Source organism: Monodon monoceros, unplaced genomic scaffold, assembly GCF_005190385.1.
Source record: "Monodon monoceros isolate NGI ecotype Baffin Bay Population unplaced genomic scaffold, NGI_Narwhal_1 Super_Scaffold_14, whole genome shotgun sequence".
NCBI lineage: Eukaryota > Metazoa > Chordata > Mammalia > Artiodactyla > Monodontidae > Monodon > Monodon monoceros.
This window is the reverse complement of record NW_021703770.1, coordinates 3445585-3517673: the sequence shown is the minus strand read 5'-3', so window position 1 is coordinate 3517673 and position 72089 is coordinate 3445585.

Here is a 72089-nt window from a genome sequence, read left to right as displayed (position 1 = left end):
CTGGGGTTGAGAGGATGGGATACAGATGAAAGAGCAGGATTTCAGAGAGAGAAGAGAAAGGATTCCTTTGCCAAAGGAACAGCATGGAGCAAATGGGAATATGGGATTTTCAGGAATTGGTAAGAAAATCACGTGGCAGAAGAATACAGTGCTGGCAAGTGGGAAATCATGCAGGAATTTGTTGGGAAAAGGCTGAGGACATTTCATAAACATTGCACTTTGCTTGAGTATCAGGAGCTAAGTTAGGTGCTAGAGATGTAACAGCGACAAGATAAATATGATCCCTGACCTCATGAAGCCTGTGGTCTAGGGGAAGATAGGAAGCAAAATGACCAATGACAAAGAGTTAAACAAACAAACCAAGAAAAACAAACTATAATTGGAAAGTATAACATTTCTATGAATGAAACAACTAGAACTAAGGTAAAGTTCAATGGGATGGTTTGGAGACATGTCTGAGGAAGGAGATACTTGCCCCATGATCTCTAAGAAGAAAGCATCATCCATGAAAATACCTGGGAGAGGATGCTTTCAGACAGAAGGGATGGGATTCTCTTTGCTTTCTCGCCAGCTCATAGCACAGTCTGACACACAGCAAGAGCCCAGCAAATACCTGCAAAATCTGGATTATTAGGTGACTATAACCTCTCTGGTACTCGGATTCAAACTTAGTATCAAATAAGGGTGCTGGTTCCTAGTAAATAGGAATGCTCCTTCCTATGCCTATTTGATATATTCATAATTTTATGAAACTGTACAGCCTCCAAAAACGTCTATTGAATTCAATCGAATGTCCAAGGTTACCCATCTGTATTAGTTTCCTAGGGCTGCCATGATGAAGCACCACACACCGGGTGGCTTAAACACCAGAATTTATTCTCTCACAATTCTGGAAGCCAGAAGTCTGAAATCAGGGAGTCAGCCAGGTTGGTTTCTACTGGAGGCTCTGAGGGAGAACTTGGTCCATGCTTCTCTTCTAGCTTCTGGTGGGTGCTGGCACTCTTTGTCATTCCTTGGTTTGTAGGTCCATCAGTCCAGTCTGTGCCTCCATCTTCACATGGATTCTCCCTGGTGTTTCCTCTATGTCCAAATTTCCCTCTTATAACGACAGCAGTCATTATATTAGCCCCACCCTAATGTAGTATGACCTTTCTTAACTTGATTACATCAGCAAGGGCCTTATTTCCAAGTAAGGTCACATTAACAAGTACCAGGGGTTAGGAATTCAACATATCTTTTTCTGGGGGGCACACAATTTAACCCATAACATCATCCTTTCAAATGGCTCCAGAGTGGCATGGGTGAAAACTTTGGTAATGAAAGACTACTTTTAGAAGATGTATCTTTTTTTCCTCCTTTTTTTTTTTTTTTTTAATCCTCTTGAATGAAGACCATATCTCAGTCCCCTGGCCCCATGCTAACATTTTGCACAGCTGGTCTTCATTAAAAATTCATCCCCTAAAAATAGCTCAAGAGTTTTATTTGTGGAAAGAGCCTGTTCTGGTACCATAGTTAGAAATGCCAGTCTCTGTTCCCTGCCGGGAAGAACTGAATGGCCTCCCATAAGGAGGGCTCCTTAGGACATCAGGGTGCCCTGAGCCGATGGAGGGAAGTCCAGCGTCAGGCTGGAGGCAGCTGTCAAAAGGATCCCATGTGGCATTTAATCCCATTTCTCTCCTTCGTTATCATTAGACCCCAATCTGGTTAATGGGGGAGTCTCCTGTCTGCATTCTTTAGCAGATGCATTTTTTTTTTTTTTAATCTCACTCCAACATAGCGCTTTATTATGCACATGAGCATTGCGGACTTTTGTTTGTTAGTTTCTGTTTCAGCTAAATTAAAGACTAATTTGGCAGGAGCTTCTTTCTTCCAGCAGGTCGTATGCCGCTGATCAATCACACATAATGGACAGGCAGCACATGGGGTAAAGCAATTTCATACTAACCATGGCCCATTATTTAAGATCATTTTGACACATTGCCTCATTTTGTTATGATGTCCTTGGGGGTGGGAGGGGAGGAGAGAGACATGGAGAAAGAGAGAGGGAAGTGAAAGGAAGGGGTATAGAGGAGGAAGAGAGGAAGGGACAGCAGGGAGGGAGACAGAAAAATAATGCCAAGTTAAAGGAATGAGAAGAAATGGGGAGGATGTCATATGCATTTGGAGGAATAGGGTAAAGATGATTCCTTCATGCGATCATTCAACAAGTAGCACCACCCTGTGGAGTCCAGGTCTGTAAAGCCTGAGGCAAATGCGTAGATGTGATAGTGGAGACAAATGAAGACAATGCATGAGGACCACTAATGTGATCCTTGGGAGCAGAGAAGGAGACTCCTTGCCTGAGGAGGCAGAGCTCAGGGGAAGCTTCCTGGCACAGGAGATGTTTGAAATACATTTCTGCGGGACAAGAAAGAAGCCACCTCTTTGCTGGCTAAGAAGAGCTCCCATGCATCCACGTTTACTGCCTTGGGCACTGAGCCCAGGGCATCTCTACGTTGTCCAGTTTTCACAAACAACCATTTGAGGTTGGCAGTATCCCCAGATGAGACACAGAGAGTTTAAGTAACTCATCCAAAGTCACACAGCTTATATGTCACAGTGCAACACAGGAGCAGTCCAGGTCTGGATGATTTCCAAAACTGGCTTCTTCATCAATGTTCTTTGTAGGGCCTTCTGTAGTTTACAGTTAACTAAACGTTTTTGTGAAAAAGTCAGGTCAGCGGGCTGACACTTGTTTTGGATTCAAACCACAGGCGCTGGGAGAGCAGGGCCCTCATGGGGTAAATGCACATGGAATCAGCAATGACGGTGTGATGTCTGAAGCCCAGGACCTGCCCTTCCACAGCCTAACCCCAGTATTGACACTAGTGCCAGTTACCGCCCCAAGAAACTAGTTCAAATATTGTTCATCACCATCCCCAAAACATCAAGTGCCTTGGAATTGGTGGGGTGGAGCTGGAGGAAAGGAATTTCCCAGTGTGACAGAGTATGACAGCAGAGGCCCTTGTAATCCAGCTTTCACTAATGGGTCTCCTTCATTTCATCCTGTCACTCTAATCCCTCTTCACTCCAGTCACTTTGAAAGTGCTCTGAGATTTCCCATCCCTGAGCTCACCTTTCCTCTCTCAGAATTATTTTTTCTGCCACTTTCTCCTACTAATGATCCTTGCCTTCTCTTTCAGCCTCATATCACATGTCTCTTCCTTTTGGAGGCCTTTAATCTCTTGGGTGTTAGGATGGTGTCCAGTGGCCAGAGCAGAAGTGAAAGAGGAGGAAGAGGAGGTGGGGGAGGGGAGAAGCATCAGTAAAAGACTTGGATGGGGCTTCCCTGGTGGCGCAGTGGTTGAGAGTCTGCCTGCCGATTCAGGGGACACAGGTTCGTGCCCCGGTCCGGGAAGATCCCACATGCCGCGGAGCGGCTGGGCCCGTGAGCCATGGCCGCTGAGCCTGCGCGTCCGGAGCCTGTGCTCCGCAACGGGAGAGGCCACAACAGTGAGAGGCCCGCGTACCGCAAAAAAAAAAAAAAAAAAAAGACTTGGATGAAAAGACAATGGCTTCATTAGTTAGTATTTTGAATGTTTTATTTTGCTTTATATTTTTCTTCTCATAGCACATGGAATTCTGAGCTAGAGAGTCCAGGCTTGGTGATGGACCACCAGTCCGTCCCGGACTCTGAATTTTCTTAGGTTGTGTACTCACTATGCTCAACATGCAGCTTTGGCTGCATAGGAATCCTCTGAAATATACATAGACCAATTCTCTGCTGGAAACCCTCCAAGGAAGCCCCACTGGCATCTATTCTCTGGAGGCCATGTGGTCTGCATCTCCTGTCCCCACCCCCCAGCTCCTTGCTGCTGCCCCCCACCTCCAGCTTCCCTGGCTGCTCCAGTCCAGAAGCACCTGCCTCTCACAGGACGACAGCCCTACTCTCGAATCTTCTATGGTCCAGCTTAATTCCTCTACTCTCACTCATTTCTCATCTAAGTTCAGAAGTTAAATCTAATTTCTGTAATAACATTTAGTTGCCATCCTCACTGCTTGACTGCTTGTCTAGAAAAACAAAAACAAAAACTAAGATATCCTTCATCCAAAATATTTGAAGAGATACACAAAATGTCATATCTAATCGTTTAACTGTTCCAAAGGTTATTATCACTATTGGCACAGTTGGGGCCATGCTTTCTAATAAAAAACTTAAACCATGTAATGGTGCAAGGCCCATACAATGCTTTGTAATACTGGCCGTAATTCTGAATTGTGCACCTTTCCTTACCAACCGTGCTTGAACTGAAAATTATTTACTTTTAAAATTTTTTGTTTGTTTGTTTTTTGCGGTACATGGGCCTCTCACTGTTGTGGCCTCTCCCGTTGTGGGGCACAGGCTCCGGAAGCGCAGGCTCAGCGGCCATGGCTCACGGGCCCAGCCGCTCCGTGGCATGTGGGATCTTCCCGGACCGGGGCACGAACCCGCGTCCCCTGCATTGGCAGGCAAACTCTCAACCACTGCGCCACCAGGGAAGCCCTACTTTTAAAATTTTATATGTGAGTTCTTGTCTTACATTAATGCCCACTAAATTATTATTATTATTATTATTTTTTTTTTTTCGGTACGCGGCCTCTCACTGTTGTGGCCTCTCCTGTTGCGGAGCACAGGCTCCGGATGCACAGGCTCAGCGGCCATGGCCCACGGGCCCAGCCGCTCCGCGGCATTTGGGATCCTCCCAGACCGGGTCACGAACCCCACTAAATTATTAATATGATTTTGAATGTTCCATTTTAGAAAGGGATCATTATTTCTTTCTTCCTTTTCTTTCCTCTCTTTTTTTTTTTTCTCTCTCTCTCTCCCCTTCCTTCCTTCCTTCCTTCCTTTCTTCTTCCTCTTCCTGGCCTACATTTTATAGGTTTGGCCATCCTGACATTAGATTTCAAAATCAATTCTACTAAACCTAGAAACTGTACATGGTTTTGTATAAATATTTGGCTGTCAGAGCCAGGCAAAGCCTCATTACACTTTGCTAAGGACTATCATTCTTCGAATTATTCACCTTTCTGCATCAGTGTTTACTTGTCTTGGTTGAATAATACTGTTGTTGGCTATTTATTTGTCTTTTGTTTTGCTATTCTAGCAATTGAATGGGTGTTTTATTTCACACAAATATCTAAGGTCACAAAATCTGCATTCATGAAAGTCAGTCTTGAAGATTTATTGTGAAACACATAGGAGTAATAAAAATATGTTATCTTTAAACTTAGTCTGTAAAAAGCCAATTACTTTCTACATTTGAAAAAACACCTTTCTTTTATAAAATCAAATACTAGACTTTTTGGCATGGTTGACAAATGGAAATTTTCTATCACTAATTTAAACCAGAATTACATTGTATTTTTTTAGAAACTCTCTCACACCGTTAGAAAGATGTGACAGCCATTTTCCAGGACCATGATCCATTAAAATCACAAAGTTCATGTTGTTTAATTTTTGTTGTCCGATCTGAGTATAAATTTCTTCATTTTGTAGTGAGAAAGCCAGACTCATGATAAGAATTATTCTCTTTTACAGTCTCCTGGTTTTAATCAGTAATTAAATCTTCATTAAGAATCTGTAATATCCTGTACATGGATTTTATATGGTTCATACTTCGCAGAAGTCTGCTCACTTTCATTGTTCTGAATTTCTTAAAAATTTAATGAGAATTCTGTGAGGATTTTTTTTTTCTTTTAAGCATTAATTTTCCTTTTCTCAAAAGACTTTGGTATTTCTATTTTTATCAGGATCCAAATTTGTCCTCATTATTAACTATTTGTGAGTCAAAAAATAAAGTGTGGTTACGTTAAAAGAATAGAGATTTAAATATATTTTCTTTTATTTATTTATTTATTTTTGGCTGCGTTGGGTCTTCGCTGCTGCGCGTGGGCTTCCTCTAATTGCGGTGAGCGGGGGCTGCTCTTTGTTGTGGTGCGTGAGCTTCTCATTGCGGTGGCTTCCCTTGCTGCAGAACACGGGCTCTAGGCATGCGGGCTTCAGTAGTTGTGGCACACAGGCTCAGTAGTTGTGGCTCACGGACTCTAGAGCACAGGATCAGTAATTGCGGTGCACGAGCTTAGCTGCTCCACGGCATGTGGGATCTTCCTGGACCAGGGATCGAACCTGTGTCCCCTGCATTGGCAGGCGGATTCTTAACTACTGCGCCACCAGGGAAGTCCCAAGGTTTGAATATATTTTCATTTAAAATTAAATCAAATAGAATAATGTAAAATGTAAATTTTAAATATATATTTTCAAAATGTACTTTTAAAATATTCAAGACTGTCTACTAATATCACAATGCAAAATACAAATTATGCCAAATTAAAATAAAATTTTACACTTTCAATGTATTTTTAAGTTTTGAAGCAATCTCAAACTTACATAGGAGTTGCAAGTGCATGCGAATAATATTCTTTTTCTTAAACCTGATGCTTCATGATTCCAAATTCTTTAGCGTGTATTTTCTACAAACAAGGACATTCTCCTACAAACACACAACACAACAATCAAAATCAGGAAAGTAGCACTCACCATTATACATCTAATTGACAAATTTAATCTTTAGACCCCATTAAATTTTTGCCAATCCTCCCAATGATGTTCTTTAAAGTAAAAGTTTCTAGTTCAGAAACACACTGTTAACCTAAAACAATAAACAGACAAAGGAAAGTTTTCTTCCTCCTGCAAAGGGTAGTAAAGTAGTGTCATGTCCTGCCAGAGCTGCAAAGTAGGTCTCCTATTGAAACCGGTATAGACATGGGGTGGTACCTGCGTGAGAGCTCCCCCTTGTGGCCTCCTGACTCCATTTTAGTGAGGTTCCTCTGTATTAATTTTCACAGCACAGAGCATTGCGTTGTCAGGTCATGTTTTAGCTTCCTTCAGTCTGGAAGAGTTTCTAATCTTTCTTTGACTTTAATGACTTTGACATTTCTGAAAATCGTAGGTCAGTTTTTTTGGGAGAGCGCTCCTCTACTTGTGTTTGGGATTTTCTCATGTGTAGATTCAGTTTGTGCATTTTTGCACAGGAATATCACCGAAGTGAAGCTGAGTCCTACTCCGTGCATCCTATCACATGGCATGTGATTTCGAGCTGTCCGGTGGCAGAAGAGTTTCACACTGATCGCTTGATTTATCATTGCATGATTACATGTTTCCCCTGTTTAGTTAATAAGTATTTTGTGGGGAGGTACATTAATACTCTGTTCAAACCTCTTTCTTCTTCAAACTTGTGATTTTATTCATTCACTTACCGGCATCAGTATGGACCCATGGCTTCCTATTTTATTCAGTGGGTTATCATCTATTATTGTCATTACTTTGATGGCTAAGTTGACCCAATTTGACCAGGAGACACCCTTTCTCACCCTGCTCTGTTGAGGGTCCCCTTTTCGGGCTACAGCATCCTCAGATAGAAGCCCTCCTCACCCCACTTGAGCTCTGACATCTTGCACTGGGACTTCCCATGTGACAAAGTACGGCTCACACTGGACTTTAACACCCCGTAGTGGGCCACCCCTTCCTGGGGAGGTTCCCTCACCCTTTTCTTTCTACAACACTCTGTGCCAGGCCTGTGCCCCACTGGGTTCCAGCACCCCATGTTAAACAGCTCTGCTATGCAGATGCACCTTTACCTCGCTCAGGCTCCAGCACCGCATGCTTGGAAACCCTTGTTAGGGGGCGCCCTGCTCATCCCACTCAGACTTGGGCATTCAGCCCCAAGATGCCCCACGTGTGATGCCTTCTTCACCCTGCCCCCAGCCCAACGCTTCGTGTTCTGCCACTGTCCGCCCTCCCCAGTAAAGGTGCCTACTGTGCATAGCCCCATCTAATGGCTTTAGGATGATGGAAGGGAAGGGAAATAAGAGGAAGAACATATATAATATTTTAAATAAAAATTATTAAATCTGACTTTTTAAAAAATGTACTTACACATCAGTTAATATTTTTGTTTAAAATCCATGAATAATGTTCAACCTCCAGCAATAAAAAGAATCAATGCCACAATTTATGGCTGTTATATCTATATAAGTCAGCTATGGCTAATTCTGTGACATTGAATCAATGCATAGTACTCGCTGCACACATTGTTCTTGAGTCTCTGCTGTCAGTTGTAGGTGATGAGTCTTCTAGAACCACACATAAGAACACAAACAGAAGAAGAAAATGGATGCATGTGTGGCACTTCCGGAAAGTTTCACATATAAGGAGCTGTTGCATTTGATACTGAAGCTATTGGATATTTTTCCTATTTTGACACAAGTGTTCCTGCTGTTTCACCCTCTCTGATATCCAAAGCAGATCCATGTTCATTTGGGGCACCAACCACAGACATCATGACATTTGAATGCAGACTTTCAAGGCAACGTATTGAAGCCATGTCTCCTTGGGTCCTGAATGACGTCAGTTACAAGAGCAGATTCTTAGGGTCATGGGTTACACAGCGGGTGTCAGTGATGAGCACCAGTTCCTCAGTGATAAAAGTGGCCCATGTGTTCTTGTAATATAGTTTTTAACTCTTGGAGATGTTCACGTGTCGGGGCCTCTAAAGCACGGGCCCAGAGCGGAGACCCCCTCTTGCTCAGGGCTAAGGCCAACACTGTTGCTATGGAAACTTGAGCAACCAGAAATACAAACAGTTTCCATTATTGAACACTAACCGTGCGCCAGGTCCTACGCTGAGTGCTTTTGTGAATTACTGCGTGTAATTTCTCCAGTTAGCCTGTGAGGTTGCTATTTTATATTAGAACCCCATTTTATATTAGAGGATACTGACGCTCAGATGAGAGAGGTTCCAGAGCTGGTAAACGAGCAACTGTAATTGGAACCCAGGTCTTCTGACCTGGTAGTGCCTGAGCTTGAACACTATTGACTGCCCTCTGCAACAACCGTCCTCAGAGTGCCTTTGGGAGGGATACATGAGATTATACATACAAAATACTGGGCACAAAAATTAATGATAGATTGGCAAAGTAGACTACTGACCAATTTGTGTAACCTCACCTTTGATCAACCAGACCAATCATGTCACCCCCCACCCCCGCTTTCTACCATCAGTAGCCAAGATCCCTTCCAATAGTCATTTCTTTGAATAAAGCTTTGAAGACCAATTTTATTAATAAATGCAAAGCTATTATTAGGGAGCCACCTGATGGCCATTCCTATATGTCAATGTGGATGCAAAGCAGGATGCAAAGGCAGAGGCCAAGGGTGGCGAAATTTTAAAGTGGAAGAAAGCTCTGGCACATTTCTGCCCCAAAATACAGGACCCAGGAGGTTAGGAGACTATAGATCAGACTTCAGTGGATGCATTTAGTCTGTCCCTGGGGAAAGAGTCGGGTATTTGCTATAGTTAGCCAAGGCAGTTATGGACTGAACACTGATATTCACAACATCATGTGTGTTTCCTTCTTTCAGCATGATAATGTCTTCCCCTACAGACTGATTTATACGTGAAGATAGATTAAGTTGAGAACCCTGACCTCATTATTCCAGCTCAAGTCCTTTGATCCTTCTCTTTTTCTCACGCTCCTCCTCCCAAACTACTCCTTATAAGTCAGAATGCTTTCCTTCCATTTATGGGGATTCTGAATCACAAAATATAGAAAATATAGTAATAGTTCTTTTCTAATATGATACTCCTGGAAAAACCATTCTATATGTCTAGAGAGATCCATTGCTGTCACCACTGATTCTCCTCACTAAACTAACACTGATGAAATACTCTCTAGCAATCCCATTCCTGTCCCCTCTTATGAGCACCAAGGCACCTGCAGTATGTGGTCCAGTGACCGGTACTTGAAAATATTTATTGAATTGATAATCCAGTGAGTTTATACCTCACCAACCTTCACAACTATTCTTTGAGCCAACAATTATTCTCATCTTTTTATAGACCTGGAAACAGAAACTGAAAGAGGTCAAGTCATGAATACACCATATTGGAAATCATACCTTATGATTCCATGTCCAAGACTCTCTTCATTACCCTGTGGTTTCCTTCCTGTTTTATTAATATGAAAGACAATGTTTTTAGCTTACTTAAAGAAAACAAAACAAAAACTCTACTTCTGAACTTCTCTTCAAAACTGGGGCACTTCAAGTTGACCACATAATGATTCACAAGCTCCCTCCCTCCCAGGGAAGGATCTATAATTTCTCATCAAGAGCTGCAGAGACAGACACTCCAAAAATGCATGGGGTGATGGGCAGAATAGATTACCTTGTAGCTTCTATGAATGTGAGACTGCAATGTTTGACCTATTAGATTTTCTTCACCCGGATGAAATTTTGGATGGCAGCCTCACTTAGAAACTAAATTAACCAAAAACCTCCATCCTGTTCAGGAATAATTTAGATTCTGGGTGGATTATTTACTTTTCTGCTTAGTTGGGCCTTTGGCATCAAAAAATGAATGGGGAAGGATCTGCTGCCTCATCGTTTTTAGAGTCCACCTCAAAGTCTTATTTCACTCCCATGGTGAGAAAAATTCATTCATTCAGGCATTCGTTGTTTACTTTATTCACTAATTCATTTATTGAATCTCTGAATAAATTATTAGTGTGATAGAATGCAAAGTTTAAAAATACAGGGAATTATTGTTTCCATACTCTACACGAACTTTTTGAGAAAAGGGAAAGAATGGGACCTGTGGTTTCTAGATGTTCATTTTTTAAAGCAATCCCCACTTCCAGTCCTCTTTGAAGCAGAAAATGTCCGGGTCATATTCACAGCAATGAACCCTACCCCAACCTTCCGTGATAGGAATGCATATGCATCAAGAACAAAGTGGAGGAATCTCAAGAAGTTCTTGCTCCATAGGTTTTCCAGGATCTGGGAAGACAACTCTGGTGACAAATGTGATTGGGTAATACAGGTACATCAGGCACTTCTTTCTTCTACTAGTGCCCCATTGGGCAAGCTTAGGGGCTGACTGTGTCTTTTGCCTGGGAGGTTACCCAATACTTAAAAGACAAAGAGGAAACACTGTGGGGTTCGGAAGAAAGGAAAATTATTGGGTTGATTTGGGATGAAATTTATCTGGATTTATTGGTTTAACATTTAATTTTATTGATTGTCAAACTGTCACATGCAATAATAAACATGTAATTTTTTTATGCTAAAGGCTTGTAACACAACAGATTCAAAAAATAGTGCAGTTTTTTTTCCATTCTCATATTCCTATCTTTCTCCCAGAAGCAAACTCCTCCCTTACTTTTAGTTTCATTTTGCTTATACTGGCTTTTTTTTTTTTCCATCAGTTTATTTATCACTTTAGAATCTTAGCTCATTTATACTGCTCTTTCACACCCCCAATACTCCCATATATATTTCTACAGCCTTAAATACGTGCTTGCTGATTTCAGTATTCTGACTATGAACATATTTTCTGCTGAGTCAAGTAGTATACCATCATTAAGTTTCTCTTCTTGTACAACTATTGCATTATCTCTGAAGACAATAATCACTTTACTGTTTTGATCTTAGATTTATTTGCCAGCTAAGCCTTTCGACATACTCCAGAAACTTATAAAACATCTCTTCAATCCATTTCCCCTCCAGTCTAAACTGTCAGATATTTTAATGTTCCATTTTCCCCCCTAAATAAATAATTTCCAGAACCTTCCAACTTGTTAGACTGGGTGGTCTTGAGATCTGCTTTGCAGTTATAATTAAGACAATTTTTAAAAATATCATCCTGGGAATTAATTTGTTTTACTTCTATACTGTGTTGACTTTCATTGTCTTGAATTCTGTATCCCCACCTCCACCCTTTTGTTTGTTTGTTTATAACATATTTTAAAAACCTCATAAGTGACAATATGAGTTGGTTTAAAATTCCAAATTGAAAAATATGTTTAGAGCTTGGACCAAGGAAGAGAATTAACTAATGTCACTGAGAATAAATTACCAGAGAGGCAGGAGAAAATACTGAGAGCATCCCAGACCAATGAAGACAGTGTCTCAACCAAAAAAAAAAAAAATTGTGATTATTTGTGTAGAATGCTTTCTAGAATTCAAATAAAAATTCACAAGCCCACACACAGCTCTCTAGATCCATGCTTCTATAGATGAATGAGTCTTTTCTACATCCCCCTAATTAGTAATGACTAATCTCATTCTTCAATATTAACACGTGTATACTTTAAAAATATTCTTTATTAATTTTATCCCGCATGTACATAAAAAGTGTTCTGGATCACAGACAGATTTCTTATTAATAGGGTAATTAATGAACGCATTGGTTCCCCTTGCCCCAAACCTTATACCAGAGATGAGGAAATAAAAGCCAAATGAAAACATCTTCTGCAAGAGTGTCTGGATACCCCTAAGGGGGAGGTAAAGAATAGTGCATTTCCCCCTTTTACGTGCAGGGGAAAGATAGCTGCCCCCTCGTCTCCATAAAGAAGATAAAAAAAACTTTTGGTTTATTAAGACAATGGCAGGGACCGTGGGTTCACCCTTTGCCCAAATGTTTTGGAATGTAGGCCTGTCTTTCCAAGACCCAGGTAAACCCAGGGGTCTCTGTCTTTTAAGACCTAAAGGTGTCTCCTAGATCTGAGCTTCATACCTTTTTGAGCTGCAAACATCTGGAGAAATAGCACTTCAATCCTTCTGGCACCTCAGGGCTTAACCCAGGGACCTAGTCTGGACTGTAACTAGTTAGCCCTCTGTGATCAGAGCAATTAACTAGAGAAATGGCTCCAGAGCTCAGTCTCATGGTAGATAAGGGAGTAAAGTGCTTCTGGGAGAAGTAAAAGCAAATGCCATCTTTCTATCATATACATTTCCAAGTCTCAGGAAGCTAGGGCTTTTTACAGGAAAACCAGGAATTCCAAAGAAGTTTTATTTTCCCACACAGGCAGCTCACTACCTTACAAGGCAGTTAATTTCATTTTTGAAATGCTCTTGTTGAAAATAATGGAGATAGTAGTCACCCTAATCACCATTTATGGACTGTTCACTGATGGCCCAGGAATTGTGCTAACTGCTTCATAGACATTTGATCTCCAGACAACCCTAAGAGACAGAAACCACTATTACCCCATTTTAGAGGTGTATAAACTGAGATGCACATTGATTATGAAATTTTTCTGAGATCTAGCACCAATATGTCCTTGGACTCCCTTCTCCCTTACTCCCAGGTGGCTGTATCCTGTACCCTCTCTGAAGCTGGTTCTAGCACACTTCTTCCCCCAGGGCTGAACACTCTATTTCTGTAACTTTCTCTCATCCAATTTCCAGACCCTCAGTTCTTTATAACATTTATCCTTTCAGGATTTCCAGACCCTCTATCAACCTTGTCACTGTCCTCTAGATGTACTTTTGTTTGTCAAAGTCCTTTTTGAAAGGAAGTGCTCTGAATTGGATCCAAGCACTTTTGGGTTCAGATAAGGAGCTGCATTTTCTCTCTTAAAAGTGATTGAGAGACTTTGAAGGGTAGTACAATACGCAGATTTGCATTGTATAGGTCACTTTCACAATACAATGGAGACTGGCCTGGAGGGGATCCAGGCAGTGCAAGAAAAGGACCAGTTTGATAGTCATCGAATCAATATTGACTAGAGATGATGGCAATTTAAAAAAAGATCTTGGCAATGGAGGTTTCCCTCTCTGTTAAATGGGTCTTAACCTGCTCACTCTAACCATCTTAGACTGCATTTTTACCTTTTGATAACTAGGGTCTTATTAATTATTGGCATTCAGACTATTAATGCCTGGATCTCTCATTTAATATGAACTAATACAAACAAAAATCATAAAGGGAGTCATGGAAGGAACCCCAAGACTGGAGTGGTGTCGCTTGGGAGCTAATGAATCTAATATATCTTGGTAATATTACCTCCACCTTGTTGTTATTCAACTCAGATGGGGATGAAATCTGAAGACCGTAAAAATGCTCTTCTGGGGGAGAGGGGTTCTTCTGGTCTATGTAAGTCACAGATCTTCAGTTTTGGCTACTGTTCTTCCTGTCACCGTTGTAGAAGCTTCTCAAGTAGCTCAATATCCAAGGGAGGGAAAAAGATTCATCACCCTCCATTTTCTCTAATAAAAATGCACACACAAATCGATCTAGACACATAGCATATGGAGTGATTTGTATCCATACATAGAAATACTCAATGTCTGCTCAGACATACTTCTACACACAAGCACACAGTAATATGTATATCCCTATATATTCCTTTGACACAATGTAGCCTTTGTGGAGAATTGAGGGGTGTCTACAAGGCTTTTCACTTTGTCCTCCAAGGATGAGATCATTTTAACGATTTCAGGGCAAGGACAAGTCTGGCTACAAAGTTTTCAAGTTGAAGAATAGGGTTTATTTATTTATTTACTTACTTATTTTAGATTCTGCTTATTATTATTATTACTTTTTTTTAGTTTGGAATTACAGTCTTTAGAAATTCTATGACACTGATGTAATAAGATGTTCCTAAGCTAGCCCTCAATTTTCAGGACATTTCCTACCCCAAGATGGGAGTCAGGGATGAAACCAAGACGGAACCAGGTTGAAGCTGCTTAAAGTTGTCCCTACTGTAGGCAAAAGGATGGTTTCTATCTCCTATGGGTCCCAGCACAGGCCGAGCAGAATATGTGTAATGCAAAGTCTCATATGATAAATGGCATGATTTGCCTAGCATGTCTCTCAGGAAGTTGCAGTCACTTGGGGTTTGAGGATCTGCCCTTTTCCTCTTTTGTTCTTTTCCCCAATTCTCCCTCCCTCTCCCTCTTAACTCAAAAATTGACCCCTTCTCCAGCTCTGGCCTCAATGCACATACTTCCCCGTTGGGAACTCAGCTAATGTAGCAGAACCATTGCCTACAGAGTCCTGAAGTCAAGGCATTTATCTAACTTCTCCTTAATGATGCCACTAAATTAAACACCATATTGAGCAATTCAGATGTGCATTTGCAAGATCTCTCACACTTAAAATATGTAGGAGAAAGAGCTAAATCACAAACTAACAGAAGGTTGTTACTGATATATTCTAAAAGGAAAATTCCTAGGGATTTCCTATAGTAACTAGGTACCTATAAAATCAGAATTACAATTTGCAGTGCTTGACAGACATTGAGTGAGATACTCAATAATGTAGGGGAGAAAATAAACATTATAAGTAGATTTTACCAAGAAAAGCAGGTAATGTAGGTTAGATATTCTGAAGAATTTAGAACAACAAAAGTTTGCAGTAAAATGATTTCTTGTTTAGCTCTTTGTTTAAAAAAAAATACTATGCAACTGTCTGAAAGAAAAAGGACAATGTTTGAAGAAAAATGGTTTTGAAACCCAGCTGAGATGGTGACTAGACATGTGACATTGGACAATTTCTCTAAATATGTCAGTTTCTTTTTTGGAGGAATATAGATAATATTTTCTCAATAGGTTGGTTATAATAATGAAACATGCTAATACATACATACATATATATATGCAAATTGTATGAAAACTTCAAGATGTCATCAACACTTATTGAGTGAAAGTGAAATGAAAAGACCAAATTTATATATCTCCTGAATGTTAATGCATTAATATTATTTTCCATTTGATACTAAGCCTCAATAACATGTAAAGGCAACTTTGAGGATGGTAAAATCTAACTACCTTGTTACCTACAAGATACTTGTGATCTGTTAAGAAGCCACACATTAGTTTATGGCACTCACAAGTGTCTATGGAATAAAAAAGAAAATTGTAATTCTGCTTTTACAGAGGAGCAAAGCAAATTTGTCCCACATTTTTATTTTGGTACATGTTTAAATTAATCTAGTTTTTTTTTCCCCCTTGAGAAATAATTACTGCAACACACTTGTGCAAAAGATCATGGGTAATATGAATTCTATCAGGATCCTAATGTTAGTAGATTTGCTTACTTTTCCTGCCTTCTTTCTTTCTCCAGGGCTAAGCAAGAATGTGGCTATTTGGTATTCAGGGTAAGAAGTTCAGAGGAAAATAAATTTTAGACTATTTTCTTTATTTCCTTAAACCTTGATATATAGTTGTAGCAAGAGTCACTCATTTGCCCTCCTTCCTCTTTTAATGTAATTCTGTGTTTTCAAAGGTACACATAAGAAAACTTAAGAGAGTAATTGATCCCCCCTTTTGCAGCTGGGTATAATTACACAACTGTAAACACTGCAACAATGCCCTGAGTCCATCTGGTTCTGTGGGTCTTTCTATAACAGTTGAGGCATCTGTAAAAACAAGGTCTTCCTTTGTGTATTTCTGAGAACTAAGAACATTTAATAAAGCCCATCACTGTCATAAAACGGCAACAATTTTGAAATTAGAATTCATTTGCATAAACAAAAGACCAGTGCAAAAGAAGACTGAGGTTTCCAAATAACTATCCTTAGAGTAGTTTATCTTTTATAAAAGTGATCAGAAGTAATCGAGTTCTGTGGTTTTCCTCAATTTATTAGATACAACTGAGTTATAAACCTAGTCTATGACAAGGGAATTTTATCTCTCACTAAAATACTGGCAAAGTAATAGAGCTAAAGTAGGATTTAAAATGGAAATTATTCATCTTAAGGCTACAAGACTGGTTCCTCAGGAAATGATGAACAAGATACCCTGTGACTTAAGGAATAGATTTAAGAATATGTCATTGTTCCCAACTTTGGATGGGCATACTATTCATCACCACTTTTCTATTTATAAACTTTAATATGTGCCTTAGATTCATTTCACTCATCTATTCAACATTAATTGAAAATCTTGTAGCTTCTACACGATGTGGCTGAGGATGTAAAGGTACAAAGATGCAATTTCTACTCTCAGGGGAGCTATAGGACATCTGTAAAGATGTCCTTTAAAAAGATTGTTAGAAGAAGCGGAGCAACTGTTATGGCGAGTATAAAGGATGCTAGAGAAAGCAGATTCTAACTCTGCAAGGATTGGGGAAAGCTTCCTAGGCCTTCAAGAGGCCTTAAAGATGTCTGGTGAAAGAGAGGAGGGTGCACTATCCAAATAAGGAATTCTACCTTCTCTAACACATACTTTCAAATTTTAGGGCTTAGCACAATAAAGGCTTATTTCTTGCCCACTTCGCTTCCACGTTCCACTTCACCCACAGCTCAGCTGTAATCTGTGTTTAAGCCTCTGGCCACTTTCTTCTCCTTGGAGTCCCCTGCCTGCTCCCCTGGATCTCGACAAGTGGTTTTAGAGGCTTGTCCTGGCAGTGGCATCCCTCACTTCTGTTAGAATCACATGGCCCCAAACTTCCTACTGTGGCCCATGTAGAAACAAAAAGCTAGGGATTGTATCAATAGTTTGGTAGTGGGTCCCGGGAAGGAAGGGTTTCTAGTTACTGAAACACACTGGTAGTGCTTCCAGAATGGATGTGGGGAATCCAAAGAGAGGAAACAGGATTTACAAAAGCACAGAAGAGGAGAGCATTGCCTGATCAAGGAGGAAAGGTGAAGTGGAGGCAGATGGAACCAGGACTTGAAAAATGACATTGATGTTGGCTTTGTAAATGAGCTTCGATTTTATTATGCAGGCATTGAGGGTTCAATAAAAAACATTAACAGAGGAATAATGGGATCATATTTTCATTTATAGCAGGACAATCTGATGACAACACGGAGAGCAGATTGGAAAATAATAAAATGGAGTGGCATGGGACAGACATTATAGAGAAACATAATTAAGGACTAATGTAATTCTTGTCCTGTTGGGTCTCACTATATATTTGAAGACTTGAATTTGAGCAGAACCGTGAATTTTCAAAGTACTGTCCCACTGATCACTTTTTATCTTCATGGTAAGAGTGTGAGATAAAAAGAATGGACGGTCCTCTTTTACAGAGGAATAAACTCAACTTCAGTGATAACATTTATTAACATTTTACTAACATTTTGCCTTAGACAACTAGCCTAAGAGAGGACAGAGCAGAGATTAACCCAAGCCTTCTTTCTTGCAGTCATCACCTTAAAACAATTCTTGGGACAATAACTCCTCCGGAATCCGCAAGCCATTTCATGCGTGCCACGCAGTCACGTTGGGTCTTTAGACCTTTGATGCCTAGGAGAGAAATTCCAGGAGTCCATCTAAGGATCCATAAAGTAAATTATTTCTCAGATGGTCAAAACTTTTCTAGAACTTTTTGGTGGCATTTTCCTGACACATCCTCAATTTTGTAATTGTCCATTAGTTGTAATCAGTGATCTAACAATGAATTGGCCACAGATAAATGAATTGGCCATCAATAAAATGAGAACACGCGTAAAAGCTATAGTCACATGTATATTAATAAATTTCGGGTTTTATTGGCCTGAAAAGTGGAAAAGGAAGTGGATTTAATCAGATTAGAATGAAACAAAAATGCAGCTCTGAGTCCAATTAGGCAGAGAAGCCTGACTGGTCCTTGTTTTCTGCATTCCTCAGAGCACCTTGCAGGAGACTGTGATAGTTCCTCATGCTTCTTTATAAAGCCTCCCTAAAAACTTGGGGGCCAGCGAAGAAGAAATTCTTTGGAGTATACAGGGTACAACCATTGGAAATTTTTCCAAGAACTAGTTTTTTCTGGGACCAAACACAAACATAATGGTTAACGTGGGAAACACTGGAGGCACTTCCTTTAATTAGAAGAACAAGAGAAGAAGCCCACTCCACCACTACTATTTATGACTGCATTAGAGAAAATAATTCATGCAATTTGAAAAGAAAAATAATGAAAGGTACATAGAAAGTCATTACAACTATCACCATCTGGAGAGGGCATAATTACATTACTAAAACACAACACAGGAGAACAAACTGGGAAACTTCAGTAAGATAGCAGAGTATAAAATTAATACCCATAGCCTTCCATAGCCTTCACATTTATAAACTGTGCCAGCAAGAATATAAAACATTAAACAAGACCTCATTTATGACAGCAACAAAATTATTATTTTTTTTTAAGAGAAGCATCCTTGTAGCACGGTCTCTCTCTGTATTCTAAGATAAGGAAACCGGGATGCTTAAATGCAACATTATTGAATGGCATTCTTCTAGGAGAACTTGCTAAGTTCTTGGCCGATGTACGGTGATCTAGTTCATTCATATATTGAACTTCCCCTGTGCTGTCTTGTGGATGACCCTTTAAAAGTTGCCTCATTTGCTTCAAACTGAATCTCCCCTGTCTGAATCAGGAGGAAGACAGCAATTTTAAGAAAATGTAAAACTCTTTCATGTCTAAATTCATGCCCATATAAATTTCTTAAAACACTTTTATTAGAGAAATTCATTTGGCTGAAAGAGAAAAGATGAGACGAGATAAAATGTTGCGTTGGTATAAATAAATTGAAGCTATTATATTTTCTATTTCCTTAGCATCATCCTAGCATTAATAGATCCCTGACCTCGAAAACTGGGGGTCTTGTTACCTTCTTATGCTCATTACTATTGCTAACGCTTCCCCGTCTATCATATTTATTTGAGAAGGAAACTTGAAAAAGCTTTCTCATCAGGCTTCACAGCAATATTTTTGTATATATTGATTTAATTCATTTGTTCCATGTCCTTTGTTGCTGTGGGATTTGTATTTTTGGTTTAAAGTGGAAAATCATTGTGCATTGCAGAGCTACTTGTCCTCAGTACCAACACTTACCACCTGTGGTCTTAGCATTGTTTTCTTTTCTTAATTTTCAGTGTGCACTATCTACATTTTCTGGAGCCAAATATTTATGGAGTCTCTCATTGGCATGCCTACCTTAAAATTTACGTTGTATCTTATCTGTTGAGCACTGCACCATATTTTAAAATTTATTTTGCTGTTGTCTAACCATAAATGTAATAAACAAAAAATGGAGATTTAAATTCCCTTTATAGAAAATTTAAGTTATGTACATTTTTATCTGGTATGAATAATGACAGCATAAATATAAGGTGTGCAAAATTCCTTCTTCCCCTTTTAAAAAATACTTGTTCCACATAGTTTCCCAGTAGTTGACTTGAGGAATGTGTGGAAAGTAAGACAGTGAAACCAAGAAGAGTTCAGACAATTCTTGCAAGAAGCATGGTTATGAAGCAGTAAGAAAGAAGTGGGTGGTATTAGGAGTGGAACCTGGGGTTGAGTTGGATATTTAATAGTATGTGTGTGTTGTGTGTATTTCTGTGTGTGATTATTTGATGCTATTGAAAAGACGCTACTAGAATTGAAATCCCAGTACCTGTGGAGGAGGGGAGGCAATGTGAGGTCCTTGAAAATGTAGACCTTGTTGGGATCTGAAACTCTAGAAGAAGAATAAAAGGAGATGGAGGAGGTGCCCTGGCTTATTCCAAAAGTGGGAGAGGAAATGCAGGGCATGCCTCCCAAGCATTTTTATATTTGTTCTCAGGAGGTTAAATCAGAGCCCCAACCAAAAGCCATTCTCAATTAGAACTTATGTGGTCATTGAACTGGAGTTTTATCTTCTCTGTGGATTGGAGCTGAGGTCATCAGCTGAGACTCTGACTGTACAGAGAGATGCGAGGTCTGAGGAGTTATGAGACTATAAAAAACATTTATTGAGGAAAAAGGGAGAAGATGTTGGCTAAGGAATCTCTTCGGGCTTCTCCGGACAAGGTCAGCAGCATTCCTTCGCATTTGGGATCGTCTCAGGGTAGCACAGTAGATAGAAATGTATGATTTTTCTCTCGTACATCTCTGTGGCCTAGAAGTAGTCATGGATCCTACAGAGAAAGGGCATTAGGGCACGGTGGTGTTGTTCCAGCAGAGGAAAAACAAAACAAAAGAGCAATGAAGCAAGTAGGTTTAGATCATTTCCAAAGGGGTAGACCATGAATGCTGGAAGTAACTGAAGACAGGAGATGTTTTTAAATAGAAAAAAGATTAGAAATGGAGTAAAGGACTAAGGAATTTAAACAACATTTGCATTGCTGGCCTGAAAGAATCTTATCCTCATTTGTTTCTTTATCTCATGGAAGGCCTCCCTAGGACATTTTTTTCCCGTCTCCCATAATATCCTAATCCTTCTTCAAACGCTATTATGTTGTTAATGATTTTGCACAGTCCCCTTCTGCTTCTTATCTTGGGTGCAGTGCTGTCCTGTGTTGAGGACCACGTGTCAGCTGCCACCTTACAGAGTGGATGCTAATCATTCTTCTATTCCCTGTAAACCACATGTTCGAGAAGATGACATGTGAGAGCTTATTCTTTTGCAGTAACAACGACAAAGGCCCAGGTCCTTGCTTTACTTATTATTTCCCATAAACAGAGGCACTATTTAAAGAAGAAGAAGAATGTTGGTGCAATTAAAAAGCCATACTATAAATCAGCTGACCTGTGTCTATGAACTCCCCATCCCATGGGAATCGAGTCATCTTGGTAGTTATTAAACCATGAATGTGAAGCTAGTCGATGACCTCATCCTCCACAATGTTACCGTATATGCCCTCACTTCCTGTTCCTTGAAAGTGGTTTTTGAACAAGCTTTGAACCCTGCAGTGTGAGGATGGCTTCAATATCAGTAAATAACAGGGATGTTTTCATGCATTATTGATTTTCTATTGTCAGTCACTACTTCATTATGTTTAGGGAGTGTATTATTTATAATCACAACTAAGCAACTCAACAAGGGTGCCACAAATCAAACTAGAACTTCTCCAACTAGCTGTCATGTTTCTTTATGACCAGTCTGGGGGTTTACATGATCATAGTGCGTTCCTAACTCCATTTCAAAGCATGCCACAGATAAACTACCGTAACGTCAGATACTAAGTACTTGACTTTGAATATAAGCCTCAAGGCTGTGCAATAATGCATTATGAAACTGCAGGTGCCAAAATTCAGTTCTCTAAGAAATGAGTCCAAAAACACTTCAGATTGTTTCAGGCTACGTATCCTGGAAGGGAGCTTGCAGTTTGTCCTGTTGGGAAGAAAGCCTTGGGACTGCACTAAAGTACTCCATAAGGGTTCAGAAAAGTTAAAGTACCTGGAGAACCCAAGACTCATGGGGACACCACGACAGCCTTGTGATTTCTGAAGGATTAATATGCAAACTACGGCTTAGACTTATTTTCTTGTATTCCAGACAGGAGCAGCAAAATCATTAGATGAGTTCTCAGAACATGACTTTTTAAAAATCACCACAAGGAGAGGAATTTCTAGTTAATAGAAATAGTAAAGAGTGGGAGGGTTTTCTTATAAGTTATTGAGTTCCCCAATACTTAATATTTTTAGGACAGTGAAAATTCACCTTTTGATACCTGTGAATTAAGCAAAGTGAAAGTTCTAACTTTTGTAGTTGTTCTGTTGTTTCCATGATTCTTTTTTTTTGAATTTTATTGTATTTTATTTTTTTATACAGCAGGTTCTTATTCATTATCTATTTTATACATATTAGTGTATGTATGTCAATCCCCAAAAGGAATGGGTGTGAGAATATGTAGGAGATCATGGGTAAGGATGGCACTTGTGATTACTAAAGTGTGTCTACATAGCAAACAAGACTTTTAAGACACTTTATTCTGTGTGGAAGATACAGCTTAAGTAAGCAAACAGAAGAAGACTTCTGTATCAGTCCCAATTCAAGCAGAAGCAGAACCAGTTCATATATATATATATATATAGTACATATGCATGCGTGCATATATGTACATGTATGTATATATGTGTGTGTACACACCCACAAACAGAAAGAGAGGATTGATACAGAAATAGAGACAGAGGTAGAGATTTGTTAAAAAGGATTTGGACTTAACACAACTGTGGAACTGGGAGATAGCCCTTTAAGGCTGTATCTCTGCATACGATGCTAGAGCTTGAAGCCTATAGGTCAGGTAGTCAGGAAGGAAAGACAGAGGTAAAGTAGGGCAGGATGGGATCTACAAGCATGAGCTGGAGCCATGGGGATGGACAGAGACCTGTATCGGTTATTTTTGCCTCTGATATGGGCGATGTGGGTACCTTGCAGAATCTGGTGCCCTCACCACAAACCTAAACATCCACACTCATGGTCCAAGAGTCGGAGAAGGTGAAGAAGAAAGAAGTTAGAGTGTCACTACTTTGTACCAATGAAGTCAGTAACAGATCGGCAACAAAGCATGTGGGCTTAAGAGAGAGTTGTAGCTTCCTTTCCGTCCTCCAGATCTCTCAAGAACTTCCCTGTGGTCCATTTTAAGAGAAAACATACAAGATGCTGAGAAATGTAGTTCAGTCTTGCCAAATTGACACATCACAAAGCCACCGAGAAAGCATATTCCAGCCCAAATAACAAGAATAGTGATGTAAAGAATATTTAAAATGATAACAGTTATGCCCTCATTGTTAGAATTTGGATGGGACTCGGTCACAACATTCAGCAGGAGTGAAAAGATCCCAGCTTCAAACATATAAACAAACTCAAAACTAGACCTAACCAGACGGTTTTATTTGTCCTCTCTTTCCTTGGACTAAAAAGTGGGTGCCTGACCAATTCATGCTGCGCCCTACGTGCCAGGGTTAGCTGGTGGAATCAACCTCATTCAGACATTTAATCACAGAGGAATTATTCTCCCCCTTGCCAGACAGACCTGCTGTTCAAAACCTTGTGTCTTCTTGGCTTTCTGAGCCCCTGGCTTCTCAAGTCTGGGGAATCTGCCTGAATGCCCCAGTTCCTTTTGGTCCCTCATGTCCGCATCCTCACCCTGCTCTTACTTCATCTCCATCTCTCCATTTCGTGGTCACTTAGCTCTGGTGCAATCTGAAATCTAGGGAGGGATGCTTCCCTCCCTAGACTAAACCTTATAGAGCCTTCATTAATTCTATTATACTCCTGACCCCTTAGAGGAGAAAGATAAAACACTTGCCATTCGTCTGTATATTTCAGTGTTTCCTCAGATGTGGCAAAGCATCCCCCATTTAATTCTCTTTTATGCTTTTCACTGTGGCAATTTCACAGTTCCCTTTTTATCCATTTATTTATTTGACAAATGCACTGAGCGTGTACCAGGCTTTAAGCAGTGAGGGTACTAAGATGAGCTGTTGTTAAGGAATGCACTTGACAGGGGCGAATAAGTAAATAAATTATTATAATAATGGTTATTATAAACTTAGATACAAGACAGGCTGGGACCTGGGACCCTTTGCTGCAGTGCTGCGATGCTTGCACCTGGACAAACCTCTCCTTGAGCCACAAAATACAAAGAAACCATAAGGGACTAAAAATAACTGCGTGCATGCGCAGTTGGGGCAAATTCTGGACAAAAAGATACAAAAGGCCAAAAAGCTCAGCTGCCACTTCTGAAGAGCCCAGAGCAAAAGCAGGGCGTTGGGAGCAAAGGCAGGGTACTGCACATGCCCCCTGCGCTCAACACCACGAAAGGGGCAGGCAAAACACCTAAGACACCCTTCCGGCCCGACCCCTGGACACACTCCTACCCTCATCCCCAAATAAAGAACCATCTCACGCCCCCTTGGGGAGCGAGTGAGCAAGGGAACCTGTTGTTTGTTCTCCCTCCTCCCCCCACTCCCAAATAAAGCCTTGCCTGAATTTCTTGTCTGGCTTCTAGTCAATTTCTATTGACTGGGGAAGGCCAAGAACCCTGGTCAGTATCAGATACAGAACTACTGAAACAGAACTCAGAGATGAGATTCCTAAAACAAATAGTTGGGTGTGGTGTGGGTAAAGTTAATAAACCATGGAAGGCTTTCCAGGAGATGTCATTAAACTGAGACTGGAATGGAGGGCAAGATACGCTTCTTGACAAGGGAAACAGCACATGGAAATCCATAAAAATATGAGAAAGAAGGGACATAAAAGAATATGAAGATGGGGCTTCCCTGGTGGCGCAGTGGTTGAGAGTCCGCCTGCCGATGCAGGGGACATGGGTTCGTGCCCCGGTCCGGGATGATCCCACATGCCGTGGAGCGGCTGGGCCCATGAGCCATGGCCTCTGAGCCTGTGCGTCCAGAGCCTGTGCTCCGCAACGGGAGAGGCCACAACAGTGAGAGGCCCGCGTACTGCCAAAAAAAGAAAAAAATAAAAAATGAGCTACATACACTGATTTTGGAATATAACAGTGAAGAAAATAACACCCTTGCCTTTGAGGTGTTTATAGTCTAGAAAAGAATAGAGACATATAAATCAGAAAAGACTATAAAGGAAAAGAACACACACAACATGACAGATGACCATAGAGGGAGAGAAAATAAAACACGTTTGAATGTCTAGGAAAGGCTTCTTTGAAGAAGTGACATTTTAGCTGAAACCTGAAATATGTGCAGACTCCTTTTATACGTAAACCCAGAGGCAGGGCCCACTACATAATTTGTAGGGTCCTGTGCATAATGCAAAGGAAGTTCCCCTTGTTCAAAGAGTCGTCTGTCACTTGTCACAGTGTTTTCATTTGCTATCTGATGACATTCTATCTAGAGAAAAACTAAAATTCTGAATTATTGGCATGAATTTATCCATTCACCTTTATATTATACAATACCGGGTTTTGTTGCAGATATCAAAGCATTAAATTGATATGTAAAATCACTAAAATTAGTTGCGTGGTTTGTACACGCATAGGTATCTCATTTTTACCAGAACAGTGGAAATGCTGCAGAAAACTAACTCATGGTTTTTATTTTACTTTGTGAAGCGTAAACGTTCTACCAACAAGCTCTACCTTCGTTTTACTGATGAACAAGGAAGGACTTAAAGGAACAGGAATCGCAGGTGACCTTATCTTTCCCTTTCCTTCTACGTCATCATTTTCAGCCTTTCCTGGCAGCCAGCATCCCCCTCCCTCCCTTAGTTGCAAGTATGCTCACCTTGTACACTTTTTGAGCCTTGCTGAATTCTCACACATCCTGTCTACCAGTCTTCTGTGTCCCCGAGGCATCAAGAATGTTATATGCAGATGAGCCAGCAAGAAACGGTGGGCATGCACAGCACATGTATCTCCTCTGTTCACCTGCATACTCCATTAACCCTTCCAACCTCACTTCCAAAATACAAGTTCAAAGATAAAAGTATTCCGAATTTCTAGATGGTGACAGCAGAGCATTTAAGCAACTTTGCCTTTCTTCTGAGTGAGGCCCTACCTCTACTGTACAGATCGGACATGCATGAAGCCAGCCCTGCCAAGAGACAAGAGAGAGCTGAGCACATAAGGGAGCTTTTCTTCATTTAGGCTGGTTGGAGCATGTAGTGTAATGAGAGCACTATGAAATAGAAGATGAAGAACATTTAGTACATGTCAACAACTTGGTGGCTTCTGCTATGTGAAAGTGGACACCCTTCAACCCTACATGTGCTTACGGTGTTAGCAGCATTAGAAAGTTGTGATGGTTTTCTCCTGGAAAGGTTTGGTCTAGCTTCTCCAGGGCCATGCTCCCCTGGTTTCTGCCCTTACCTCCTGGCAGGGTTTTCTGGGCCCATCTTCTTCCTCTCTGTTCCTAGATATCCCCAGGCTCTGTCCTAGGCCGTCTTATGTTCTCCCCAGGCAATCTCATGCACTCGCAAGATTTCTATTGTGATCAAAACACGTTATCTAGCCCAGACTTCACATTGAAGGGCCAAGACGATTTATCAGACATCCTCCAAGACATTGCCTACAAGTACACCAAATTGTTCATCTCTGCCTGACCATTCCTTTTTAAGAGTGCCCTTTCTCAGCATCCCATTCTTCACTGTACAAATATGAGAATCATTTTAATTCTACTCTACCGAATTGCTAATCCTTTACAATAGTCTTTAAAAGTCTACCTATGGCCATCCCCATTTCTACCGCCCCAGTTCAAGCCTAAGTCATACAGGCTCTTATTTCTATCTGTGAACCCTCTTTTTTCCTTCAATTCATGCTTCACACAGAGGTTAGAGGGTCCTTAGAGCAAAATCTGAGTGTCATTCACCTGCTAAAACTTCTTCAATGCCTTGCAAACTTCTAAGAGGAAATGCAACCTTTGTAAGATGATTAAAAGACCAGCAGTTTCCAGACTCGGACAACATTTTTCGTCTCACCTTTTCTGACCCAGATGGGTTGGAATCTAGACTCTCTTGCTGTGTGATCTCAGAAAGTCACTTCACCATTTGCGCTTTAGTTCACTTGTCTGTAAAATGCAGGTAACAACGTATTCTTCGTAGGGTTGTTGGAAGGACAATAACAAGGTAATATGTATCAGGGTCTTAAATATTAAGTATTACCTCATTATAAGACATTGTCAGCTATCTCTGGGGTAACAAACAAACACAAAATCTCCATGGCAAACAATAGGCATTTATTTCTTGCTCACTGTTATGAAAGTTGGCAGGTGGCTTGATTTGATTAGGTCACCTGGGCTTGGATCCAGACTGCAGGCCCACCCAAGGGCTCACGCTGGGACCCAGGCTGAAGCTGAAATGGTTATCTGAACATGTTCTCATGGCAAAGGTGAGAAGCATCCAGAGAGATGAGTGGAAATATAAAATGCCTCTCAGTACTTGGCTCAAGACTGGCATTGAGTCAGTCCATTGACCGACGCAAGTGCAAGGCCATGGCACGCAAGGTATAGCCTCTTGGGGGGCTATGGAGAATGACGGAATTAATATTTCCTGCATGTTAATCCCATTTGTCACTGTCTTTGTCACATGTCCTTAGTTCCCAGGCCTTGCGCTCCAGCCATGTTCCAATTACCTAATTTATGTCATTTATTAAAATGCCTGTGCTTTACTTTGCATGTGAAGCTTCCTACATGCTGCCTGGAGAACTCTCTCCACCTGTCCAATTCAGCAGGCTTCTTGTTTCTCTTTCACACTAAAGTTCTGCCTTGTTCCCTTGTCAGGATCAGTTTGCCCTGCTCTCACTGTGCTGAGTATTTCTTCTATTATATCAAGCATCTTGCTCATGGAATTGGATACATGATACCTCTCTACAAATAACATGGGTCTAGAACAGTGTCTACCTAGCATAGAGTAGGTTCTCAAGAGATATTGCTAGAATGAATGATTCATGTTTGTCAATATTTATTCAGGACACTTATAGCCAGCGAGTAACAGAGACGTGATGCAATGTGAGGCCAGGCCCCCTGAGATAGTAGCTGAGTGATTGTTGAACCACCCCAGTTCAGGGAATAAATTACTAGCAGAAAATGTAGGATATTTTAGAGCCTCAGTCCAGTGGTTGATATTTAAGACAAGTCTCCAGTAGTATCCGATGTATTTCTAGGTTTCATTTTTAAAGTTGATGCAAACCGAGAAGGGATATAGCCCACATGGAGCTCTACAAAGTGTTGTCAGACATTGGGAGTCAGGGCAGGTCAGGATAGACTTTTATCATGGTGAGCAGTGTGGCTGAGTGTAAGTTAAAATCGTAGCCAAAAAAGTTTCAATAAATTCAAGCCCCAAACTGGTGGTGGTAAGATGATAATAGGAGAACAAGAAACACGATTAAGGGGAAAGAAATTCACAAGCAAGGATGCCAATGCAATGATGAGTGCATGAATGAAGATTAGGTGCTGAACACGGAGAGAATTCTGGGGGCAGGTCCTTCCCTCCCACCAGGATGTAATATTCCTGAATGACTTTGGGCCAGGAGACGTCCTGAACGCTTACAGGAATGAGTACATGCAGGAAAGAATAGGAGTAGCACCTTCATTATACTGCTGTCATTTGTGGTGTGTTGATGATGTACCAGGCAATGACCTAAGGACTTTGTATATATTATGCTACATTAACCTCATAACAGTTCCCATCAAGTGCATGGTCTTTCTACTCACCATTTAACCATTGAGGTGCCCAAGTCTCAGAGGATTTCAGAAATGTTGTCATGGTTATCGTCCTAGTAGTGATACAGTTGGGTGTAGACAAGGACGCTGATTGTACCAGCTAGACCATATGTATTCCAACAAAGCCTTCACTTGGCAGGGTCTGGACAGGAACCCAGGTCTTGTTGGGCATATGTCTGTCCAGGGCCCATCCATCCACAGGCTTCCCAGTAGGGTGATTACACTAATTCTAGACTCAATCCCAGTGAGTCTGATATCTACTCCTATACTTCCTACCCTGTCTAACTGCGTGCCCGGAACAAACCGCCCGAAAATACTTGGAGATCATAGCTACTAAAGACACTGAGGAAAGTAATTTCCAGCTTCTGATATAGGACTTCCCTGTTAGCTAAGTAATACGTTCAACCCCGTGAGTGGTAATCAAACTATGGTGGAACCTGAAAGAGACATATCTTTGCTTTCATAATAGCGTGAGTTTGTTGCTATGCCTCCGAAAAGAAACCCCCGAGAGAAGAGAATCTGCTTACGGTTCATGTGTGTCTTTTCAACTCACCTGAGTATAGAATCTCAGATTCCAGCTAATGACCTGGTAGTTTACTTCTAATGTGATCTTTCAGGATAATTAGTCTCTGTATTTATCACACAACTGTCCTATTAAGAAATGTTGATTTCATTGGGTTTTAAAACTGTAAAAGGTTAAAGATGTAAACTGTAAATCATCTATCAAAGATAATTAGCTGAGTGATGGTGCAATTAAGGATGGTACCTTGGGTCTGAGTATATTAGAATCTTTTATTTATTTTTTTCCTCTTCAGACATCTCTGCTTTACTAACATTAAGAAGATGAATAATAATAATATAATTGAAAGATCAACATATAATTATAAAAGACCTGATCTGATATTAAAAGACTATTATCTGATATTAACTACTTCAAGGGTCCCAAACAATTTACTGTTGATGTGGGAAATTCAATCTTTTTATTAATGATTGACAGTCTGGCCCTGGAGGGTGTAATATCTATGGCTTCTATTACAGATTGGACCACCTCAATTCCTCAACGGACAGCAGACAAGAAAGCAAGGTCTCTATAGTTTCATGGAGCAGCAGAGGATACAAATTTTCTTTCTTTCATATATCTCTCAATCAGGAAGGAAGTAGGCCCTTAATCCTTATTCTGCCATCACTGGGTACTGTGTCACTGAAGGGTTTTATTTATCTCTGGGGTGTATCCCAGTCTCTAGAGTACATGGGCATGAAAAGGTCTTTTTTCGATCTCCAAGTTTGGATAGTCTTGAGAAATTAGCCCAAATGTGTCCTTTTTATTTTTCTTGACACCTTCCATAATAAGGCAAATTACACATGAGCCCTGCTTTCTCTCAGAGCCTTTTGTATTAGCCATTTATGTATCAGTCAGGGTTCAATCAGAAAAGTAAAACCAGTAGGATGTGTAAAAGGTGATTTGTTAGAAGGAATTGGCTTGCATGATTATGTAGCTAATCAGGCAGGTTCTACAAGGCTGTGTCTCCAAGTCTGAGGTTGGAGTTTGGAGTCTGTGGGGCAGGAAGGTAGGGGGGATACCGGGAGCAGGCTGGAACCTCACAAGCATGAGTTAGAATCCCACGAGAGTGTGCTGAAACCCACGTCTGCTCTTGTTTCTAACCCTGGTGATGTGGGTAACCTACAAAAGCCAGGACCCCTTGTCACAGAGCTAAACATGAACATCTGATGCAGGAGCCTTAAAAATTGAAGGAGAATCCAGGGACTGTAAAGCAATTCCCGGCCCAGAAGCTGCTTCATTCTAATGACGTGAGTCCATAGATTGGTAAAAATGTATGTCAGTTATAAAACTGCTAATGCCTTTCTTCTGCCCTCCAGACCTTGTAAGAATCTCCCTGTGGCCCATCCTAATAGGAAACACACAGGGAAGAGAATTCTGTAAAATGTAGCTCAATCTAGCCAGGTTAACACAATAAAAAGACATCTTACTGTAAAGAAAAAGTCCAAAAAATAGAGGCTTAAAATTATGAAATGATAATAGTAATTAAAACTATTATATGACTTGTGATTCTATGAGGCTGGTGGGCAGGTCTTCCAGTTTGGGATTGCTTGGCTGGGGCTTGATCATCTAGGATGTTCTTACTTCCATGGCCCGGATCTAAGCTGTGTGGCTACTCACCTGTCTCCAGTCCCTCATCCTCTGAAAGGCCAGACGTAAGGTAGATAGCTAGTGGGAAGCAGCCGCATAGCACAGGGAGATCAGCTTTGTGACCGCCTGGAGGGGTGGGATAGGGAGGGTGGGAGGGAGGGAGACGCAAGAGGGAAGAGATATGGGAACATATGTATGTGTATAACTGATTCACTTTGTTATAAAGCAGAAACTAACACACCATTGTAAAGCAATTATACTCTAATAAAGATGTAAAAAACAAAAATGATAATGAATAGGTTCAGGGTACCGAGCGGGGGACACATGTTAATGTGCAAGGCCTTTTCAGCTCCTCGTTGCCTTCATTTAATATTCAACTGACCAAACGAGTCACCTGTCTAAAGATTGTTTCAAGGGCTGGGAAAAATACGCTCAGTCTTAATGGGAGGAACTGCAAAACATATGAGGCCAAGCTCCCCCTTCCACACATTGATGGTGGTGACAATTCTCTCCAAGTCCATGGCCTCAGAGCTGGTCCAGGTTCACAATCATATTATACATGGACAACTACACTCATCTCCTAACTACCTCCTCTTCTAAATTGTTTCTAAAACATGTGTTTGACAGCATCAAATTTGTGGTTCACAAAAATCAGTCTGGACACAAAATACAGCAGAGAGAACCAAGAGGCAGTGATGCTATTTCAGTGACTTAGGATAAGGCTGGCTTTTATGGCCTGTTAATGAAATCTGGCCTGTTTTGTACAGCTTCTAGCTAATATGTGTGTGTGTGTGTGTTATATATATAATATATATATATATTATATATAATAGTTGTAATGGATTTTTTTAAAAGAAGCAAAAAACAGAGAAAAATATATGACAGAGACCTCACGTGACCCACAAAATATTTACTATCTTGCCCTTTACAGATAAAGTGTGCTGGTCCCTAGCCTACAGCTACTCCTCTTCTGAACTGTAATCCAGATAATTTTTTTAAACTGCAAGCAGTCTTAAATGAAGCGTTAGCATGATAGTTGATAGTGGTATCTGTGCAGTGGAACTGCAAGATAGAGAAAGTAAGTCGATTGATGCTATTGGAACCAGGGTTCTAATTCTAAGGAAAAAAAAAAAAGATACACAAATGTGGGAGAGGAAAGTGCGAGGAAGAATGCAATAGTTTGGATTTGATTTGGAGCTACTAGGACAGTCCAGGAGTGATACATCTACCGCATAGCAGGTCTTGATTTCTAGATAATATTTTCCATGAAAAGGAATGTGGGCTCCATGAAGAAATAACCAATTTTCGGTCCCCGGCTGGAAAAACATAAAGTAAGCCTAGGACATCTTGTGCCAGAAAATACAGAAAGTATTGAAGACTGATGGGAACATGTCAAGTAGATAGAAACCAGTCTGAAGCCTAAACCCCAGACAAATATGGAACCATTTTAACAACAATAATTATCACTATTACTGATATAACATACTGAATTTAAATATCAAAAAGTCCACAGAAATACTCAAAACAGTGGGCTGAGGTTCTGGAAGGAGAAAGGAAAGGCGAATGAGAGCTTATCAATGGCTGAATAGGCGGAGAGCTGGAAAGTTATCTGTATTAGTCAGGGTTCTCCAAAGAAACAGAGCCGGTAGGATATACACTGATATATATATACATCTTAGATATAGATATAGATATATAAGTTGAGATATAGGAATTGGCTCATATGGTTATGGCCAAGGAGTCTCCCGATCTGCCATTGGCCAAAGGTGGAGAACAGTGAAGTCCATAGTGTTTCTCAGTCTGAGGCAATAGGCCTGAGAAGCAGGAGGGACACCTGAGTACCTCCCTGGGGCAAAAGAAACACAGGGAAGATGGATGTCCCAACTCAAGAACAGAGAGAGATTTCATCCTCCCTCTGCCTTTTTATTCTATACAAGCCCTCAAATGATTGGATGATGTCCACCCACACCCGTGAGAGTAGATTTTCTTGACTCAGTCTGCTGGTTCAAACGCTAATTTTTCTAGAATGTTTACATAGAAACATCCAGAAATAATGTTTGCCCAGCTTTCTGGGTTTCCCTTAGCCCAGTCAAATTAACCGTACATCAACCCACTTTGATTATTGATCACCGCACTGTGATTATAGATGCTCTTCTATTTCAGACAATTGATTTACCTAAGTGATACAAGTAGCAGAAATGCATTGGATTTTGAATCATAAGGTTGTGGTCCAACAGACCATTTTGCAAATGACTGGCCTTCTTATTTTATTTTGGATAGATAATTTTTCTGCGTTCATTTACTATATCCATATTCAATCAGTGGCAATACTTATTTCAGCATTGCCGACTTCTCTGAGTGAGATTATGGATACAGAAGTTTCACAGGATGCTAGACATATGTAAGGTATTCTTTATAAAGACCACAAGCATTAGTTTAAGAAAGTATCAGTGAACCATTAGTCCATGAATAAAGCTTCACAATAACCTCAGAACCTAGAGGAGATTAGCACAGAGTAATAAGAAGTATGTTACACCTTTATTCATCCTCTTCCTCCCTCCCTCTCTTTCTCTTTGATTCTTCCTTCCCTTTTTCTTTATTGATGTTTATAGACATTCCTCAGCTGTGACACAACAAAAGGCACACCACTGGAAAATATTGATCTGAGAACATATGCAGGCAGCCCCTTTTCTTTTTCATTTATGGCAGCTCCTTCTTAGGCATTGTAAAATAGATTGCAGGGGAAGGTTCTGCTGATTTCAGGCTTTACACACAGGCAAGGTGGCAGTCTCTTGCAGCCACCGAGAAGGCGTTGCTTGCCAGAGATGATAAATGAATCCATATCGAAACTTCCATGCTCCTTTCAAAGAGTCAAGCATTTCTATTTCTTTTTTCTTGAGCAACGTTTATTCCTGGTAAGGAAGTGCAGTGGTTGGAGATTTCTTGATTTAGCGTGTGCTTTCCGCTTGCAGTTTCTTTATTTCTGACACTTGTTTGTGGTGCAGAGATATCGTCACTTTGACAGCGATATTTGAAATTTTGAGAACCAACAATATGCCAGCAGCTAGAGAACAAGCAATTAGGGGAAAAAAGGTGTCTTTGTTGTGCTTCAATATTTCAATAATAAGGGAGAGAATGAAAGAACTGAGTTCAATCTGTTCCCCTCCAGTGGTATGATATAAAATTGTATTTCAGGAGAATACATTACAACCATAAGCACTGAGTTGTTGAAAATTAATCTTTTTATTGCTGGGACTATTTGCAATGAACAACGAATCCTTAAACCCAGATATGCTGTTTGAAAATTTAGCCTAATTTTATAAAAAACTGATCTGTACAGGAGCTCTTATGAAAGATGAATCAAGGAAATAGACATGTCAACTTTGTAGATTTTGATTGGCTTAGAAAGTCAAAGAGAGTTCTCAGCCTCCGGTGCATTTTCCACACACCCTTTGGGTAAGGTCATCTTTTAAAAATTCATCTTTTATCATACTATTGCAATTCAAATCTTTCAGCTAGCCCCTCTTGTCTTCCCATCTGAAGCTAAAGTAATCTGTGGCTCAGCTTTACCTATGCAAATTGATCATTAGACAGGACTCTCCAACCACGCCTTCAGCTCCCGTCAAACTAGTCTCTGTGCTCATACCGACATGCCAACTCGACTCCTCTTTGTAAAGTTCCTATATGTAAAGTTGGTTTTATCTATAGTAATAACTAACTTCTTACGTACCCATTAATATACCCTAAGAGTTCTAATTTTTATAACAACTCTACAAGATAGATGAGATTATTACCATCTTGTACAGATGAAAAAGCAAAGAAAAGAAGTTAACCTTGCTAATTCACAAAACTCCCACATTGCTGAATATGGATTCAAACCCAGTCTGACTGTCCTATAGGAGCCTATCTTAATCATTGCAGTATTCCTTTAGAAAGGCACTCTGTTGGAGAAAAAAAAAAAAAAGAGTCCTAGATTTGGAATTCAAATGCTGGTTATGTCATTTAGGAGCTAGTAAGCTAGGGCAATGAGTCTCTTTATACAACTAAGATTGTTGTCTGTGGAAGAAAATAACAATGTCATATCTACTTTAGGAAATGACGTGAGAATCAAATGAGACAATCTGTGAGAAAAACACACAGGAAGCAAATGTATAGGTAAATATAATAGACTTTTTCTTTCCCTCTTAAGTTTTCTAGGTTTAAGGGTGTTAAAAATTATAACACTGTTGAAGGAGGTTATAAATGCATATGGAGAAAATATTTAAGATGACTACATCACAAACAAGGGAGGATAAAGGAACATAAAGGAAAGGTTTCTATGTTTCATTGGAACTGATAAAATGTCAAAACCAATATGCTATGATAAGTTATGTATGTATGAGATAATACATAGAGCCACCACTTAAAAAGTTATACAAAGGGTTACACTCAAAAACACTATACAGAAATCAAAATGAATTCCCCAAACTGTGCAAGTAACCCAAAGAATGACATAAAAATAAAAAACAGGGAAAACAAGTTAAAAAATTAATAATATGACAAACATAAACCAGAGAATTCTACCAAATGTTTAGTGAAGAATTAGCATCTATTCTACAAAAACTTTTCAAGAAAACAGAAAAGGAGAGAACACTGCTTAACTTATTTTATGACGCTATATCACCCTGATAATCAAAACCAAATAAAGTACAAAAAGAATTACAGACCAATATTGATTATGAATATAGATGTAAAAATCCTTAATAAAGTATCAGTACCTGGAATCACCTGCAACAAGAATTATACAACATGAGCAGTGGAGTTAAGTCCATGATGCAAAACTAATTTAATACCTGAAAACCAATAAAAGCATCACATAATCATATCAACTGATGTAGAAAAAGCATCTGGCAAAACTCAGCACCCGTTCTCGGTAACTCTCAGAAAACTAGGAGTAATGGGATATTTCCTTAACTTGACCAAAAAAAAATCTACAAAAAGCCTCCAGATATCATGATATTTAAAAATGAAGTGAAAAAGTTAATGTTTCCCCCCTAAGATTATGATCAAGGCGAAGATGTTTGCTCTCCCCACTCTTATTCAACATAATACTAGAAGATCTAGTCAGTATGAGACAAGAAAGGGAAACCAAAGGCAAACAGATGATAAAGAAAACAATAACACTGTTCCTATTTGCAGATGGCATGATTATGTACATAGAAAATACCAAACAACATAGACAATAACGCCTAGAAGTAAAAAGTGAATTCAGTAAGATGACAGGATACAGAATTGACAGACAAAAATCAATGTATATGTGTATACTAGCAATGAACACCTGGCAACAAAATTAAAGATAGAATACCATTTAAAATCATTAAAAAAATAAAATACTTAGGCATAAACCTAATAATACACATTCAGGACTTGTATGGTAAAAACTACATTAAAGAAATCAATGAAGATATAAAGAAATGAAGAGAAATATAATGGTAATGAATTGGAAGACACCACACAGTAAATATTTCAATTTTCCTCAAATTGATAAATGGGTTTAACACAACGCCTATTGAAACACAGTCAAGATTACCCATAGATATAGACTAGATTGTAAAATTTATATGGGGAGAAAAACTAGAATAGCTATAACAATTTTGAAAATGTAGAAAACGGTGGTGGGATTAAGACTTATTAAATAGCTAATACTCAAGGCAGTGTGGTATTGCCAGGTGGATAGACACATAGATCGATGGTACAGAAGAGAGAAACCAGAAAGAGACTCAGACATATATACAATATATAACTGTTTTTTTCAAAAGGGTAAAAAGCAATTCATGTAGGGAAGAACAGTCTATTTACCAAATGGTGCCGAAGGAATCAAAAAAAAAGTAGTGGCCTTGACCTAAACTTCACAACTTACATAAATATAACTCAACATGGATCACAGACTTCAGTGTAAAACTATAAAAGTTTACGAAGAAAACAATAGGAGAAAAATCTTAAAGATCTAGAACTAGGCAAAAGTTCCTAGACTTGGCAATTAAAACTATGACCCATAATATAAAATATTGATATATTAGACCTCATCAAAAGTAAAAACTGTTTCTCTACCAAAGACTGTTAGATAGATGAAACGATAAGTTATAGACTGGTAGAAAATATTTGCAAACTATGTATCCTGCTAGTATCTACCATAAATAAAGAACTCTGAAAACTCAAAAGTAAAGAACAAACAATCCAACTGAAAAATGGAAAAAAAAAAGTATAAAATGAGAAGTCACCAAAGAGAATTTACAGATGGCAAATGAGCCTATGAAAAGGTGTTCAACATCATTAGACATTAGAGAAATGCAAATTAAAAGCACAATGAGATAGTACTACAAACCTATCAGAATGACTAAAATAAAAATAGTGACAACACAAAATGATCACAGGATGTGGAGAAACTAGGCCACTAATACATCCTTGGTGGGCATGTACATAGTACAGATACTCTGGAAAACAGATTGCCAGTTTCTTGCAATAGATTCCTGTGCATTTATCATAGAAATGAAAACCTATGCTCACACAAAAATCTGTACATAAATCTTCACAGTAGATTTATTTGTAATAGCCCCAAACTTGACCCAACCCAGATGTCCTTCAGTGAGTGAACAGCTAATCAAGCTGTGGTCCATCCATAAAATGGGATCCTACTCAGTAATAAAAAGCAGCACACTGTTGATACATACAAACATCTGGCTGCATCTCCAGGCAAATGTGGGTAGGAAAAAGAAATCATCTGTTACGTCCAATTCCATTTATATAACATTGTTGAAATGATAAAGCTATAGAGATGGGGAAGAGACTAGTGTTTAGGAAGGGTTAAGGATAGTGCAGGGGTGTGATGGAAGGGTGTTTAGCTACAGAAGATCCACATGAGGAATCCTTATGATAATGGAAATATTCTGTATCTTGACTGTATCCATGTCAGTATCCTGGTTGCCACATTGCACTATAGTTTTGCAAGATGTTTCCACGGGTAAAGCTGGGTAAAATGCACATAGAATCTCTCTGTATTACAGTTTACAACTGCATGCGGATTTATAAATGATCTCAAACGTCTTTTTAAAGCTTAGTTTTAAAATGGCAAAAAAGGGATGCTCACAAAATTTGTCCTGTTACTTAAAACTTTCTACCAAGATAGGGAAATAGGGTAATTACTATAGGGGGATTTTGATAGAATCTTTTTGATTGAATGGCTTTGGAAATAACATCAAAAGAAAGGGATTAAAATTATATTTTTTCCACTTGCTAATTAGGTATGAACAAGTTCAGCCCTGTGACCCTCAACTTCTTCAACTGCAAAAAAAGGAATAAAAAGCATGGCATTCAGTGTTATTATGGGGCTTCAAGTGGATAGTGAGAGGGTATAAGTAAGATCACCTGGCCAGATGAATTTTCTGAAACACAGCATGCAGTTTATGCAATTAACATGTATTCACATAAAATATGTATTTTAAAAATGTAAATGTTAATCATATGAATCACGCATGTTTATTGTGTTTCAGGCACTAATATATTTACATAGCGTTAAGTAACACAATGTAAGATCACACAGCTAACAATGTCAGCAGCAAGGCTTATGAATCCATTTAGTTCTGAGGTGTCAGTTATTAGAGAATCACATAACATTAATCCTTTACCACCTCTGGATTATAGTCAGTAAGTGACTTCTAATATCCCAACTGAAAGCTGGTAGGTTTATCTTGCGAGTACCCTGACATTTCACATGGACTTCAGGCAAAGTGTGGGTTAGAGGAGTTGGAGAAACTTTATAACTGGCTGAGATATGGAGTCCACCAAGATACTCAGGGAGATGAGAGTAACTCGTGTGGAGTTAAATAGCTGATGACGGGAGTAGGTATAGGTAATGAAACAGTAAAGCCCAGAGGTAAGCATTGAATCCTATCAGGAAAGCGTGTGGTCTCATGGGACAGATAGCGTGTGTTCAAGGTGTCTTACAGGATACATTGAAAGGAACCAGAACAATAGATAAAGATTCCCAGCTTTGGGGTGACATGAAGGGACCAGAAATCTGTCAGTTGCAGGCAAGCCTCAGGCTACTGTTCGAAGGCAGGGATTCAGAGGGAGAGAACTAGGGAATGAGGTGGAGGCTTCCTCATAACACTGTTCTTAAAGAAACTAATTAGCTTTGCTATTAATTTATCTCAGGATACGTAGTACGTACCTTCATATACCAGGCACTGTGCTAAGCACAGCACCTGCAGTGATAAATGATAGTCACGTAGTTGTCCTCAGGAAGTGTTCAGTCCAGTTGAGGTGGAAACTATTAACAGAGGATTGGTCATGCACAAACACATAGTATTCAATTTAATAAAATGGATAATGTGTATTGATTGTGAGTCAGGCACATAACCAGGTTCTCAACCTGTGTCCAGACCACCCATGGCCCCTCAGACCTCCCCTGCAAAGGAAAACCTGAGGGGATTTGGTAGCATTGCTCACACAGGCGAGTATAAGTGACCTCAACAATGAGAACTGGAGGACAGGTGAGATCAGGATGCTGGGAAGATGGTGTCATTACCTTTCCTGAGTGACACTCCCTCTTTTAGTCACCTGTTTTTCACCTTTGTCCTCATTTAAAATGGCAAATCGGTGCAGGAACCCATACTGGCACGAGGATACGGTGGGGTTGAGGGCTGGGGTGGGAACTTAATTTAGAGGCTCTTGGTAGCCTACCAGTTTTATAGAAGTTTGGAAATAAATTAATCTGACATAAAGGAGTATCTGGCATTTATATCAAGTTTAGATTTATATTTTCTGGTGAGTCCAGGTGGAAAATTGTGTAAAATGTTAGACTTCATTGAGCGCCAGATGCTGCACCCAAACTGAGATTTTGTGGGTCAATAAATAACACAGACCCATAAAGTATCTCTGGTGGTAATGAAAAATACTGTAATTTCTTTGAACAGATCAGAAAACAGCTGGTTGGTTTTCCCTTTAAGAAAAAAAATTCCTTGTGTATTTTTTTTTTCTGAACAAGTCAAAATATCACCATATCAGCACAGTTGGAAATATGGAGCATATTATTATCAATCAAATGTCAAAACCACAGACCTTTGCCTTTCCAGATCATTGATCTCATGGGGGTGCAGAGTGAGTTTGTTTCTCAGAGGGGCACTTTGAATCTTCACAGGGTCCATGTGTCTAGTGAGAATTTGGGGTTCATGTGAATGCATTTGAGAGGAATGGCCATCAGAATCTCAGATGGATGGAAGGGGGTTAACTTTTTTTCTTTTCTCTCTTGTTTTATAGTGGATTCAGTTCTACCTGCTATTTCCTTTTCTTCAATTCCTGCTTAAATTTCCACAAGTCTCCCCCATTATCATGCAGTTTATAAAGCACTGTCTGGCTATGTCTTCTATATGTGAGTTCATCTTGGAATGGGGATAGTAGGTAGAAGGGCAAATAAGCCTAATAGTAGTGTAATAGTGAGAAAGCCGTCACCTAGACAATAGTGGAAGGAGGGGAAGGGGGAGGAACAGCAGCTGTAACAAAACAGAAGAATTGCTGTCATGTAGTCAGAGCTTAGACCAAAACGCAGTGTTTCTCATTTCTAGTCCTGGACTGCCCACAAGTTCCCGTGAGATCCAGTACAAAGTACATCCCACTTCTCTCTCCTGGCCGTCAGCACCTTCCACCTGCAGAGATAACCAGAGATTTTCATTAAATATAAGAATACATAGATAGTGTAGCAGGAGTGTCTGTTGCAATCCATACTCTCTCGAAAACCTTTGAGTTCACCTGCATCTCTAGGAGATAATTACCAGCAAGATGACAATGTATCTCTCCCTGACTTCTTTGTTCGAGGGCTTGCTCTGAACACACAAGCTTTTTCTGTCCTGCAAGTAGCAGGAAGCTAATACTGCCAGGATCGATGTTGAACAGTGAGGGGATTGGAGTCAGTGATAAACGACCTCGGCCTCTCCAGATTTTGGTAGGAAAATGCTAATGTTTCTCAAAGAGACCTCTGTGGATTTGAGCTGCAGTTGTTCAGAGTGGTAAACCTACTCACTGATGCACTCTTTATTGGTTTTTCCCATCCCCCTTTTCACTTTCCCACTCCCTCTCTTGTACTTCCTGAAATCATCTCCAAATAAGATGCCTGCTTCGAAGTCCTTGTCTCAGAGTCTTCCTTAAGACAGTCAGATTAGACAGACTGACAGACAGACAGGTAAATAATTGACTGTAAAAAGGGGGTAAGTGACAGGTTTCCATAAGAGTCCTCATATATAAAGTACAATAGGTAATGTTTTAAAACACTATTTCCAAGCTTGCTAGGATATGCAATTTTTCATGAAATGTATGGACTCCAAATACCAAATGTAAGGACAGGTAATTACACACACTTACCTCAAGATGCTGAGTTCCATGAGGACATGTCTGAGTATTGTCAGTTTATAGACCAGTACCGGGTCTGCCTGAGGGTAGAGATATAATTATAATAATATGAACACATGAATGAAAGAATAAACAATAGAGGGGGGACCTTCAAGATGGCAGAAGAGTAAGACGCGGAGATCACCTTCCTCCCCACAGATACACCAGAAATACATCTACATGTGGAATCACTCCTACAGAACACCTACTGGACGCTGGCAGAAGACCTCAGACCTTCCAAAAGGCAAGAACCCCCCCCCCCACGTACCTGGGTAGGGCAAAAGAAAAAAGAATAAACAGAGACAAAGGGATAGGGACGGGACCTGCACCAGTGGGAGGGAGCCGTGAAGGAGGAAGGGTTTCTCCACACTAGAAGCCCCTTCGCGGGCGGAGACTGCGGGTGGCGGAGGGGGGAAGCTTCGGGGCCGCAGGGGAGAGCGCAGCAACAGGGATGCGGGGGGCAAAGCGGAGAGATTCCCGCACAGAGGATCAGGGCCGACCGGCACTCACCAGCCGAGAGGCTTGGCTGCTCCCCCGCCGGGACGGGCGGGGCTGGGAGCTGAGTCTCGGGCTTCGGTCGCAGCGCAGGGAGAGGACTGGGGTTGGCGTGAACACAGCCTGCAGGGGGTTAGTGCGCCGCGGCTAGCCGGGAGGTAGCACGGGGAAAAGCCTGGAGCTGCCGAAGAGGCAAGAGACTTTTTCTTCCCTCTTTGTTTCCTGGTGCGCGAGGAGAGGGGATTAAGAGCGCTGCTTAAAGGAGCTCCAGAGACGGGCGCGAGCCGCGGCTAAAAGCGCGGACCCCAGAGACGGGCGTGAGACGCTAAGGCCGCTGCTGCCGCCACCAAGAAGCCTGTGTGCGAGCACAGGTCACTATCCACACCCCCCTTCCGGGGAGCCTGTGCAGCCCGCCACTGCCGGGGTCCCGGGATCCAGGGACAACGTTCCCGGGAGAACGCACCGGCATGCCTCAAGCTGTTGCAATGTCACGCCGGCCTATGCCGCCGCAGGCCCGCCCCGCACTCCAATTATAACTACTGTACACCCCCCACATGAGTGAGCAACAGCCCCGTAATCAGCGCCGCTTTAACCCCCTCCTGTCTGGGCGGGAACAGATGCCTGAGGGCGGCCAACATGCAGAGGCGGGTCCAAGTCCAAAGCTGAACCCCAGGAGCTGCGCGAACAAAGAAGAGAAAGGGAAATCTCTCCCAGCAGCCTCAGGAGCAGCGGATTAATCCCCACAATCAACTTGATGTACCTGCATCTGTGCAATACCTGAAGAGACAACGAACTGTCCCAAAATTGAGGCGGTGGACTTTAGGAGCAACTGTAGACTTGGGGTTTCCTGTCTGCGACTGATTTGTTTCTGATATTTATGTTTATCTTAGTTAAGTTTTTAGCGCTTGTCATCATTGGTGGATTTGTTTCTTGGTTTGCTTGCTTCTCTTTAATTATAATTTTTTTATGTTAATAATTTAAAAAATTTTTTTATTTACTATTTTTACTTCTATTTACTTTTTTTTTTTCTTCAAAGCCATGTGGCTGACAGGGTCTTGGTTCTCTGGCCTGGGGTCAGGCCTGAACCTCTGAGTTGAGAGAGCCGAGTACAGGACATTGGACCACCAGAGACCTCCCGGCCCCATATAATATCAATCGGCGAGAGCTCTCCCAGAGGTCTCCATCTCAACGCTAAGGCCCAGCTCCATCCAACAGCCAGCAAGCTCCAGTGCTGGATGCTCCATGCCAAACAGTTAGCAAGACAGGACCACAACCCCACCCATTAGCAGAGAGACTGCCTAAAATCATACTAAGTTCACAGACACCCCAAAACACACCACTGGATGTGGTCCTGCCCACCAGAAGGACAAGAACCAGCCCCACCCATCACAACACAGACACCAGTCCCCTCCACCAGGAAGCCTACACAAGCCACTGAACCAACCTTACCCACTGGGGACAGACACCAAGAATAACAGGAACTACGAACCTGTAGCCTGCGAAAAGGAGACCCCAAACACAGTAGGTTAAGCAAAATGAGAAGACAGTGAAATATGCAGCAGATGAAGGAGCAAGGTAAATACCCACCAGACCAAACAAATGAAGAGGAAATAGGCAGTCTACCTGAAAAAGAATTCAGGGTAATGATAGGAAAGATGATCCAAAATCTTGGAAATAAAATGAAGAAAATACAAGAAACGTTTAACAAGGACCTAGAAGAACTAAAGAGCAAACAAACAATGGTGAACAACACAATAAATGAAATTAAAAATTCTCTAGAAGGAATCAATAGCAGAATAAATGAGTAAGAAGAACACATAAGTGACCTGGAAGATAAAATAGTGGAAATAACTACCACAGAGCAGAATAAAGAAAAAAGAATGAAAAGAATTGAGGACAGTCTCAGAGACCTCTGGGACAACAGTAAAGGCAATGACATTCAAATTATAGGGGTCCCAGAAGAAGAAGAGGAAAAGAAAGGGTCTGAGGAAATATGTGAAGAAATTATAGTTGAAAACTTCCCTAACATGGGAAAGGAAATAGTTAATCAAGTCCAGGAAGCACAGAGAGTCCCATACAGCATAAATCCAAGGAGAAACACACCAAGACACGTATTAATCAAACTATCAAGAATTAAGTACAAAGAAAAAATATTAAAAACAGCAAGGGAAAAGGAACACATAACATACAAGGGAATCCCCATAAGGTTAACAGCTGATCTTTCAGCAGAAACTCTGCAAGCCAGAACAGAGTGGCAGGACATATTTAAAGTGATGAAAGGGAAAAACCTAGATTACAACCAAGATTACTCTACCCAGCAAGGATCTCATTCAGATTCGATGGAGAAATTAAAACATTTACAGACAAGTAAAAGTAAAGACAATTCAGCACCACCAAACCAGCTTTACACCAAATGCTAAAGGAATTTCTTTAGGCAGGAAACACAAGAGAAGGAAAAGACCTACAATAACAAACCCAAAACAATTAAGAAAATGGTAATAGGAACATACATATTGATAATTACCTTAAATGTAAATGGATTAAATGCTCCAACCAAAAGACATAGACTGGTTGAATGGATATAAAAACAAGATCTGTATATATGCTATCTAAAAGTGACCCACTTCAGACCTAGGGGCACAGACAGAGTGAAAGTGGGGGGATAGAAAAAGATATTCCATGCAAATGGAAATCAAAAGGAAGCTGGAGCAGCAATTCTCATATCAGATAAAATAGACTTTAAAATAAAGACTATTACAAGAGACAAAGAAGGGCATTACATAATGATCAAGGGATCAATCCAACAAGAAGATATAACAACTGTAAATATTTATGCACCCAACAGAGGAGCACCTCAATACATAAGGCAAATGCTAACAGCCATAAAATGGAAAATTGACAGTAACGCAATAATAATAGGGGACTTTAACACCCCCCTTTCACCATTGGATAGATCATCCAAAATGAAAATAAATAAGGAAACACAAGCTTTAAATGACACATTAAACAAGATGGATTTAGTTGATGTTTATAGGACATTCCATCCAAAAACAACAGAATACACTTTCTTCTCAAGTGCTCATGGAACATTCTCCAGCATAGATCATATCTTGGGTCACAAATCAGGCCTTGGTAAATTTAAGAAAATTGAAATCATATCAAGTATCTTTTCTGAACACAACGCTATAAGACTAGATATCAATTACAGGAAAAAAAACTGTAAAAAATACAAACACATGGAGGCTAAACAATACGCTAATAAATAACCAAGGGATCACTGAAGAAATCAAAGAGGAAATCAAAAAATACCTAGAAACAAATGACAATGGAAACATGACGACACAAAACCTATGGGATGCAGCAAAAACAATTCTAAGAGGGAAGTTTATAGCAATACAATACTACCTCAAGAAACAAGAAACATCACAAATAACCTAAACTTACACCTAAAGCAATTAGAGAAAGAAGAACGAAAAAAACCCAAAGTTAGCAGAAGGAAAGAAATCCTAAAGATAAGATCAGAAATAAATGAAAAAGAAATGAAGGAAACAATAGCAAACATCAATAAAACTAAAAGTTGGATTTTTGAGAAGATAAACAAAATTGATAAACCATTAGCCAGACTCATCAAGAAAAGGGAGAAGACTCAAATCAACAGAATTAGAAAGGAAAAAGAAGTAACTACTGACACTGCAGAAATACAAAGGATCATGAGAGATGACTACAAGCAACTATATGCCAATAAAATGGACAACCTGGAAGATATGGACAAATTCTTAGAAAAGCACATCTGAACCAGGAAAAAATAGAAAATATAATTAGACCAATAACAAGTACTGAAATTGAAACTGAGATTAAAAATCTTCCAACAGGGGCTTCCCTGGTGGCGCAGTGGTTGAGAGTCCACCTGCCGATGCAGGGGACACGGGTTCGTGCCCTGGTCCAGGAGGATCTCACATGCCATGGAGCGGCTGGGCCCGTGAGGCATGGCCGCTGAGCCTGCGTGTCCGGAACCTGTGCTCCGCAACAGGAGAGGCCACAACAGTGAGAGGCCTGCGTATCGCAAAAAAAAAATCTTGCAACAAACAAAAGCCCAGGACCAGATGGCTTCACAGGCAAATTCTATCAAACACTTAGAGAAGATCTAACACCTATCCTTCTCAAACTCTTCCAAAATATAGCAGAGGGAGGAACACTCCCAAACTCATTCTACAAGGTCACCATCACCCTGATACCAGAACCAGACAAAGATGTCACAAAAAAAGAAAACTACAGGCCAATATCACTGATGAACATAGATGCAAAAATCCTCAACAAAATACTAGGAAACAGAATCCATCAGCACATTAAAAGGATCATACACCTTGATTAAGTGTGGTTTATCCCAGGAATGCAAGGATTCTTCAGTATGCACAAATCAATTAATATGATACACCATATTAACAAATTTAAGGATAAAAACCATATGATCATTTGAATAGATGCAGAAAAAGCTTTCAACAAAATTCAACACCCATTTATGATTAAAAAAAACCCTCCAGAAAGTAAGCATAGAGGGAAGCTACCTCAACATAATAAAGGCCATATATGACAAACCCACAGCCGACATCATTCTCACTGGTGAAAAACTGAAACCATTTCCTCTAAGATAAGGAGGAAGACAAGGTTGCCCACTCTCACCACTATTATTCAACATAGATTTGGAAGTTTTAGCCACAGCAATCAGAGAAGAAAAAGAAATAAAAGGAATCCAAATTGGAAAAGAAGAAGTAAAGCTGTCACTGTTTGCAGATGACATGATACTATATGTAGAGAATCCTAAAGATGCTACCAGAAAAATTCTAGAGCTAATCAATGAATTTGGTAAAGTAGCAGGATACAAAATTAACACATGAAATCTCTTGCTTTCCTATACACTAATGATGAAAAATCTAAAAGAGAAATTAAGGAAATACTCCCATTTACCACTGCAACAAAAAGAATAAAATACCTAGGAATAAACCTACCTAAGGAGACAAAAGACCTGTATGCAGAAAACAATAAGACAATGATGAAAGAAATTAAAATGATACAAACAGATGGAGAGATATACCATGTTCTTGGATTGGAAGAATCAACATTGTGAAAATAACTATACTACCCAAAGCAATCTACAGATTCAGTGCAATCCCTTTCAAACTACCAATGGCATTTTTCACAGACCTAGAATAAAAAAATTCACAATTTGTATGGAAATACAAAAGACCCCGAATTGCCAAAGTAATCTTGAGAAAGAAAAACAGAGCTGGAGGAATCAGGCTCCCTGACTTCAGACTCTACTACAAAGCTACAGTAATCAAGACAGTATGGTACTGGCACAAAAACAGAATTAGAGATCAATGGAACAGGAGAGAAAGCCCAGAGATAAACCGACACTCATATGACCACCTTATCTTTGATAAAGGAGACAAGAATATACAATGGAGAAAAGACAGCCTCTTCAATAAGTGGTGCTGGGAAAACTGGACAACTACATGTAAAAGAATGAAATTAGAACACTCCCTAACACCATACACAAAAATAAACTCAAAATGGATTAAAGACCTAAATGGAAGGTCAGACACTATAAAACTCTTAGAGGACAACATAGGAAGAACACTCTTTGACATAAATCACAGCAAGATCCTTTTTGACCCACCTCCTAGAGAAATGGAAATAAAAACAAGAATAAACAAATGGGACCTAATGAAACTTAAAATCTTTTGCATAGCAAAGGAAACCATAAACAAGACAAAAAGACGACCTTCAGAATGGAGAAAATATTTGCAAATGAAGCAACTGACAAAGGATTAATCTCCAAAATTTACAAGCAGCTCATGCAGCTCAATGTCAAAAAAACAAACAACCCAATCCAAAAATGGGCAGAAGACCTAAATAGACATTTCTCTAAAGAAGATATACAGATTGCCAACAAACACATGAAAGGATGCTCAACATCACTAACCATTAGAGAAATGCAAATCAAAACTACAGTGAGGTGTCACCTCACACCGGTCAGAATGGCCATAATTAACAATCTACAAACAATAAATGCTGGCGAGGGTGTGGAGAAAAGGGAACCCTCTTGCACTGTTGGTGGGAATGTAAATTGTTACAGCCACTATGGAGAACAGTATAGAGGTTCCTTAAAAAACTAAAAATAGAATTACCATATGACTCAGCAATCCCACTACTGGGCATATACCCAGAGAAAACCATAATTCAAAAAGAGACATGTACCACAATGTTCACTGTAGCACTATTTACAATAGCCAGGACATGGAGGCAACCTACGTGTCCATCGACAGATGAATGGATAAAGAAGATATGGCACATATATACAATGGAATATTACTCAGCCATAAAAAGAAATGAAACTGAGTTATTTGTAGTTAGGTGGATGGACCTAGAGTCTGTCATACAGAGTGAAGTAAGTCAGAAAGAGAAAAACAAATACTGTGTGCTAACACATATATATGGAATCTAAAAAAAAAAAAATGATTCTGAAGAACCTAGGGGCCAGAGAGGAATAAAGACACAGACGCAGAGAATGGACTTGAGGACACAGGGAGGGGGAATGGGAAGCTGGGATGAAGTGAGAGAGTAGCATTGACATATATACACTGCCAAATGTAAAATAGATAGCTAGTGGGAAGCAGCTGCATAGCACAGGGGGATCAGCTCGGTGCTTTGTGACCACCTAGATGGGTGGATTAGGGAGGGTGGGAGGGAGATGCAAGAGGGAGGGGATATGGGGATATATGTATACATATAGCTGATTCACTTTGTTATACAGCAGAAACTAACACAACATTGTAAAGCAATTATACTCCAATGAAAATGTTAAAGAAAAACAAAACAAAAGAAAAAAAGGAATAAACAATAGAATGAGATTGATTTTTCACTCAAAACAAATGTGTTACTGATGCTCTGTTTTTTTGGATGAACAGTGCACAACGTCACCCATTAAGATTGACAACTCATTTTAATCAATGGCATGCATATGCACATACATGCACTTACCTTTCCCAGAAAACCAGGCTCCCCATAGTAATAAACTGAACAAAAGACATTAAAAGTCAGGAGATAGCAAGAGGCAGATGCTGCAAACCCTTGGGACCAGCAGGAATGAGAAATTCCCTGGATCAATGTTACAATAAATGAGACCGACATGATGCCACTCGCAAGGGATCTATTAAGCACTGGTTACATCTGTTGGATAACAAAGCTATTGATCATGAGAGAGTTGCCCAGGGGGAATTCAACTAGGAAAGATACTCTCTGATGAACAGAGGTGTTTGGAAGAGTGACAATTCTAGCGGGATTGAAATATCGTATAAATCTCTTAGGCATATAGTACAGAAATTCTGATGGCAGAAATGTAGTTATTTATAGATACTCGTTACTATGAACATATGCATCTTCCACAGACTTTACTAGATTCCTTACACGTATTGAATGCGAATAATTATGGGATTCTAGGGTTTATGAGTATACAGAAGTAGCTAAAATGATAACAGAAAACATATGGATATGTAATAGTCTTAAGAAAAGTGTAACATTGGTGACTTCTATAAGCACATTGAAGTAAAATAAAAAATCTGAAGATGGAGCAGGCAGATTTATCCCATACAAGACACATGTTGACATGTATGCATTCTGTTTCTTCCCTCAACTTTGTCTCCTAAAAAAGAGAGGGCTTTAATTTTCTGAAAGATATGTAGTGCTATTGTTTCCTATGTTTAGTAGGCATAGATATCTTTTCCTCTCTACCTAGAGAGGAGTAGATGCAGGACTTTATAAGGAAAATAATCATTCTGTGAAAACTAGAAACTGGACCAAAAAGAAAGAGACTGACACCCAATGATCACACACTGTATAGTGGTCAAAAGAGCACCTGACATTTTGTTCCAAGATGATGGGTTTTAATAATGGATTAGCCAAAGATCCCACGAGAAGAGGTGACTGCTCAGATGCCATCTTTTACCTTCTAGGATACGAACCCTGTTTAAGAGATGCATTATAATTGGACATGATGATGACAGGAGTTAACTTGAGGCAGAAAATCCTGAGAGCCAAACCTGAAGGGTATAGAGGCAGAGCGGGAGGCATTAGAGGAAGGATTTGTGGTGAAGAAGAGAGGGAGAGAAGGATTTCCCCTTATGTTTTATATAAGCCGGAATTCCCAGTTGCACATTGAATTTCTGCAATTCTTGACTCTTTAAGGACTTTCTTAAGAGAAAAAGACTCCAGTAGGTGAGGACAGTACTTCTTTACTTCTCTGTGTATACTACAATTTGGTTTGACACAAATAATTTTAACAGATTGTTGTTTAGATTTGAGAAGGAAAAGTTGGAGCAAAGTCACTCACATGTTTAAAGGGACTGAACTTGGAAAAATAATTTGGTATTTTCTCCCTGGTTTCAGACAGTAAATCATGCAAAGAGGAAAAGAACATAGGAAGATAGATGCTAATAAGATTTAAGAAAAACAACTTTCTTACACTATATTTTGGTATGAAGATAATACTAGACTCACAAATTAAAGAATGCTTATTTTTTCCCTTTCTTAAAATTATGTTTATGTCTTTGAATATTTAATAGAACTTACCTGTAAGTTTATTTGTAAAATAATCTGATGTGCTAAGATTTTGTTTGCACATTTTAAGTGAATAATTTACCAAATAACATCAATTATTTTAATTATAGCAGTGTTATTTATTTATTTTGCGGTACGTGGGCCTCTCACTGCTGTGGCCTTTCCCGTTGCGGAGCACAGGCTCCAGACGCGCAGGTTCAGCGGCCATGGCTCACGGGCCCAGCCTCTCCGCGGCATGTGGGATCTTCCCGGACCGGGGCACGAACCCGTGTCCCCTGCATCGGCAGGCGGACTCTCAACCACTGCGCCACCAGGGAAGCCCATATAGTAGTGTTATTTATATTTTGTACTTCTTTAGAATGTCGGTACACTACTTGATTAGCTATAATTTCTAATTGTTAAGGTCATTGAAATTTTCAAACTGTTTGGCAGAAAGTTGTCCATAATATTTCTCTATCTTTCCTATTTCTGCTGACCTGTGCTCATGCCAGGTTTTGGCCTCTCCCGTTGCGGAGCACAGGCTCCAGACGCGCAGGCCCAGCGGCCATGGCTCACGGGCCTAGCCGCTCCGTGGCATGTGGGATCTTCCTGGACCGGGGCATGAACCCGCGTCCCCTGCATCGGCAGGCGGACTCTCAACCACTGCGCCACCAGGGAAGCCCTCATGCCAGATTTTATATTTCCCATTATGTTTATTTGTGCTCAAATATTTTTCCATGATCAGAGATCTATTTCTTTAATCTTTTAAAAAATACAATTTTGGATTTTGTTCTTTTCTCTTTTACAACTTAAGCTTATATGTCATAAATTTTTGTTCTTAGCTTTATTATTTTCTCCTATTTTGTGTTTGAATTATTTCTTTCTTAAATTTTAAAATTTGAATTGTTACTCAGTAATACTTAAGCCTTTCCTCTTGGCTAATATAGGCATTTAGTGTCATACATTGGCCTCATATTTTCAGTTTAGCTACACCCCATGTTCTCATATGCAACCTTTCCGTACTATTTACTTATATACATTTTATAAATGGTTAGTATTTCTGTTTCATACATAATTTATTTATATTCTTTGTTTGTTTGTTTGTTTGCGGTACGCGGGCCTCTCACTGTTGTGGCCTCTCCCGTTGCGGAGCACAGGCTCCGGACGCGCAGGCTCGGCGGCCATGGCTCATGGGCCCAGCTGCTCCGCGGCATGTGGGATCCTCCCGGACCGGGTCACGAACCCGTGTCCCCCGCATCGGCAGGCGGACTCGCAACCACTTTGCCACCGGAAAGCCCTATTTATATTCTTAACAGGTGTATTGATATACACTAAGTTGTAAATGTTTAAAATATGCGATATGATGTTTTGACATATGTATATACTCACAAATCTATCACCACAAAAAGACAACGAACATACACATCACACCCAAGGCTTCCTTGTGGCCCTTTATAGTCCCTGTATCTGCCCTCATTGCCACCCCCATCATTACAAGCTGTGGATGGTCTGCTTTCTGTTACTATAGATCAGTTTGCATTTTCTAGGTATTTCTATAAATGGAATCATACAAGTATGTATCTATTGTTGTCTGGTTTCTTTTACTCAGCATGGTTATTGTGAGATCCAACCTTATTTTTACTAAGCAATATGCCATATTCTATTCATCCCATCCAGGGTAGTTTTCAACCTAGATATTGTATTTTTCATCTTTAGTAGGTCTGATTTAGGCATTTGATATATTTTCCATATCTCTACTTGACGTTCTCAGTATTCCGTCTACCTTGGGAACATGTCAACTACAGTTATAATAACTGTTTCAGTGTCTTTGTCTACCAATTCTATCATCTGTGTCTTTCTGGGTTGGTTTCAATAGATTGATACTTCCACTCACTAAGCCTCATATTCTCCTGAATCTTTGCATAAATGATAATTTTTTATTGAATACCAGACGTTGTGAATTGTACCTTGTGTGTTGGCTATTTTTGTACATCTTGAAATAAATATTCTTGAACTTTTTTCTGGATCTCAGCTAATTTACTACAGATATTTTTGGTACTTGCTTTTAAGCTTCAGTAAGTTGGACAAGAACGTCATTGAATCTAAGGCTAATTTTGTACCCTAATGTTGTCCTAAGACAAAGCTCTTCAAAGTCCTCTACTTGATATTCCATGAGTTAAGAGTTTTTCCAATCCAACTGGTGGGAACTGTAACTATATCTAGGATTGTCTGAGCCTAAGATTTGTTCCCTCCAATCCTTCAGGGGGTTCTTTCACTGCCCTCTGATTATTAACTCACACACTTGTTATCAGTGTTCAATTGAAGGCTTGAAGGAGATCTTCTGTAGGTGTCTAGAACTCTCTTTCTCTTTCTCTGTTTAGTCCTCTCCTCTCTGATACTCAGCCCTGTCTCCTCAAACATGAAGGCTGCCAAGCTCTTTGTGGGTTCCCCCTACCTTTTCTGTGGTCTGGAAACTCTCCAGCCAGTAAGCTGGAGAAATCACAGAGCTTACTTAGGATATAACTGTCCTTCATTATCTGATGTTCATTGCTTTGAAAATCACAGCTTTATATATTGGGTTGGCCAAAAAGATCGTTCGGGTTTATCCATAACATCTTACCAAAAAACCCAAATGAACTTTTTGGCCAACCAATAAGTTCCATTTTTCAGCACGTGTATATGTGTATATATATATATATATATATACACACACACACACACACACACACACACACAGGCAGTCAAGTAAATTGATTTCCTATTGTATCATCTTGGATGGAAGAAGAAATTATAAGTTTTGTCTTAAAGACATCAAACCGACATGCTTCCATGACATGACAGACACAGACAGCTTTATGGTAATAGAAGAAAGGTGATGAATAGGTTACCTAGATACCTGGTGTTGCATCACAATCTGTTCTAGAGACCAGTTGCAACACCAAGAAATTCTGGTTCATGGTTCTTTATATCACCCTCTCCATCCCCTGGTATTGCAGCATTTGGTGTTCTTAATCAAAATCAGTGTGTCCTCAGTTTTACATAAAAATTATACAAAATTATTAAAAGATGCAGCACTTTTATTTATCCCTAATTGGAAATATTGGTAAAGATACCTGCTTATTCAAACACAGTTTCAGTACAAGTCTCCCTACACCAGTAACCCCAACTCTATAGGTTGCACAAAAGTGCCGCCTTTAACTCTATTTTATGGGGAATCCTGGAGGCACCTACTGTGCTGGTGCCTCTGAGTATCCGTGTACTCCATCACACTTCACTGGGATTAACTCAGGAGCTGGGTGGGGCTGAATCCAGTGAGTACATTACCACGCTGAGGGCAGCTGAATCGGGCTTGCAGAGGCAGCAGCCTACATCCCAAGAAGATATGTTCGCCTTCTGCTCCATGCAAAGGGGAGAGTTTGCATGGTTCATTATAAGCGAGATAGAATCGTCCAATTGATTCTGCTACTGTTTCAGAGGAAAGACCCCTAGCACTGAGAATGTAGAAACCTGAAAGAGTATGCTGAGTATTTTAGAAATTTTAAAAGGCATTTTTCTTTTCTGGATTTACATAAAAGAAAAGCACACATACATCAGTCAGCACCAAAACTTGCAGCCCTTGCTGGAGAATGGACGCCAATAACAATGACTGTACATCGACAAATGGAGTTTTTATTATCAAATTATGCAACCTAAATTATGCATCCCTTCCCAGCGAGCACCACACTTCAAAAGACAGATTTTTAAAGCTGTCAAGAAAGTATGCAAAGAGAAGCCAAATTTGAAATAATCATTGCTTTGCTGTTACTTTGTAAGCAGGACAAAAGAAATAACAGATTGAGTAATTGAGTGGAGTAATGGACTCTGGTATTTATTTAACCATTAAGGAAAGAAAAAAGCTTACATGTAAAAGAAGAAGTGTTAGACTCCTTGGTTTTCAATTGGAAAGATTAAAAATTCATCAGCTTATTATGTGCTATTGCTTTTTACCACTTATTAGTTCTGTAAACTATGGAGAAAATCTGAACCTATATTTTCTCTATATTATATGATTTGAAATGGGTCAAAATAATAAGACATATCTAAGAAAAGATTTTCAGATCTGTCCAAATACTAAATTGGGTGCTCTAGTTAGGAGCGAATTCCTTATCCCTAGACATGTGGAAGTAAAGTCTGGGTTATCATTTATTTTACAATGCAGGAGAAGAAAGGCTTTAAAGATTCGTATCAGGATAAAAAAGAAGAAATGCAAGAAAGTCCTAAAACTTATCTTCACTTATGCTTTTATACTATCAGAAAGAGAGACAGAGACAGAGACAGTCAGAGAGAGACAGAGACAGAAAGAGGAAAAGAGAGAAGGAAAAGGAGTGGGGGGACAAAGAGAAAGAGAGAGAAAAAAACTAATTCAGAAAATGGTATATTTTGGGAAGTGCAAACAACAATATACACTTTCAACGATACCTACTTCAAGCTTGAAAAGCCGCAGACATTGATAATAAGGCTAAAATCTGGGACATTTAGAAAAATGTTAAAGCACCTGTAAAACTTTAATTTTGTTGTATATCCTTTAAAAATTGTAAATTCAAAAGCAATAAACAGCCTTTATTTATTTAAAAGTCCACCTAAAATATTTTGAAATGCATATGTAATTGATGATAGTGTATCCAATAAGAATCCTTTTATTTAAATTGTGACTTTAAGAAAAAAGGTCACCCCCCAACATACCTCATACATCTTCTCTGTAATGGCCAAACAGTCCACGCACTCATTGAGGTGCGTAATTCTACTCAAGGATTTACTGTCTGACGTGCCCGAGAAAATGAACTAGCCTATGATACATGAAGAGAGGTCATCTCATGGCCAATGGGGAAAGTTTATTCGTTTTTCTATTAAAATGTTTATGCTTAGTGTCATTACATTACCTGAGAAATGAAACATCTCGTCCAACCAGCGAACAACTATCCAACTGAAAAGAAAGACAAAGAGTCTTTCTGGTCATGGCCATAAGAAAGAGGTGTTAAAAGGGTAGAGTCTGGGGCTTCCCTGGTGGGGCAGTGGTTGAGAGTCCACAGCGGACACAGGTTCGTGCCCCGGTCCGGGAAGATACCACATGCCGCGGAGCGGCTGTGCCCGTGAGCCATGGCCGCTGAGCCTGAGCGTCCGGAGCCTGTGCTCCACAACGGGAGAGGCCACAACAGTGAGAGGCCCGCGTACCACAAAAAAAAAAAAAAAAAAAAAAGGGTAGTCTGGAATCAATAAAAGTTATGTCTCTCCCCTCCCCCAAAAAAGGGGGCAGTCTGATGGAATTCATCCCACTCATACCTGTATTGTACCCATCCACATAAACTCCAGCTGTACCAGTAGATGTCAATAAAGTACCCAATTCTCTTTGAAAAAACTCCATCACCATCCCAAGTCAGGACATTCAGGTGGCATACATTTAAATTTAGCCTTGAAAATATTTAGTTCAGTCTACATGATCGTGGGGAAAACAAAACAAAACATACATAGAAAAAGAACATGCTCATAGCAATGTTTCCCATGACATATCATGAATTATTTATAAACAATGCATATTTTCTGATGATGTAGATGTTTCTCAGGATCAGAAGTCTAGTTCGGTTAAGAGTTGGTACCTCCACCCACCTCAACCCTGCCTGATGTGAATAATGATCATTTGAGAGAAGTACCGAGGAATCAGTAATTCACATAAGCAGTTAAGGCTTGGGGTTTATTTGAAGCACTACATTTTATTCTTGGATTTTTACGTTAGTGTTTTTTTTGCTGTACCTTGAATGTTTCCATTTTAGGAGACATTCAAAACAGCAATTCAGCAGATGATCTAAAAATGAGATTTGACTCATCTGATATAAAATGCAGTTAATACAGATACACTTTGAAAAGTATCCATAAAATAAGATTTCCTTTTGCTCTCATTGGCTCCTTCACACTCTTTCTTTGATATCAAGGAAGTAAGTTCTGCCACCATATTTTACTATTCCAAATTTTTCAGCCTGCCATATTTCATAGTGTTAGTTATAATTCAACTAGAGATTTATACAGTATACATGTCTCTCTCTGAAAGGCATTTCCTATCCTTATTCAAATATGCATGTCGGTAAAATCGACATGGTTACCAGCAAATTAATTCTTCACTCTGTTACGGTTAAATTTACCCTTCACGCCTTATTAAAATATTTCCCAACTTTATAAGGAGGATAAAAATAGCTTGATTTGATTACATTTTACCTATTATTTTAAATCCTTTTGATTGAAATACAAAAAAGGGAAATAATTGTTACCATTTAAATTTGGTAAGTTTTAAATACAGAAGCAGTTTCCACAACAAGAAATAAAGCAATTTTCTAGACCTTCATTTAAAATGTTCTGATATCCTCGATATAAATAATTATAGACACAATAAATTATAGAGTAGGTGCTGTATGGATACTGGCAGCATGAAAGGGAGCATTTCTCTTGTTCCTGTGTTGTCTGGAATTACTCACAAGGTGACTTGGTACAGCATGAAGGACACTGGACCTGACACAGGAAATTCTGCTACTGATCTCAGATGAGCCACCTGCTATCACAGCATCACTCAGAGAATTACCGTTAACGACCCTGAATCTCAGATTCCACGAATGAAATGAAAATAACAATATTTCTTTTTGATGTCACAGGATGGCTTTGGGGAAGAGAGAAATGACTTAATGCAACATAAATACTTTCTGCAAATAAAAAGTGTCTGTGTGTGTGCCTATGTGTGAGTGTGTGTGTGTGTGTGTGTGTGTATTTCTTGATGCTCACAAGAAGTCATTTGCAATTATTGAGACAGTCAGGAGGAAGGAAAGAAAACCAAGTGGGGGTGAGCATCATTATCTATTTAATATTTGCCTCTAAGAACCAGACCCTCTTTATCTACCAAGAAGGATTAAGAGACAGAAAGAGAATGAGAGAGTGGAAGGAAGGAAGGGAGGGAGGGAAGAGAAACATTGTAAATCAACAGGCTGTTTGTTGACAGGTCACTGCAGGAGACAAAACACATACAGGCGCTGCTGGGGAGACCTTTCTTCAGGGAAGGACCAAAGTCTAAGTAGGAATTCGTGGGGCAGGAGCCGGCACAGGAAGGTGCTGGAACCAGCAGTCTGGCTATTGGAGTGTAAGCCCTTGTCCAGCTGTCCGGGGTAAGACCCTTTAAGAAGAAGCGCTCCAAGGGTACAGCCTGAGTGCACAAGCTGTTTTACTTATTTTATTTATTTATTTATTTTTGCCACCACATCTCTTGCTTTATTGTTATTCATAGCTCTTATTTCCACTTGACTATTTTTAAATTTTTATTTATTTATTTATTTATTTTGGCTGTGTTGGTTCTTCATTGCTGTGCACGGGCTTTCTCTAGTTGCGGCGAGCGGGGGGCTACTCTTCCTTGTGGTGCGCGGGCTCCTCATTGCGGTGGCTCTTCTTGTTTTTTTTTTTAACATCTTTATTGGAGTATAATTGCTTTACAGTGGTGTGTTAGTTTCTGCTGTATCACAAAGTGAATCAGCTATACGTATACATATGTTCCCATATCTCCTCCCTCTTGCATCTCCCTCCCACCCTCCCTATCCCACCCCTCTAGGTGTTTTAGATGGTGACTCTGACCAAGCCCCACAACTCAGCATGTAACCACCTCACAGGGTTGTTTATCATTAGTGGATCCATCCTCTCTTCCTGAGTATTGTTATCTGTTCTTCCAGCCCCCAGGTCTAAGAGACGGTTTAGCACAGCTGTTACGAGCTTGGTTACTGGAGACATATTGCTTGAGTTCAAATCCAAGCTCCACCACTTATTAATTCTGCAACTTTATGTGAGCTTCTTAACATCTCTATGCCTTCACTTTTCTCGTTTGTAAGACAGGAATAGCGAATACTTGTAACATAGGGTTACTAAGGGAATTAAATGGAACAACTCAGGTCAACTGGGCAGAGTAGAGTCCGTACAAGCTGACGAGTGTGGTTTGTTTTGATTAGGAAGCTGCACAGCAGAGCGTGTAAGACTCACCCTGTCCAGAGTCATCAACCCCCTTCCTCCTATAATCAGCTGTGGGGGCGGGGAAATCACTGTTATCTCTCCTTCCATGTCCCTCTGCTTACTCATTTGTAAATGGTAATAAAAATGCTTGTCTCACAGGGAGTCTTACGAGGATTAAATAAGGTAACAGGAAGAGCAAGCCCAGCATGCAGTGAACACGTACTCAATGGGAGATATCACTGTAACCGTCCCAGAGCAGGACAGCAGACCATTTCAAGGTCAAGATCCATTGGTTCCCAATTCAGCTCTTCTCCTTCTAGCCTGTGACCCGAAGCAAGATACTTAGTCTCTCTTTATGCATCTCAGTTTTTGTTGTTGTTTCCATCTGGAACATAAGAGTAAATACCTCAGAGGGCTGTGTGGGATGAAGCCATTTATCAGAACCTGAAACAAAGTAAACATTTTAGACATGTTAGCTATTATTATCACTGCTGTGATGATGACAGCGTTGAGGAAGAGGATGGTATAAGGGAAAGTGGTGTGTCCATGCAACTGCGTCCAGTCACCCCATAGGGGGCACTGCCCGTGGCATCCCAGGACAGTTATTAGCTCACTAGCCACTTCGGGAGTGGAGGAAGGTTAGAACTCACACCTGCACTGTGAAGCCAGCATGGGACACAGAAAAGGGACTCGTCGCATAGCAAAATAAATTCCAAATAATTGTGATTAAAACCTGTAATCTCTCGAGTGGATTTTTAAGTAACTGAAAATCAAGGGTTATCTCTTCTCCTCTTCACAGTGATGAGCTATATAGAAAATGCCTAGGAAACGGTAGTTAAATATTGGACTACTGGAAAGCACCGTATTTGTATCTCAGGATCTACAAAACAGTGGCACCACTTTTTGTCTTTCCAATATTTATTTGTTGAGTGTAATCTATATGCCTGCCTTTGCTAGGCTCTGGAGAAACAGTTATGAACAAATTAGGCACAGTCTTTGCTACCAGGAATTTTAAAATTTGGTAGAAGTAAAGAAAAAGTACACAGAAAATCACCATCTTTGTAATACAACCTGTCTCTCTTTCTCTCATTTCACGAATATTTTTCTCAGGGCACAAATGTAGAATTAGGGTATCTATCAAAAGAAACATTGTCCAACTCCTGCTAGAGCAGACCTTAGATGCTCTATTACTTTTATAAACTCTCTCTAATGAAAACAAGTATCCTATTAAAAGAAAGATATGAACTATACCTTCTGGGCTTACATGTCTAGGTACCCATTTCAAGTAGAAAAGCAAGGCATCTAACAATCCTATGTCCATGGGTTTGTGAATTCTGAATTCACTGAGAATTGTGAAAACCAGGACAATTACTGAAACACTGAACATTTTAAAGACCATTTTAAGAGCTGGTAGAACAAAGAGAGGCAAAGAAACAAGGCTACAAAGAGTGGATTAATAAAATCTGAAGATGGAGCAGGCAGATTTATCCCATACAAGACATAGGAGTTTAGACATAAAATTGAAAACCTTTCCCAGGAAATAATAGTAACTGACAGTGGCTTCATAGTAGCTCAGATATTGAGCTCACTTTTTAAAAATAAGAGAGAAAATAGATGTCTCAATTAGAAAAAGGATACTGTCAGAAAAATACATGTTAACGGAAAGCTCTAATCTGTTTCTTTGATTCAGACAACAGATAAATAGGTAAATCTAAAGAAAATAGAGTTGGAAAACCCCTATATTGGAGACTTATCATTCTATTTGTATGGAAACTAAGATTCAGGAAGATGAAATGACCCCAAGGCCCTATGGTAAGGGAGAACAAAATTAGGACTAGAATCACAGAGCCCAGGGAGCCATGGTCCCTATTGAAATGCTCAGCTTCTATCCTCAATCCATCAGTGCTATGTGCAAAGGGATAAAGGAAACCCCAAAATGGCTTGGTTGAAAATGAATTACAGTGGGTCTTAGGGGTGGGGATGATGCCACGAGAAACACGTGCAAAGAGTGGGTTTGGAACTATCTCGACGTAGGTTGCTTATTGTTGAACGGGCTTGGTGGACACCACAGAAATATCATACTTGTGGGCTCATGTCCATTCACTCAATGGCTTTATCTATGCAAACTTCAATTTTGAGGGTAAATGCAAACCAGCATCCTCAACCCCTAAGATATAAGGAGTTCATGTCTTCCCTGGCTACACACTAGGTTGAAGAATGTCAAAGGGGAAAGTGGCTCCAGCTTGGTGAATCAGCGCTTTTACTCCCTGGCCAAAGGGATTGTTTTGAGGGATGGGTGTAAGATCCAAGCATGGCTGATTTGAGTTCTTCTCCAGAATTGTTCCATTTGTACCTAGGCATGAGAAGCTTCATTCTTTCCTAGCTATGACCCTTAAAGACTTGAGCCTCGGAGTTGGAAGTGGTCAGGTCCCTATCAAGTGGCAAAGGCAGTAGAAGAAGGTAAAGCCAATGAGTGGACTGACCCAGAGATGAGATGTGGATAAATTATGAGAGGTGGCAGTGAGTGCCTTGAGCAAACTGTCTCCAGCTGTATTCTTGCCCTCCATTACTACACGAGGTAACAAACTTTTCATTGTATCGAAGATGTTTTGAGCTTTGCTTTTTTATCAACTTCAGACAATGAGTCCTGTTAAATATTATTACTAAATAATTAAATAATTTCAAAGACTGCAATGGTTATTATACATGTACGTAGTGCTCAAGGTTCTTAAACTATTTACTTCATAGTTATACCATAAACAACTATGCTTTATTGAGCACCTATACCATGAAAGTTATTTTCTATTATCTACTTTATTCCTCACCAAATGGGGCATATTTTTTTCCCAGTATTCAGATAAAACTGAAGATTACAGAATATAAGGGACTTATCCCTTTCACCCATGGTTCTTAAAAAGACCTGTATCCTAACACAAAGATTCCCTTTCTTAAGTCCTTTTAGCTGTATGGAATGCTACACGTGTCAAGTAAAAAGTTTAGTCTCCATGCTAAAAGTTAAGGACAGGTATTAAAGGGATTTTTGACACTATATGGACATGATATGATTTCATCCAGTGTTGACATTTAAAGTAAATACTATTTCTAATTAGTATCATAACTCTCTCATTACATCTCATGCCTCCAAATATTGAAGTGTCTCATAGAATATGTAGTCTAGTCAATTTGGTTTAGAGATGAGGGACCTGGGACCCAGAAACATTAAATGTCCTTCCAAGGTTAAATGGGAAATTATTATTGTGGGGGAGAGGAATCTGGTCCACAGGTTGAGTCCTGTACCCACTCCATGCGCTTGTAATTTCTATTTCTGTTGGCAAATAAGGGCTCTTTCCTGCACCACTTGATTGAAGCTTCTTGGCCTGATCATCTTTGGTCAATTTATTTTGAATAATAGTATGTGTTTGTGTACATCTTTTATGTCTTCAATGAGGATTTTTGCATTAAGAAAGTCATACCCATGTCATTAATTTTCATTAACAAATGCTTGATTAAGCTATGACCTTAGGGAAACTAGTCTTTGTTGTGACCTGTCACCAAGAGGCTTAATGTTCTTTCAACAAAGCAAAGAGCTAACAGAAAAACTCTCACTATATGAAAAAAAAAATCTTCAAAACATGTACTGTTTCAGTTTAATGGTTGCAAATAGTAGTTTGCTATGGAATTTTAATGGTTAGATTATAACAGCCATTTCTAAAATGAATCACAGTTATTACCATCTAAGGTAGGGCATAAATTGTAGATTGCAATTGCTCACAGACTTTTCTGAAACAATGATATGTCTACATCAAATCTGGAGCATGCTGTTGACATAATAAACTAGAGGAAGTTTTATCACAAACCTAAAACAAAAGACAGAATAGAAGAGAAAGGCTTCTGTAAAGATAAAGATCTCCCATTTACTCAAAATGAAATTTAAACTGAAATTAACATGAAGGAGAAAAAAAGTAATTTTCACCTCCAGACTCATAATCTTTACTGTATCTTTTCTTGGGTCTGTGAATATTTTGGTGTAAAAAGGATGTTAATTATTGTTTAGGCTAATGGATTTTAAATATGTTTTTAGCTATAGAGCTCCCATTCACAAAGTATCTATAGCCTCCATATAAAAATATATTAAAAGTAGATTTTATCTGGTTGAATCAAGAGTGAAGTTTTTGGAACTTTTGTCCCTCAATTCAATTCCTTTTCCCCGTCTCTTCCTTTCAATTGGCTACGCCCAAGTCACCAGCGCCCTGCAAAGTAAAATCCCCAGCTCTATTCGGCTCATTCAGTTACACAATTAAAAATATGGAAGCCAAAAAATGAATATAAATCCCCCAATAGCTCAGACCTAATTAGCGGAAAGTCAGGGACAGGAAGACAGCTTTCCTGCATTGTTGTACAGAGAATATTACATTATGTTGCCTATTATTCAGGGCTTTTAGGAGTTCTCCTATCTTCTCAATATTCTCCTTAAACTTGGAGCTTTTTAATGAATGGTTGGAAGCCCAAAGAAGTGAATTGTAGGTATACTTGGAATTCGCCAACAGATAGAGTTCTAATTAGAAAATAATTTGAAGAAAGGATAAAGGAACATATACTTTTTTTTTTAACACAACCCACAAAAGTCAAGGGAATTTAACATCTAAAATAGAAATGGCAAAATGCTTAGAAGAGTTACAACTCTTTGTAAGCCAATATATTATAAGCTTAGTAATCTTCACTCGATTAGTTCAAAGTTTGGCCTTATATGTCGATTCCAAAGAAAGCGCCTGGATTTTATGTTTTGTTTTGATTTGCTTTTGAAGGCAGGTTTATCAAATTCACTTCCTACTGTATGAGTCAGTAAGACTTCTGCTGTGACACTGCCTTTTATACAAATCTTTCCATGCCTTGTTTTCCCCCATGGTCTCTGTTTCTGATATGCAGTCTTCCTGTGCCTGGTATCCTTCAGGTGCGCCTGTCGACAGCTATGTCAGAGCGTCCTTTCACTTTACTCTCCCATCTTTGATATCAAGGCGCTCTCTCTCTCTCTCTCTCTCTCTCTCTCCCTCCCCTGTTACTATTATCAAAAACCCATCAACTAGTGGAAAGGACACTTAAAAATCAATTTGAAGAAGGACTTTACTCATATGCCTCAGTTTTCTTGCCTATTTTTCTTTAATTTAAAAACATTTTTTATAGAAATATAGTTGGTTTATAATGTTGTGTTAGTTTCAGGTGTACAGCAAAGTGACTTAGTTATACATATGTATATATCTATTATTTTTAAGATTCTTTTCCATTATATTGTAGGTTATTACAAGATATTGAGTATAGTTCCCTGTGCTACACAGTAGGTCCTTGTTGACTGTCTGTTTTATGTATAGTAGTGTATATATTTTAATCCCAAACTCCTAATTTAGTCCTCCCTCCCCTTTCACCTTGGTAACCATGTTTGTTTTCTATGTCTGTGAGTCTATTTCTGTTTTGTAAATAAGCTCATTTGTAACATTTTTTTAGATTCCACATATAAGCCATAGCATATATTTGTCTTTCTCTGTCTGACTTACTTAGTATGATAATCTCTAGGTCCATCCATGTTGCTGCAAGTGGCATTATTTCATTCTTTTTTATGGTTGAGTAATACCCCATTGTATATATTTATATACCACATCTTCTTTTTTTTTAACATCTTTTTTTTTTTTTTTTTTTTGCGGTACGCGGGCCTCTCACTGTTGTGGCCTTTCCGGTTGCCGAGCACAGGCTCCGGACGCACAGGCTCAGCGGCCATGGCTCACGGGTCCAGCTGCTCTGCGGCATGTGGGATCTTCCCAGACCGGGGCACGAACCCGTGTCCCCTGCATCGGCAGGTGGACTCTCAACCACTGCGCCACCAGGGAAGCCCCTTTTTTAACATCTTTATTGGAATATAATTGCTTTACAACGGTGTGTTAAGTTTCTGCTTTATAACAAAGTGAATCAGCTATACATATTTTTTCCTTTGAAAAGGAGGATGACGATCCAAAGATTTCCCAGTCCATAGGCCTTTACAAGTGCTGTTGTCTTTAAAAGAAGATAGGGAGAATAACTGCAGTTGGGCTGATCTCTGTTGCCTCCACAGCATGTCCTGACTTCTGATCATTGGTCCTGCAAACCAAGAAATATCTTACTTGGGAAACTGGTCCTCCACCCAGGCCAGGTTCTGTCACTGTGCTCCAGGCGGCTCGCCATATGATAATCCTTGTGATGTGTTCATTTATTCCTGACCAGAGATTCCAGGGTGATGGAATCCTGAATAAAGGGTTTTCCTCTCTTTTATTATCTGCTTCAACCTTTGGCCTCAGCCCTAAAGTTGGGAAATAGTTCTAGAACTTGGCAAAATTTCCAATTACTTTCTACCAAATTTCAGTACATTCCTGGTAAGGAAAACCCTGAGTCAGCCCTCCCCAGCCACTTCTCTCCTCTGCACCCTGCCTCTCTCTGCCCTTTTCATTCTCACCTTTGTCTCTCTCCAAGAGGTCGTCTCTGATCACTCAAAATAAAATAACTTTCTCTGCTCTTTTTCTATTTTGGTATCCTACCTTTTTCCTATGCTTGCAGCATTTCTTGACCTTTATAATTATTTTATGTATTTTCTTGCTATAGCTTGTTCATTGCCTTTATCCTTTGAAAGAATGCAAGCCTCATGGGGTCTGGAACCACATGTGTCTGCTTACTTGTTATTTTATCCCCAGGGTGTAGAGAATTGCAATTGGTAAATAACAGGCAATATATAAAGATATCCTGACTAAGTGAGTGGATGCTACCCAAACTACTTCTTATTACCTTTTCTGAAACCTCCTGCATTTCAGCAACTAGTTTTTTGTTTTTTTGGTTTTTGGTTTTTTTGCCACACCATGTAGCATGGGAGATTTTAGTTCCCCAAACCAAGGATCCCACCCACACCTCCTGCAGTAGGAGTAGGGAGTCTTAACCACTGGGCCATCAGGCAAGTCCTTCAACAACTGGTTTCTGGTGTAACTTACTACCAAGCACTTGCTTTTCTTGCCGGGGCTATTATCACTACCTGGGGTTCCTTTAAGTGGCTACCAAGCCCTGGGGTGAATGTCCAGTGTCCTTGTAGCTCTTCTCTTAGTCTGAGCGCAAAACTCCTATTCTGAAAGCCAACACCCTGTTTAAAATGCAGTTACAATCTACCTACATATTCTGTCTCCCTAGCATGGTCAAGCTCTATTGGTTCTTTATGGCTTCCTCCGTTACCATGGAGATAGATGGATTTTTGCTATTACTGTCTAGGGCCAAGGAATATACAAACAGAAGAGGTGGGAATTAACTTGGACACTGTTTGTGCAATTAGCATCTAACGAACCCATCCTGAAAATAGATTGGCTACAACCCCATTAGTCCAGAGTCATAGCTGCTCAGACTTCATGTAATAAGATGTGGAATGATAACTCACAGCAGGGACTCTAAAAAGGGCTTCTGGGGAGAAAATGTTTACTGAATAAACAGTCTGGTCACCAGGGAGAGAATGACTCATTTGCGTTTCCTGTTTTAATGTGTGAAAATGTTTTTCCTCTTGAAAGGGACTGCATTAAGGAACTTGGAGGCATTTTGCCAGACTCATTTGTACAGTGGATTAGGATCTGAATAAGATTATAGAATTTCATGTCGAGCATGAAGGGGAGCAGGGGTGTGATGTGCAGTTTCTCTTCACTTTCACTACCATGTTACGAGGCTTATTTTTTTTGCTCCGGTCTGGCAGAGTCTATAAAAATCTTCCCTTTTACAAAAGAGGCTCAGAGAGGACAAGGGTAGACCAAGGTCACGAAGCTAGCAAGTAGCTGAACGAACCTAAATCTTGTGTGTCTTCATTCCTGACACCCATTCCCCTGGGATAGTGTACCCTCTCCCATACCTCACAGCCTCTCACACATAGAGAATCACACGTCGTGAGAGAATGTCCACTTTCTTCACTGAAGATGAAAAGTACAAGACCCCCCAGCAGAAAGTGGAAACGATAACAAAGCCCACGGCCAAGAAATAATATTAAATCAGATCGTTCTCTATCCTCATTAAAAGGAAAATAAATCTTCCCATTTTCCACGCTTTTTCCCCAAATTGTGATCCAAGTTTAAGACTTGACTCAAGAGGTGATGCTTATTCCATTAAATTGTACTGCATTGACCAGAACTTCCATAGCTTTAATGGGATGTGGTAGAAATCGTCAGACTTCATCTGGCTGATACCACAATGACTGGGTCAGGAAAAAAGGGCCAAGAGACTATGATGGGCTATACCAGGTGAAGTCTGACGATCTTGGCATCTGATTTTCCATGCCTATCATGCTCTGACCTGAGGCCTCTCTGCTGCAAGAGTGTGAGGCTTGAGGAAATCTGAGGGTGTTATTACTCCTGGAGAGTCAGTGACAAATGGGGGGCATGAGAGTCAATGGGCCAGCACCTCCTCCACCCAGCCTCACATGGATCATTCCGAGGAATATTTGAAATGGTTTTTTGTAGAGTCCCAGTAAAATTTAGCATTAGTTGCCTTAAACTATAGCCAGCTCAATTATTCACACTTACCTTGATTTTTCTTGGAATCTTTCATGCTTCCCAGGACATTCACTTTTATTCTATGAAATTACTTTCCAAAATAAACTACCTGAATGCATGTGTTTGGATACACTCCATTCAAAAGGAATGCAAGCTAAGATTTAGGGCTATTTCTCGTGTACTTAGTGGATATATTAGTCAGTGTTCTCCAGAGAAACAGAATCAATGGGAGATAGATAGATAGGTAGATAGATAGAAACATACATACATGCATACATTCATACATAGATACATACATACATGTATAGATACATATGTAGATACATAGATACACACAGAGATAATCTATAACTATCTTTTATATTTTTTGGGTTTTATCATTTTTTTAATTAATTTTTATTGGAGTATAGTTGCTTTGGGGTTTTACCATTTGCGATTTAAATTAATTTCTAACTGACTTGCAGGGCTGTACATTCACTGCCGGCATTTAGTGCTCTAGCTCAGGTAACAGATCAGTGAGGGAGCTGTTGTATCTGCTCTATTTTCCATGAGTGCCACAGAAATCCTGTAGTTTCTAAAGACTTCTCATTATTTTGTTTCATGACATCTAAACGAAATCCCTCCTCAAAGTGTTACTTCTATCTATCTATCTATCTGAGCTTTATTTATTTATTTTGCGGTATGCGGGCCTCTCACTGTTGTGGCCTCTCCCGTTGCGGAGCACAGGCTCTGGACGCGCAGGCTCAGAGGCCATGGCTCACGGGCCCAGCCGCTCCGCGGCATGTGGGATCCTCCCGGACCGGGGCACGAACCCGTGTCCCCTGCATCGGCAGGCGGACTCTCAACCACTGCGCCACCAGGGAAGCCCCTCTGAGCTTTATTATAAGAAATTAACCCATGTGATTATGGAGGTTGAGAAACCCCATGACCTGCAGTCAGCCAGTGGAGACCCAGCAGAGCATGCGGTATAGTTCCAGGGCAAGACTGAAGGTCAGAGAAGCAGGAAAGCCAATGGTGTAAATTCAAGTCTGAATCCAAGTGCAAAGGAGGAGAAGATTGATGGCTCAGCTCAAAGACAGTCAGGCAGAAAGAGTTCCCTCTTGCTCAGCCTTTTTGTTCTATTCAGGTCTTCAACTGATGAGATGAGGCTCACCCACATTAGGAAGTACAGTCTGCTTACTCAGTCTACTGATTTCAGTGTTAACCTCATCCAGAAATACCCTCAAAGGCACACCCAGAATAACGTATGACCAAATGTCTGGACAGTCAAGTTGACACATAAACTCAGTCATCACAAGGGGCTAAAATATTGTGATAAACAAAAAATCAAAATGAATCAAGAGCCTACTATATTCCCCAAAGTTGATATACATAATATTATGAATCCTCAAAGCAACACTAGCAGATAGCCATTTTTATTTTATTTTATAAAGAAAGAAACTCAGGGACAGATGGATTAAATAAAATATACAAAGTCACACAGCTATTAACTGAGAGGAAGGGATTCAAACCCAAATCAATATAACATAAAAGTACTCAATCTTCTTGTAATGAAATAGTACTTTCCAGTGAGGTCAAAGATATGTCCCATATAGTCAAAATTCTTTGATTGATTTGTTTCTTCAGAATCTAAACACCTTAGTATATTACCCACATGCATTAAGACTGAACACTAATATCTATTCACCCTTATTCATTTTGATTGTTCATCCCAGGATTCAGGACTCACAATATACTCAAACACACACACACGCATATACACACACACACACACGACTACACTTTGTACTAGAGAAAGTCCTTGTAGTTCCCCTAAGCATGACATAGTTTTTAATATTCAAATGCAGTTTTCAGATCCTCTCCCAGAGAGGAAACCACTGTCTGTCCTCTTCCCTCCAGGGGCCCTGCCCTCCCACTACGACCTGAGAATATTAATATCTAATGTATAATGTTTTACATTCCTACCAGATGTCTGCCTCTGTATCTCCATCTATATCCCCACCCCTACCCATACTACACTCTGGTTAACTTGAATAAAAATAAGGAAAAATGACTGTTATCTGTATTTTCCTTTCAGATACTTCGCTGTGGAGTGATGTGATTTTCATGAAGGCTGCTTCAGTTTGGAAAGTCTTGAGGACTGAAAAGTCACGGGATGGACGTGGAAGGTAAAATGGGGATTAGATCTTAAATGATCAGGGGAGAATATTCCAGGCAAAACGATGAACAAAAACCGCTCGGTAAGGGCAACGGTGGGAAAAGTGAATAACTGGGTCATAGTGAATAAGTGGGAATTGTGGAAAGGAAGTCTGGAAAGACATATTGGGCCAGATTGAGAAGAGTCTAAAGGGCCATTTTAAATCTTTTGTGCCTGCTCTTATATTGATATGGGTCTCCAGGAGGTTTTCAATTGATGGGAGGCTGTGATGTGGTCAAACTCACACTTTATAAGTTTCCGTAAACAGACGTGGTGATTTTATGTCAAACTTAATCTTTCACCGCCGATTTCTCTACTCATCTGTCCATTTAGCAAGCATTGGAGCCCCAATTTTGTGCAAGACAAGGTGCTCTAATGTCAAATACCTCTAAGAAATTTGCAGTGCAACCAAAGATGAAAGCTACATGCATGGTAGGCATCAGCCACAGCTTCTTGGAAAGACATCGTGGTCCCTGCTTAGCGTAGTTGAAGACACAAGCTTTGGGGTATACCAGACAGAAGGGTGCATCCCGGCAACGGCAGGCCCCTTCATTTTCTGAACTTCAGTCTCTCCTCCTGTTGAATAAAGGCCATAAGATGCCTGCCAGAAACTCGTGGGAAGGTTACAATGAAATATGGTATAAAGTTAGGTGCTCAGCACATGTTAAATTCCTGTCTGCTCCCACTTTTCTCACCTTTTCTGTGTCTGAATAATGGGGAGCGAAAGGGGTGTAACTTCAGAGCTGCTAATTGGACATACACAGTAGAAAAAGTTATCTCCATCTTTAGTGTCACCCCAAAATTCAGACCCAAGTACACAACTTCCTAGTAGACATATCAATCTCAAATTCTTGGACTGAAGTTAAATATGCCCCGAACAGCCGAAGTATACTCCGTTCTGAATTTCCCAGTGTCTGTCCATAGCTGTTCTATTCGCTCAAACACTCAAGCAAAACACTGGAACTTCCTTCTTCCTTCCTCAACTTCATCCTCCCTCTAAAATGTCATTCTTACTCCCCGACTTTGTAGTGTGTTATCTGCCTGGACTGTGAGACAATGACTTCCAGGTACCTCTCACTTCAAGCCCAGGATCTGACATCGAGTAGGTGCATTCAGGTGTCTGTTAAATAAATAAGCCTGTGGTTTCTCACTGCTTGGTATAGGAAGTACCTGTAGATTAACCACAAAGGAAATAAACTGGGGTTTGTCACTAGTCTCCAAAGAGAGAAAGACAGAGAGGCAGAGACACAGTTGAAACAAAAAGAACAAAAGAAACCATTTATTTTACTCAAGGGTGGTGTTTACAACAAAAATCTTAAAATAGGTAATGTTCCTTTACATCTCCAGTGAATGATTTGCACAAAGCTAACTGCAAAGGCAGTGTGTTTTTTTTCTCCCGGTAGAGCTCATGTAGAGATTGTAATGAATTCTCTAATTCCAATAATTCAACCTTAAAGCAGATCTAGTCACTTTGCCCTTAGCAGCACAGTTAGTGCCCAGGACGTATATTCCCCTGAATGTTACTTGCATTTTGAATGTTCTAAAACCGGAGAACAGAATTGAGCAATTTGGAATGCTCTAGGATTCCAAAGAACTTCTTAGTATACTTTTTCCCAGGATGTATAAAGACATTTTTATCAATTTTTTACAATCACTTATTGAAGTATGGTTGCCATACAGAAAACTACACATATTTAGTGCATATGACTTGGTGAGTTTGGAGGTAATTATACATCCACAAAACCATCACTGCAGTCTATGCCATAAACATGTCCATCACCTCCAAAAGTTTCCTTCCACCCTCTTCATCTATTATTATCGTGTATGTGTGTGTGTGTGTGCGTGTGTGTGTGTGTGTGTGTGTATTATACGTCACTTAACATGAGATCCACGCTCTCAGCAAATTTCTAAGTATACAATACGGTATTATTAACTACAGGCACTGTGCTATATAGTAGATTTCTAGGACTTATTCACTGCACAGAAATGAAACTTATACCCTTTGACAAACATCTCTCCATTTCCCCTTCCCCCACCAGTCCCCCAAAACTACCGTTCTACCCTCTGTTTCTGTGAGTTTGACTATTGTAAATTCCTCATATAAGTGGTATCATGTAATGTTTGTCCTTCAATGTGTGGCTTATTTCACTCAGCATAACATGCTCCAAGTTCATCCATGTTCTCACAAATGGCAAGATTTCCTTCTTTCTAAAGGCTGAATAATATCCTGTTGTATGTGTACGTTGTTTTGTCCTTTCACGTTTTGATGGACATTTACGTTGTTTCCGTGTTTTGGCTATTGTGAATAATGCTGCAATGAACTTGGGAGTACAGATGTTTCTTTGAGATCCCTTAAATAGACTCACCAAGGGAAAAAAGAGAGGGAGAAAACCCAAATAAATAAAATCTGGAATGAAAGAGGACACTTGACAACCAATGCCACAGGATTTTAAAAAAATCATAAGGTACACTCATCAAGAATTATATATCAACAAGTTGAACAACCTAGATAGAGTAGATAAATTCCTGGAAACACACAACCTACCAATTCTGAATCAAGAAGAAATAGAAAGCCTGAATGGGCCAATAACAAATAAGGAGATTGAATCCATAATAAACACCTCTTGACAAAGAAAAACCCAGAACGAGATGGCTTCACAGGATTTATACCAAGCATTTATTGAAGAATTAATGCAAATCCTTCATAAACTCTTCTAAAAAATAGAAGAGAGGACATTTAAATATCCATAAGGCCAGTAGCACCCTGATACCAAAGCCAGACAAAGACTCCACAAGAATAAAGAACTACAGGCCAATATCCCTGATGGACATGGATGAACAGATTTCTCAAAAAAAAAAACATTAGCAAACCAAATTCAACAGAGTATTTTAAGGATCATATACTGTGTTCAACTGGGATTTATTCCTTGGATGTAAGGATGGTTCAACCCATGAAAATTAATCGATGTGATACACTACATTAATGGAAT